Source organism: Gossypium raimondii, chromosome 1 (genome assembly GCF_025698545.1).
Source record: "Gossypium raimondii isolate GPD5lz chromosome 1, ASM2569854v1, whole genome shotgun sequence".
Classification (NCBI taxonomy): Eukaryota; Viridiplantae; Streptophyta; class Magnoliopsida; order Malvales; family Malvaceae; genus Gossypium; species Gossypium raimondii.
The window spans coordinates 31131780-31203868 of record NC_068565.1 but is presented as its reverse complement, the minus strand read 5'-3'; the positions used below and the strand labels follow the sequence as shown (position 1 = coordinate 31203868).

At 33.3% G+C, this 72089-nt stretch overlaps 5 protein-coding genes across 5 annotated transcripts; 2 read left to right on the top strand and 3 right to left on the bottom strand.

Annotated features, from left to right (window-relative positions):
- The first annotated feature begins 15240 nt into the window (after window positions 1–15240).
- LOC105785578 (uncharacterized) lies at window positions 15241–19853 on the top strand. Its single transcript, XM_052633210.1, has 7 exons — window positions 15241–15393; window positions 15474–15680; window positions 15920–16055; window positions 16214–16828; window positions 17688–18180; window positions 18742–18823; window positions 19346–19853. The coding sequence occupies exons 2-7, from the start codon at window positions 15651–15653 to the stop codon at window positions 19544–19546; spliced, it is 1557 nt and encodes a 518-aa protein (XP_052489170.1). The 5' UTR covers window positions 15241–15393; window positions 15474–15650; the 3' UTR covers window positions 19547–19853.
- LOC105785579 (uncharacterized) lies at window positions 19844–22832 on the bottom strand. Its single transcript, XM_012611690.2, has 5 exons — window positions 22327–22832; window positions 21387–21521; window positions 20600–20656; window positions 20317–20451; window positions 19844–20184 (listed from the first exon to the last, which is right to left on the bottom strand). Exons 1-5 carry the CDS (start codon window positions 22624–22626, stop codon window positions 20119–20121), a joined length of 693 nt encoding a protein of 230 aa, XP_012467144.1. The 5' UTR covers window positions 22627–22832; the 3' UTR covers window positions 19844–20118.
- A 12962-nt stretch (window positions 22833–35794) lies between these two features.
- LOC105785576 (uncharacterized) lies at window positions 35795–43300 on the top strand. The gene is made up of 12 exons (XM_012611688.2): window positions 35795–36408; window positions 37270–37386; window positions 37495–37687; window positions 37923–38089; window positions 38202–38376; window positions 38882–38943; window positions 39437–39518; window positions 40504–40561; window positions 40749–40873; window positions 41509–41592; window positions 41692–41762; window positions 42914–43300. The coding sequence occupies exons 1-12, from the start codon at window positions 35954–35956 to the stop codon at window positions 43047–43049; spliced, it is 1725 nt and encodes a 574-aa protein (XP_012467142.1). The 5' UTR covers window positions 35795–35953; the 3' UTR covers window positions 43050–43300.
- A 7237-nt stretch (window positions 43301–50537) lies between these two features.
- Window positions 50538–52678, bottom strand: LOC105785575 (BTB/POZ domain-containing protein At3g19850). The gene is made up of 3 exons (XM_012611687.2): window positions 52544–52678; window positions 51311–52441; window positions 50538–51231 (listed from the first exon to the last, which is right to left on the bottom strand). Exons 1-3 carry the CDS (start codon window positions 52604–52606, stop codon window positions 50818–50820), a joined length of 1608 nt encoding a protein of 535 aa, XP_012467141.1. The 5' UTR covers window positions 52607–52678; the 3' UTR covers window positions 50538–50817.
- Window positions 52679–53868: 1190 nt separating this feature from the next.
- LOC105785573 (transcription initiation factor TFIID subunit 15) lies at window positions 53869–58827 on the bottom strand. Its single transcript, XM_012611684.2, has 8 exons — window positions 58638–58827; window positions 58164–58319; window positions 57727–58073; window positions 57416–57610; window positions 56957–57040; window positions 55143–55221; window positions 54935–55061; window positions 53869–54313 (listed from the first exon to the last, which is right to left on the bottom strand). Exons 2-8 carry the CDS (start codon window positions 58281–58283, stop codon window positions 54099–54101), a joined length of 1167 nt encoding a protein of 388 aa, XP_012467138.1. The 5' UTR covers window positions 58284–58319; window positions 58638–58827; the 3' UTR covers window positions 53869–54098.
- Between the last annotated feature and the right edge of the window lie 13262 nt (window positions 58828–72089).

Genomic DNA, 72089 nt, shown 5'->3' with positions numbered 1-72089 from the left:
TAAGCTATTAAATGCTTTCCTAATCTAAAAAACCTAAAGAAAAGAGAGAAAAACTCTCTCTGCGCCGCATCAAAAATCCAAAGCCCCCCATCCATTCAACTCCGATCAGAATGGAGGAGGGATTCGGCGACACCAAACCCAGGTAAGGGTTCTTCCTTTTCTTTTCTGTTTTTCGTATCAAAGAAAGAAAGAAAAAAATAAAAAATGCAATAGAAAGACGCAAAAAAATGGTAAATCACCTTTTTTGATTTCTTTGTATTCATTATGCCCGTGAGGGTCCTTACAAACACTAAAAAAATGGGCTTATATAGCCGAATCGAAAAGAAAAAATAAATAAATCAAAATACATCTATTTTTTCTTTGCCATCTTTTCCTATTTTCTTTTTGTCGCTCCTTTTTTTTTCTTCGTTTTGCTGCTTGGTTTCATTTGTTTTGGTTGTTGCAGGTACAAGGCCAGCCTGAAGATGTACACGCGCAGACTTGGCATGGAGGCCCAGCACGCGCAGGGATCTGGTTCGGCTGCGGCGCAAGGGCAGAAACCTGCTAAAGGCTAGGGTTTCACTTGGAATCGGGCCATGTAAACTGGGTTAGAGTATTTTGGGCTCGGGTTTGATGTAATTTGGGTTATTGTGCTAGAGTGTATTGAAATTGGGCCTATTATATTGGATTGTAGCTGGACTATTATTGGACATTAATTTATTTGATATTTTTCCTATCTGGGTTTTAATAGTTGGGCTCGGGCGGGCAAAATTTGGGTATTATAGCTGCCCCTCTTTGCTCGTTGTTGTATAACAGGAACGGAGCAAAGACTCTAAAAAATAGCCAATTTTGCTCAGTCGTATTGGACCTTGGTGCTCTTCTTCTTCGAGTTGTCTCATTCCATCCACTGCATCTTCAGATGTATAGGAATTGGTGTCTCGATCCACTCTACCGCAACGTCGGGGAGATAGGATTTGTAACTCGTAACTTTAATCTGTTTAACTGTGATGTCGAGGAAGCAAGATTCGCTGTTGTAGCTTCAATCTGTTCCACTACAACGCCTGGGAAGTAAGATTTGTTGTTGTAGCTTTAATCTTTTTAACTGCAATGTCGGGGAAGCGAGATTCACTGTTGTGGCGTTAATCTGTTCCACTACACCGTCAGGGAAATAAGATTCGCTGTTGTAGCTTTAATCTTTTTAACTGCAATGTCGGGGATGCAAGATTCACCGATGTGGCTTTAATCTGTTCCACTGCACCGCCAGGGAAGTAAGATTCGCTGTTGTACCTTTAATCATTTTAACTGCAATGTCGGGGAAGCAAGATTCACCGATGTGGCTTTAATTTGTTCCACTGCACTGCCAGGGAAATAAGATCCGCTGTTGTAGCTTTCATCTTTTTAACTGCAATGTCGGGGAAGCAAGATTCACCGATGTGGCTTTAATCTGTTCCACTGCACCGCCAGGGAAATAAGATTTGCTGTTGTGGCTTTAATCTTTTTAACTGGAATGTCAGGGAAGCAAGATTCACCGATGTGGCTTTAATCTGTTCCACTACATCGCCAGGGAAATAAGATTTGCTGTCTTCACCGATCTGTTCTCTGGGGAACATGACCTGTATAATGAACCTAATTATGCCTAATGATTAAAATGGCATGATCTGAATGAATCCAATGCTCCTAACTAGACATGTGAATAATGTTTGCGTGAACGTAGAATTTTATTTTTTTTCCGAGAATGATCCTGCTTAGGTTGTCATTGCTCGAAGTTTATTAAGGCTTTATCACTGACGTGCTACAACGCCTTCTTGCTTGACCAGTTTTTCTGAAGAAACATTTAGCCAGGTTGCCCCCTATTGTAAACCTCAAAGTTTAATCCATTAGGGCACAAAATTTGTACCATCATTCTCCCACTGCAGTCCAAGGGTAGAAATATGTGGCTTTTCCTCAATCCTCTCTTATCACAATTCAAGGATACAGGATCTGAATCGTTCTGGTTTCCTTACACCATTCTCAGGGTGTCGTACCAAAGACTCATGGGCAAATGAAGGCTCTCTTCTCCGAGGTAACCTCTTCCTATTGCCTGATGATCATTTCTTGCTCGTTTATTTAAGCTTTGTCATTAACACGACATCTTGTCATTTTGTTCAATCAATGCATTTGACAACAAAATCCAAAGAGAAAGTCCAAATTTAGACTCTTCCTTCTCAAATTTCCAACCTTTAAATAAGGTACGCTTTAAACAATAGTCCTGTTTCAGGCTCCTGTATTATTTAGAAACTTTTCAGAGTAATATGCAAAACTTCCTTTGTGAAAGCTTTATTAGTCCATTAATCATTATTCCAATGCAACATGCTTGCCAAAATGGTCATAACAATGGATAAGAATAAAGTTGGTTCTGGACATAGCTCAAAATGAATAAATTATCACAAATAGTAAAGAAGGATAATAAAGAAATTGATTGGGAATGTATATCTTGGAAAAGAAAAAGAATTCCAATAACAACAAATTCAATATAAATAATATGAGAACTGGGTGCCCCAGATATCGCAGCTTAAACTTCTCTGTACAAACTTTCTGAAGACCATTTTGAGTTTAACATGTGTTTAGGAGATCTACAGTGCTTTATTGATGCCCCAAGATGTCGCCTACCCTTTCCTGTTGATTCAGGTATAACAAGATTACCACATGCCCGAAGATTCGAGTTGCTCTGATCACTTCATGCCCCACTCTGACCAATATTTGAGCCGCCCTTTTCGGGTTTTCAACTCAAATCCCCTTTGGCCTAAGGTGCCCTTTGCGGGTTTTCCCCTTAGCCTCTCCATTTTTACTTTTTCATTTTTTCATTTTTCATTTTCATTTTTTCATTTTTCATTTTTCATATTTTTTCTAACTCAGAGTGCCCTTTGCGGGTTTTCACCTTGGTCCTTTCTTCTTCTTTAAACAAAGTGTTTCTTGACTGGATCCGAGTTTATAGGATTAGCCATCTCACTCAGGATCAGTGCTCCTCTGAAAAAGGTCTTCTTTACAACACAGGGACATCCCCGGCTTAGCATTCATTTCCTTCTAGAATCCTTTTGTTGAGGAAGGATCTTTTTCAACATCCAGCCCTCTCGTGGAATTCTCTGAGACGACCCTGTTTATTATGGGCTCGTATCATCTGGTACATCTGACCCTAATGAATAGCTTTTAACCCTTTTCCTAGGTCCAACTGATCACATCGCGATTGGATCCATTCTGCTTCATCCAACTCTAGCTCAACTAGTACCCGGAGAGAGGGGATTTCAATAGGTAAAACTACTCAATCCTGTAAACCAAAGAGAGAGGTGTTGCCCCAGTACAGATGTTCGACAAGCAAGGAGGGCAAATGGTAATTTTTCATGCCAGTCATTGCAAGTCTCAGTCATTTTTTCGTAATTCAATACAGTGATGAACTATGGTATCTGATTTTGAATTGACTATGGTATCTGATTTTGAATTGATCACAGACCTCAGCTATCATACTAACATTCATGATATCGTCTTCTCTGTAATTCTATACCGGCATATGATGACATTGACGCATGAAGCAGCCTTTACCCGTTTGACAAAGTAACTAATGATCTCAAACATGAAGCAATGCTCTATTAGAAACCTTCGATAATGATGACAGTCATGCCCCATTTTGCTCAAAACTTGAGTCGCCCTTTTCGGGTTTTCAACTCAAAATCACCTTTGGTCACAAAGCGCCCTTTACGGATTTTCACTTTGGCCTCTCCTTTACTTTTTTTGTCAATTTTTATTTTGATTTTTTTTCATCTAGATTTTTCTTTTTTCTTCTTTTCTTCTTTCTTTTTCTCTCATTTTTTTATTATGATTTTTTTTTTGTTTTTGTTTTGAAAGGATCTAAACCCATAGGATTAGGTAAGTCCTTGTTATCCTTTTTGACCAGAACCAATACTTTTCTTGATAAAGTCTCCCACATAAGATCTTCCACATTCATCTTGTGTGCGAAAAACCTTATTTGGTATCAGATTTCTTTCATAGAGCCTTTTAGGGCGCAACTATGACAGAAAGCTTTGGATCTTCCTCTTTAATCAAAGTAAAATCCAACAACATCTTGAAGGGATGGAAACTCGACTTCAAATGGGCATAGCTATGCTGAGTTAACGGGAGAGGCATTGCCCCGACAAAGAATTGCATCGTTCATATTGCAAATTTCTGACATCGCACTATTGTGCAGGTTTCATTATCGGTGGTTAACCCGGGTATATCCTGGTATGACCATACAAGGACATCTTTGAACTCTAGAGGTGACTCGACGAGGCCCTACTTTGTTTCTCCGGCTATGCACGTTTCTTTGAGGTCACAATCTCTATTATCTCCTTGTAGGGTAAAATTTCCTCTCTACCATCCTCAACAAGTCAGAAGATAGGTTACAATCCATGTCATTTTCAAAGTCATAAGATCCCTCTAAACACATGCCCCGCTCAAAAGGAAAATCTGGGTCTGTAGCAGAGTCATTCACGTAATTGATATTTGTGGACCCATATTAAGTACCGAAGAATATACAAAAGAATGTATAAATTCATGAATAATTATTTGTACCATATGATTATGAATGAATGAATAATAATTTGAAAGAAAATCCAAAAGAATGAAAGAATCTAGAATTATTTGTAAAGAATGAAATTATTGGCTCAGTAATAATTGCAAAGATGTATTTCATTAAAATAATAACGTTCAGACATGAGCCTATTTCACAAAGGAATTTCTATCATTTTTAGGCTAAAAACAACAAAATGTTCTGAACATTACTCTAAATAAGCTCTAAAAACTACAGGGATTTCTTCCGCAGTCTAATTGCTTAGAACACTCCCAGGGTTATAAGGGCGGATATCTAACAAGGTCCCTTCTTCAGTTGCTTTTCGTCGATGTGAACATTTCCCACTCTTCTTCATGCATTGCTTTCACCCCATTATCAATTATGATTGGGTAACAGATTTTCTGCACTGGAGTCATCAAACTTGACAACACCCATGTTAATGAGCCTTTCAACAAGCTTTTTAAAGACGGTGTAATTTTCTATCGAATGTCCCCCAATTCCCGCATGATAATCACATTGTGCATTCGCATCATACCATCTGGGGTACGGAGGTTGCAGGGGTTTTGAGTATAAAGGGGCAAGAACGTGCGCATTGAATAAGCGTTGATACAGCTCCTTATACGACATCGGAATGGGTGTGAACTGGAGCTTCTCAGTACCTAGTTTCACTCCAGATTCTTGTCTCAATGAACCTTGTTGACTAGCGACCCATTTACCTAGATGACTTACTAACCTTGAGTAACTTATGTTATTCATCTCATCTTCTTTTCTCCTTGAGATTGATTATTTGTTACTTTCTCCACCATCTATTCTTCCATTTTTGATAGCATTTTCAATCATTTCGCCATTCATGATTATATCTAAAAAACTCTTCGAAGCACTTCCCAACATGTGAGTGATGAACGGGGCCTTCAATGTGTTGATAAAGAGCATCGTAGTTTCTCTTTCTAGGAGCGGCGGCTGGACTTGGATAGCGACTTCCCTCCGTCTTTGTACGTACTGCCTGAAACTCTCACTCGGTTTCTTCTCCATGTTTTGTAATGTAATTCTATCGAGGGTCATATTTGTTACATGGTTGTATTGTTTCATGAATGCCTGTGCTAGGTCTCTCCATAAACCAATCTTGGTACGGCTCAATTGATTATACCATTTAGACGCTGCCCCTACCAAACTGTCTTGGAAGCAGTGTATTAGCAGCTGATCATTGTTAACGTAGCCAGTCATCATTTTACAGAACATGGTGATGTGGGCCTCGGGGCAGCTAGTTCCATTGTATTTTTCAAATTCAGGCATTTTGAATTTGGGAGGAAGTACTAAGTCTGGGACTAAGCTTAGATCTTTAGCGTCGATTCCCTGATTACTATCAGCGCTTTCCAAGGCTTTGAATTTTTCCTCCAACCATTTATACCTATCTTCCCACTGTTTTGGCAATTCCACGTTCGCCTATCCTTCTTCAGCTGTTTCATCAAAATCGAGAATAATAGGATTAATTGGGTTTTCTCCCGGGCTTGAACTTGATCGTCCCTAGAAAATTGTGGGGATCATGACACCAGTTTGTAATTGTTGCGGCCTAATTGTGACAACGGTCCTTTTGGGTATATTTCAGTTTGTACATTTGGTGGAGTAAAACCCGGAGGATATAACGGATCCTTATTACTTTCCCAGGATTGGCCATAGGGCCATTTCCCTTATCTACTCCTCCCGTCAGTAGATGGGTCAATTCAGCCATCGCATCTTTTTGAGCTTTGATCAATTTTTTCGTCATGTCCTCTTAGATTTTATCTAGTCGTTCTTGCATTTGCACTTGTAACCGTTCTTGCATATCTTTTTGCATTTGCTCCAGTTTCTCTAATCTTTGATCTATTTCCTTAGTTTTTCTACGAGTACCGTAAGGGTGTTTGGTTGGTTGGCTTTCCAGATTAGCTGAAATAAATTTACTCAATTAGACTCTTTCAATGGATTTTAATGCATATGATGCAGATGTATGAAATGCATGCCTAAAGAGACGTTGATTTTGATTCAATTACATTTAGAAAACTTTTCTAGAAGACAAATTTCTTTACATAAAGCGGATATATATACGGCCTTGCCCTTATATTCCAAGAGACAACATCGATCCCTTCCTTCACCCATACGTTAAATCTAGCTAGCTTCAAAAGGGGTGTCTCATCTATCTCTTTTTGCTTGATCTTGATCGCAATCCATTGTCTGCCTATCCTCGTAATGCTGATTAGCTTCTTCAAGGGAGTTGAAATGTCAAAGGCTCTAGGACAATCGTCTCGAACCCTCAGGCCACGAAGCAAGGTCACGAATTCTTCCATCGCTCTCCTTGTGTTTCTCAGAATATATTCAGGCAGCCGCATTGTTTTCCACTTTATTAAGGAATCCGTATTACATGACAAGCTTTCTAATTTAGTGATTGTATTTGAATCAATATCACTTTCCTAAGATGCAAATGCCATGCAATCATAATGAAAACAAAACAAGATGGGTCAGTACAAAACAGAAGCAAACAAGGAAAACAAAAGTACCTAGTCGGGTGACTACTAGGGGTTTGGAGTGGCTCTACCTAGGATGGGTTCCTAAGGTCTTCTACATGTGGTTTGGCTCTAAAGTCAAGGTACCCGAACCAACAGATTCCTCGATCTTCACCCATTATAGGTTGATATAGACCGAGTTCGGTTCAGGGGAATACATTTCCCTATGGCTGCACGGAGATGAAAATATCATGAAGACATAGGTACAGATGTATTCCGAAAGTGATCCACTATCCTGCACGGAGGTGAAAACCTCACGAAGGAGTAGCTTCTCACTTCCACTTAAAAGGGTAAGACTAAATAGTCTTTATGCAATATGATGCCAAAATATAGAGCTCAATTTACAGTAATCATACAAACAAACGCAAAGAGAAGATCGTAATTCTTCAAATAAAATTTTTAATTTTCGACAATAAGACAAAAACAATAAATTTTACGGCCTGACTCTCTTATGTCCCCAGTGGAGTTGCCAAGCTGTCGAAACCATTTTTTTGAAAAAAACAAAATTTAGTTTAGTTGTCGACTTGAAAATGAAAATTGGAGTCGCCACCGATCTTTTATTGAGGTGTGACCAGTTCACCTTAAAAGCAATCTTGGTCTGCGAAATTTAAAAAAACAAGTTCGGGAGTCCGTTACGTACGAGGAAGAGTTAGCACCCTCGTAACGCCCAAAATTGGTACCGGACTAATTGTTTAATGTCTTAGTGTCGAAATTTTGAAAAGATTTAAAATACGATCCTTTGAAAAAAATTTGAATAAAATGGATTGGAAGATGAGACTCACTTATTTTATAGAAATAAATTGTCACATTCAGTGAGTTAGAGTGTAACGTTTTAAATCTCCAAAATTAAGTTTATCTCTTGACTTTTAAAACCTATACATTTTGAGAAGGGTATCTGATTATTTGGGTCAAATGAAAAAATCAAAACTCAGTAAGTTAGGGTTCGATTTTACAAAATTCCTAAATATCGAATATTGCCTTTATTTGTTTTTGTTAAAAGAATCCTCGTCTCGAGGAAAGGATATATCATATCAAATAAGTTAGGACACAACATAGCGACTTCCCGAGAATGAGTTTATTATTTATGTTTTAATTAAAAAGGGTATTCGGTTTCTTAAATCCCAAAGAAGATTGGAATCCAGTAAGTTAGGACACAATCTTTTTGAGGATCCCAAATTCCGAGTGTCGCGTTATTTTGAAAGACTTTCGTATTAAATTATTTTTTATATTTAAACGATATTTGATGTAACCTTTTAAATGAATAAAGTGTTATGGATTGATAATGGATGACGCAAAATAATAATTCATAAGCCACAATGTATACTAATAAACGACAAATAATCAAATAATATGAACAAGCATAGTGACAATAATTTCAATCATACATTATGTATATATCAACATTAGCTAATAAGAGGAAGCTAATTAAAATCAAGCAAATTTATACAACACTAATGTTTGAAATATACAAATTTAAACATAATTTAAGAAATAAAATAATATATGTAAATTAAAAGTTAAAATAAATTTGAATGAATTAACAATGTTGAAATAAGTTGAAATAAATTAAAGATGTTAAAATATTTGAAAGAAATAAAATATCTATATAATAATATGAAATTAACAATAGATTATATATATGTATGTATAATGAAAATGATTTAATATGGAATATGTATACCTATATAATATTATAATAGTATTACGTAAAAAAATATATTTATACAAATCTAAAAATATGTAATGAGTGAATATAGATAAAACATATCGTAGAATGAATTCAAATAATATTAATAATAGTATATTATAAAAGGTAAATACATATAAGATTTTATAAGAAACCTAAAACAATAATACATATAAAATAAAGTAATGCATATATAAAAATAAACCAATGTATATATATGAAAAATGTAATAATATAATAGTATAATAAGAATAAGAATGAATATGACAATACTGATGATAATAATAATAACAATAAGTTTCTTAATTAAAAAAAAACTAAATAACAAGAAGGATTAAATTGCAATCAAAATCTAATTAACAGGGAATAAATAAAATTAAACTAAAGAGAAGGCCCATTCTGCAACACGCGAATTACATGGGGGGCCAATTGGGAAATATCCCGCTCCCCCAAAACGCACCGTCTCAACAGGACCAGATTAAAAACCAAATGAAATTTAAGGTATTAATCAAATAAGATAAAAATGAATTAAAATAATTAAAAAAGTAGAGGGTCCAAATGCGTAAATAAACCATTGGGATGAAACGCGCGGATCCTTCCCTCGGGTCGGGTCACCGCGCGGATCTGTGCCTTCAAACAACGCCGTTTTGAAAGCATGGCACTAGTATCAAACGACGATGTTTCCTTCGTGGTTAAAAACAAAACCCTAAGCTATCAGACGCTTTCCTAATCTAAAAAAACCTAAAGAAAAGAGAGAAAAACTCTCTCTGCGCAGCATCAAAAATCCAAAGCCCCCCATCCATTCAACTCCGATCAGAATGGAGGAGGGATTCGGCGACACCAAACCCAGGTAAAGGTTCTTCCTTTTCTTTTCTATTTTTCGTATCAAAGAAAGAAAGAAAAAAATAAAAAAAGTGCAGCAGAAAGACACAAAAAAAATGGTAAATCACCTTTTTTGATTTCTCTGTATTCAGTATGCCTGTGAGGCTCCTTACAAACACTAAAAAAATGGCCTTATATAGCCGAATCGAAAAGAAAAAATAAATAAATCAAAATACATCTATTTTTTCTCTGCCATCTTTTCCTATTTTCTTTTTGTCGCTCCTTTTTTGTTTTTTTCTTCGTTTTGTTGCTTGGTTTCGTTTGTTTTGGTTGTTGCAGGTACAAGGCCAGCCTGGAGATGTACACACGCGGACTTGGCATGGAGGCGCAGCACGCGTGGGGATCTAGTTCGGCTGCGGCGCAAAGGCAGAAAGCTGCTGAAGGCTAGGGTTTCACTTGGAATCAGGCCATGTAAACTGGGTTAAAGTATTTTGGGCTCGGGTTTGATGTAATTCGGGTTATTGGGCTAGAGTGTATTGAAATTGGGCCTATTATATTGGATAGTAGCTGGACTATTATTGGACCTTTATTTATTTGATATTTTTCATATCTGGGTTTTAATAGTTGGGCTCGGGCCGGGCAAAATTTAAGTATTACATCTTTGTCTAAAGTAAACATACATCAATTAAAAGTTAGAATCTAAACTATATGATTAGTTAAATATACAATAATATATAGGAAAAATTAATTTTAATTTTCGTCACGTTTTACTGTCGGATTCATCCAACAGTTCTACCAACACGTTCCCCCTGCATCTCTTTCAACATTTGTCCACCTATCGTCATGTCCCTTCATCCTTTTCCACTTGTATCTTTCTTTATACCTGCTCTGTAACCCTGCATTAATCACATTAAGCGTATTCCTGGATTCAGAATAATTAGATTTAAAGGTAGATCTAAAATGACACTGTTCCCTTGATTTCCTTCAGTTTTCCTCACTTCGGTGAATTCCACATCTGAACGTTTTAGTTTCACCATTAATTTTCATCATTAATTCATTTTTCTCATGGTCAATTATGGATCTAGATGTGGCTAGAAAAGGTCTTCCCAACAAGATGGGTATCTCCTGATCCTCTTCAAAATCTAAAATTATAAAATAGGTCGGGATAATAAAACTGCACACCTTAACTAATACATCCTCTAGCACTCTATTAGGTTGGAATGTAGATCTATCAGCTAGCTGCAGTGTAATTTGAGTGTTTTAAGGTCCCGTATCTCGAGTTTTTCATAAATAGATAAGGGCATTAAGTTTGTACTAGTTCCTAAATCGTATAGAGCTTTCTTAAAATGAATGCTCCCTATCTCTATTGGAATTGTAAAGCTTCCCAGATCTTTCAGTTTCTGCGGTACCTGTCTGGAAATAATAGCACTACAGGATGCATTTATGTTGAGTTGCTCTCCTACCTTAACTTTCCTATGCCTAGACATGATATCTTTTAAGAATTTGGCGTATTTTGGTACTTTATTGATTAATTCAATTAATGGTAGGTTGACATTCAATGTTTTGAACAAGTTTAGAAAACTTACAAACTTTTAATGGGAACGGTACCTGTGTGTTAGTGACCTTGTCTTTTACCCTCTCTTTTGGTTCGACTATTGGTTCGATAAGCTCCTCTGGTTCTGGTTCCTAATCAGCTTCTTGGATTTTTCTGAAGGTCCTTCTGTATTTTCTTTTGCATCCTCTTGTGCCAAGGTTGTCGGACTACTCAAGATTTTGCTTGAATAGAGCACAACCATTTTTACTTGCTCTTTCCCTTCTTTCCAAGGATTATTCTCAGCATTTTTGGGTATGCTTGTGCCAAATTGCCTTTTAATATCTCCCATCATACCCATCAATTGGCTTATTTGGTCCTCCAGTTTAGTTAATGTTCTCGATGAATTAGTGCACTCAGATTGCACCTATTTTACTTATGTTCTCATTGACTACATCTCCCCTTCGATTTGATCCAGGCGTTGACCACATACAATATGGTCATTTGGGTTGGCCCTATCTTGAGGTTTCTACAAATAAAAAGGTTGGTAATTAGTGTTTTTAACTTGATTTGAATTATTATTACCTCCTCATTGATTTCCTCCCTATCTCAAGTTTGGGTGATCTCTCCAACCAAGATTATAGGTATTTAAATAAGGGTTTCCACCCCTATTACCGATGTAACTCACATCCTCAATAAGATTGTTGATATAATGGAAAAGTGGTTTGTCTTCTCCATACACATACGGTGCAATATTTACGGATTCAATACGGTTAAGTCTGTCCATTAACTGCTAATATTTATTGTCTTCCTAGATAGCCTTTACCGTAGTTGGTTTCTAGCCATATGTGAAACATACAATAGGTCACTGGCAAGAGTTCAATGCCATGTTTTCTATTAATTCGTATGCATCATCGTACAATCTGTTCATAAGAGCTCCTCCTATTGCTCCATCTAATCTAGACCTTGCATTTGCATCCAACCCGTTGTAAAACACCTAAAATGAGTTATAGTCTCCACAAGGATTGTATAAGCTTAACCGATTAATTGAAAATTTTTAAATAACAATTTGATGTAAAAATTCAATAATTTTGGATAGTGATGGTTAAATTAAATAAATGCAAAGAGTGATCCCTAATGCAATTTTAATCTAGATGCAATTTACCTAAATGTATGAATCAATGGTTTTAGAAACAAAAACAATCAACATTAACTGGGCTAGGATAATTATATTCATCAATTCAATTTACCTTATCATGGTTAACAATGTTAAGAAATACTTCCATGGCAACTCGATCTTTCATGAGTTTGGAAACCAAATTAAGTCCTTTCGGGGTCTTTTACTTAGTTAAATGTGCATTTTACTGATCATATTAACTAAGGGTTTCTTAGTATTTATGCGAGGTCATTGGGACATTTATGTTTGCAACAGTTTAATCACATAAACCTAAAAATTATGTAAGATAATAGAGCTAACTAAAGATATTATAAACCTCAACTTAGTCGGGTTTAAGGAGCTAAATTGAGCATTGCACTTTTCAATTATGTGCCTACTATGGAAGATAATAGAGCTAACTAAAGATATTATGGGCTTGGGCAAAAAAATAAGGCCTATTTAGAAAATGGGTCGGGCCTCGGGTAAGGCTTTTTAGCCCGAGCCTAGCCTGCTGTTTTTTTACTTTTTTATTTTCTTGCTATTTTCTTGTTGTTTTTTAGTATTTTGCTACCATTTCACAATTATGTTGCTACTATTTTGTTGTTATCATTTGGATATTGTATAACTCTTGTTTTATTGTTAATTTTGTTATTATTTTTCACATTTTTTTGTTAAGTTATATTTATCTTGGTGTTATTTAAGTATACATATTTTTTTAATTTTTTTTCCAATTTGTTGAGAAATATTTATTTTAATGTTTTTAACATTTTTGATGTATTATATTTTTTTTTTTAAATATATAAAAATAATATAAAAAATTAATACGGGCGGGCCAGGTCAGCTCGGTTTTAGTATTTTTATTCGGATCAGGTTTGGGTAAAATTTTAGGCCCATTTTTCAAGCTGGGCCGAGCCCAAGCATAACAAATGGACCTAGTTTTTTTTTTAGCCCGACCCGGCCCATAAACATCTCTATGACTTGACTTAACTGATGCTCTAACTTGACTAACTGTAACGCATTTGACTTTGACATTCTTTTTGTTTTTTCCATTTCATTCCCTTGAATTTAATAAAAGATATGAAAATCGATTTGATGAAAATCGATTTCCTCCTCTTAAATAGAAATTTGTTCTATTCGACATTTATGCAACGTGTATCATTTGAGTTAATTTTTTTTGTTTTAATTTGATAAAAGAAAAACCAATTTTTTCCTCTTCAAACAACCATTTAGCCTCAAATTTGAATATTTTCTTCCTCTTCTTAGAGATGATTAGAGGATACCGTGACTCATGGCAAATGTATGATTTTTTGTAGTGTAGTATTGCTATTAATTTTTAAGCTATAATCTAGTGTATTATAAGTGAGTTTGAGATTTATAAATGTTAGCAACCATCAGCCACTGACACTTTATGGGGGGGGGGGAGAAAATGTTTGTACATGAATGGGGACTGTTTCCAATTTGACTGTTGTTAATTCAACATCACAGATCCGTCTCTTAAGCAACTTTCTTGCATCAAATACAAATTGGCTTTGACTGAACAGATTCCATTCAAAAAGTGATAGAAAGAGACAACCTTCTGTATCTACCTTCATTTATATATATATATATATATATATATACACCTTTCACTTTTTAATTTGGGATAATGTAAATTTTGGACAATGAATTTGGTAAATAAATTTATTTGTTCCTTGAATTTTTTTTGTCCACTGTGACCCCTGAATTTGAAAATCGCTAATGACCATTAAAAAAATTATGTGACTTTTGGCCTCTGACCTTAACAACTAGGTCCACTCGAGTACTTGTACTTTTTTTTGTCTATTTTGAACTTGAAGATGAGGTCTATTTTGATCCCTAAACTTGAAAAAATTAATAATTTGGTGATGCGATACTTCAAAATTATGTCACGTCATCACTTAAAGAAATAAATGATGATTTGCTATAATCTTAGAATGACATATTTAGTGTTTTAATAACCGAACTAATGTTTGAACAGATTAGACCATCAGTTCTCGATTCAACCAATTCAACCGTCGGACCAACAATAATGAAATAAATAATTAAAAATTCATAATAATCTAAAAAATCAAGTAAAACCAATTTTATCTTTCTTTTTTACTTTTTTTAGATTTTTAAGAATTTTTAATTATTTATTTATTGTTGGTTCGACGGTCAAATCAATCGAACTAGTTAAATTGAGAACTGGCGGTTTAACATGTTCAACTATGAGTTCGGTTATTAAAACATTGAATATGGCATTCTAAAATTGTTCTACATCATCATCATATAAAAATCTTTTATTTTTCAAACCCAAAATGCCACATCATCAAAGTTTTAGATTTTTCAAGTTCATGGATCAAAATTGATCTAGTTGTCAAGTTCAAAATAGACAAAAAAAAAAGTATAGGTACCAAAGTGAACCTAATTGTCAAGTTCAGAGACCAATGTGGATCTACTTGTTAAGTTTAAGGACCAAAACTACATTATCCCCTTTTTTTCACGATAATTAACAAAATAAACTTAAATAAATAATATTTTTTAATAATAATAAAAATTCCATGGACCAATAAAAACCTACTTACCAAATTCAAAAAGAGAAAGTTATATTATCCCTTTGACTCCCTCGTGAATTTAGGATTCAAAGATACACTCCTTTAAATTACTGATTTAAATTTTAATTATTTTTAAAATTCTAAATATTATTATTTTATTTCCTAACTCTCTTATTTCATTCTTATTCATTATATATAATTATTTAACAAATTTATTATATTTTAAAAGATTATGGTATAATATTAATTATAATATTCATTCGGTGAATGTAGTATTTGATTGGAATATATTTGACTATTATAACCATAATTATTACCAATGGCATATAATTATATTTTCAAATTTAGTGTTTTTTTTGGGACAACCGTTAAAATTAGGTTTTTGATAAACAATTTCTTCGACCAAATATAATTTTATACAGCTGTTTTCTTTAGAAAAATATTGGTCAGAGACGGGTATCCAAGGCTCATTATCCGGTAAAAATATTTGAAAGAAGTAATCATTTTTGTAACTTTTCTTCCTCTGAATCTGTCCATGGCATCCAAGGTTCACGAATTTAAACTCAAAGCATACAATTATTAAATAATAGGAGATTATTTATTTCTACTAATTTTGTCAGTTTATAGGGCGAAAGAGAGACATATCACTTCAATTCCCTCACTGGACAGTTCTTCAGCTCTCAAGCAACAAGCATGGTGTAGTAATAATAATAGTAGCGATGCTGCCAGTTCAGTGATTCTAGCTTCCGTTTCTATGTTTTATCTGCGGAGTGTAATATTGAAAGTAAATCAGTTTTCATTTTCATGGATTACGAAAGAATCCAAAAGCCTCAGGTACTTATGCTTCTCGCAATCTCTCTTTTCTTTTTTTATTTTTTTTCTTAATGCCTTTCTCTTCGCCCTATGCTCCGTTCCTTGTTATTTTTGGGAAAGTAAGAAAGCAAGCAAGAAATAGAGGAAGATGAGATTTCATTTTCAAATTTTCTTTTACTGATCCGTTGCTCAAATCCATTTATTACTGAATAAAAGAAAAAAAAACAAATATGTTTTTTTTTTTTTGTGAAAATCCGTAGGGTGGAGGTGGATTTTCCCCTGCTAAGCTAAGGACTATGCTCCTAGGAGTAGAAAAGAAAAGAAAACAAGAAGAAGAACAAGTTGAATCTTCAGTAGATTTAAGATCTGAACTTTCTCACCTTGATGACGATTCAGGTATCTTTATTTTATTTGTTTATTTACTTATTTTTTGCTTTTATTGATGTATATTTGAGAATAGATTCAGAAAGAAAGAAAAAAAAAAAGGAAAAGTTGAAGAGAATGGAAAGAGTGTGGAAACTGTTGATTTTTATGTTTAATTTCTTTTTCTGCAGGGAAAAGTGGCTCTGATAGTTGCAAAGATGTAGATGTGGTGAGTGTTCTTCCAGAATGTTCCACTTCTACAACAGCTAGTTCTACAGCTGCTATGCAAAATGGGAACGAGCGAAGATCAAAGGATCATTCTTTAGGCACTGCTCAAAACCGGTTCATTGAGGATCATCCTGGTTTAGATTATGATAGTGGGCATGACAATATGAGTGTGTCCTCATCGATCTTTGAGTTTCAGAAGACTGAACGAGCACCGCAAAGGGTTCCCCTTGGGCCGTTTTCTAAGCCTGCTCCATCGAAATGGGATGACGCTCAGAAATGGATAGCCAGCCCTACTGCAAATCGGCCGAAGACAGGGCAGGGTGGGCAAGGGGTGGGATCAAGAAAAGGAGGTAATTTTGGTTACGGGAGGCAATCGTCTACTAAGGTGGTCATTGAAGTTCCAGATCAAAGGATGGTTGCTTTCGAAGAACCGGATACAAAACGGATTGATACTAATCATGCTAAGAAGGATGATGGGCTGCAGAAGTTTGTTAATTGGGAGAGTGATCCATACCCAGTTGTGGATTCATATGGGAAGCCTGTACTAATGATCGGGAACTCTGTTGCTGAGTCAGCTAGTAAGGATTAAATTTATTTTATGTTCGAAGTAGTCTAGTTACATTTGCACGTTTCTGTTGAAAAATTAGCCTTCATATTCATAATTATCATGTCCACTCATGCTTTTAATCAAAGAATTAGCCCCTATTGAGCACTTATCATGTTAAAACTTGGAAATTTTGTGTTATCATCAATTAAGCATAAATGCTATTGGTCTTGCACTAGAAGTTTACTGCAATTAGTAATGTATGATTAACTTTTGGCTGATTGAAACCGATACTATTTGAGGGTAGCCTTCTATATAAATCTTTCGTGCATAAGAAGGAAGTTCCTTCATGTTACTGATAGTATCAGAGGTATTATTTCCCCTTTAGTCGACTCTGTGTGGTTAGTTTTTATACTTTCAAGTAAATGTGCAGTTGGTTTTTCTGCCGCAAGAACATAATCTCAGCTTTGACCCTTTTGATGCTGATACTTAGCTTATAGGGATTGGCAAGCCATTTTGACTTTTTGGGTTTCGCTTAGAAAGGTGGATCAAAAATGTATTTTGCAACCTTTCTACCAGCTGAAGATATGTTTCTTTTCAAAGCAGTTCAGGGATAAATACCTTAGTTTTTTAGATAATTAATCCCCACATTTTAAGACTGCAAGCAGCTCTAAACAAAGAGTGAACTTGGAAATTTTCACACAAAGAGCAGATATGGTGAACTTGCAGCTTTGCTGTTTGAATGAAGTGCTAAAACTTAACTGCCAGTACGCATGCGTTAATTTATTTAAGAAAACTAACTCAACTTCTATGCATCAAAAGCGTCTAACATGAAGCTGCCTTAGTAATTTGCAATGGACTGAGTAAGAAATTAATTGTTGATTTATTTGCAGTTAGTCTTAGCCAGCATGATTCATCAATATCGATACATAGTGCTACGACGTTTATTCCTCCTCCTTCAACAGCTAGATCAGTATCCATGAGAGATATGGGCACTGAAATGACTCCTATTGCTAGCCAAGAACCTTCAAGGAATGGAACTCCTGTGCGGTCTACAACACCAATTCGGAGCCCAAATTCATCGAGGCCATCAACTCCCACCAGAGCTGTACCTTCTACATCTCCAGAAAATTCACGTAAAGACCACTTAGATCTAAACAGAGATTTGTCAGAGAAGGAACTCCAAATGAAAACAAGGAGAGAAATTATGGTTCTTGGGGCCCAGTTGGGTAAAACAAACATCGCAGCATGGGCTAGCAAAGAGGAAGAGGATAAGGATGCATCCACTTCACTGAAAATTGTAGCACCAGAACAACCATCTAAGAGTGTCATTGAAACCCGTGCAGCAGCATGGGAGGAAGCAGAGAAAGCCAAGTACATGGCCAGGTATTTTCATTCTAAATAATTGTCAATGCCTTTTCGATCCCTTTTTCTTCTTTGTTTTGAAGCTTTTGGTTTTGTTATGAAGCTGAAATATTAATCCTAAGCATACAACTTAGTATTGAATGAGAAGACTGGCATGAGTTGATTTGACAAGCTTTAGAACGATACTATTTGTCACCAACCACAATACCTTTTTTGGCAATATATGTGTCAAAAAAAATGTTACTGAACTGTAATTATTTATGTTATGTCCTGTCACTCGGTGCCTGGACATGTACAGAACATTATCTGAAGGAATTATTAATGTTATGAGGCACTATTTCTAGTAATTTCTCTGTAGGAACTATTGATGTCATGTCTTGTCACTCGGTGCATGGACATGTACAGAAGATATAAGTTCCCATGGATGCACTTATTGTAGGATTTTTATGGAATAATTCTTATGTTTTTGGAATATTGACAAGAATATTCATATACAAAAATCTGCCTACCACTTACTGGTAGGTTTTTAGTTAACACTCATCCGCAACTTGAATTGTAAAGTTATGAGGCACTTTTATCCAGGTTCAAACGTGAAGAAATGAAAATTCAAGCATGGGAGAACCATCAAAAAGCAAAAACTGAGGCTGAGATGAGGAAGATTGAGGTATTATGTAGCATTTTATTTATTTATTTGTGTCATGGTCGTTTCTGCATTGCCTAATCCTTAAGTTAATAAAATCAACTGTCCATCCAAGGGTTTTTGTGATTAGAACCGCGGCAGAGTTGTATGAACATTCAGGGGTGGTTATATGGATTCAAAACTATGAATATCAATTAAGATTGAAAAACAGGCAATCTGTTTGGACCAATCAGTTAAGTACCCAAGTTCTTCTGGGTCACCCTCTGTTAGCTTAATCTGGAGCTAAGCTTAGCTTATGCATTAAATAACCCGATTGACCTCAGTCACTATTTTCCAAGCTCCTAAGCTTAGGCAATTGATTATCCTCAATGCCCTCTTAACCCGTATATTCCATATATAGATCCATGACTAGCATTATAAAAAATTAGTGGTCTATGGGTAATTTGCAGTTGCTACATCACACATTCTGAAGATACTGGCACGACATTCTATTGCTAATATGTTGATTTGAATTCATATACTGACTGTGTATGGTATGGCTTTAAGGTTGAGGTTGAAAGGATGAGGGGGCGTGCTCATGATAAGCTCATGAATAAACTAGCCGCTGCAAGGCACAAGGCAGAAGAGAAGCGTGCAGAAGCAGAAGCCAAGCGAAACCGACAAGCTGCAGAAACTGAGCAACAAGCCGACTATATTCGAAGAACTGGCCGAGTACCCTATTTTTGCTGCTGGAGTTGGTGCTCCTAAAAGAAATCAGATTTTTTCCATTCAGATTGATCTGCTCTACCTACATAGCTGTTTTTTGCTTATCCCAACTTCTATCAAAATGCCGCTTCCAGGTATTCATCACTTTTGTTCACTTGCACATTGAAAATATCATACTCAGGATTCCAATCTGTAAATCTAAGCTTTTGTAGCAACCCTGACAAACTGATCAAAGTTAAAAATGCTGAGGGTAGAAGGTTATGGTGATTGAAATTTAAAAATCTTTTAGGGATTTGTTGTATGAATTGTTTATTAATTGGATCAATTACAAGTTCCAAATATTCCCAAATGTCTTGGATGCTTTAAGCTATATCAAAATTTAGGGTTTTGAGTAATATTTTAAGTACACTACCTGTTTATATATAACATGAGTTGCAAGGGATTGGATTCCATTGATGATCCTTGTAGATGAGAAGTAAATAAAGAAAAAGTATGGGATAATGCGTGTATGGGTTGAGACTGAGTGCGGCAAATAGATGTTATTATCCTCCATCCATATCAGTTGATGATGATAATGATGCTGTTGTATTGTAATGGCGGCAGAACAATCTTGCCTACTTGTAAATCCATTCATTTGCACGACCTCCAGTCTCGTCCATGTCTATAAATATGCTCACTGCCTGCACGCATTCATTAATATTAAACAAATACCAACCTAACCATCAGTATATGAATGAATGAATGCCAATGGTGATGTAAATCCAACTGCACCACACATCAAAATATCCATTGGACTCCAACCAAGACCTTACCTTCCCTATTCGAGGCCGCTCTTTCAGCTTGGCCAAGCTGTTTCGAATGTGGGAGACTGCTCCCCAACATTTCAATGTGTTGGCCACATCATCAAGCCTTAGGAGATATTCTTCTTCAGTCAGGGGAAATGATCTCTTCAAACAAAAGGGAAAGATGAACTTAGAACATGAACATAATGTAATAATAAAAAGACAGATGCCGGCAAGGCTACTCGCTTCTCCATACACTTGTACTCTGCTATTAGTGTATTTCCAAGCACAAATCTGTAGCTCAAAAAAATACCTGCTCCATATACTTCCACATAACATTCAGTGCAAGGAGATTTCTTCCCATGAACTCCTAAATTAAGGTAAGCAAAAAGGTTAACTCTTTTAAGTGATGGAATAAAAATCTCAAGCAAACACAAAATAGCATCTGCATAAAATGTTAACCCAATCGCAATAGCATTATACTGAATGAAACTTTAGAATTAGCCCTCAAAGATACAAAACTGGTGTTATCCTCAAATATTCACCTATTTAGGACAAGTTAGGTGGCCAGTAACCATATTGGGTCCTGATTGGATCAAACCGAGTCAGATCCCTAAACAGGGAGTAAAACTCTACTAGATTTATTTTCTTTATCCACAACGCTTGAACCCCAAACCTTATGTTAGAGGAAAAAACATTTATTTTCTTTATCCACGGCACTTGAACCCCACACCTTACGTAAGGATACCACTCGATCCAACTAGCATTGGTAAGTCTAGATCATATCAAGTTAAGCAATATACAAAAAGAGGAAAAAAACATATGTTCAATAACATTATCAATGTTTAATCTGCTATTGCTTTCAAAAATACATTGCCGGATCCCTATAATTAAGAGAGTTTTTCACATAGCTGACATTGGAACTTCATAGTATCCATTGAAGCTTGACTCTTGAAATAAATCATTATAAAGGAAATTCTTTTATCCCATTAGAGAAGCAAATTAATTTTCAGCAGATAGTTTCAAATGCAATGCAGAAAAGGGATTAGAAAAAGTAAAAGTAATCTAATAAAGCCATCCTCTCATTTAGGAACGTGTACCTTCTTTATCAGTTGAACATCATAAGACCTGCCATATTTGTTCCTAATAAGAGTTGCAAGGTCTAAGCCACTAAAGGTGGAATCATCTGTGCCAACTATTCGTTCAAGGTTTTCCCGAAGTATATCGCTGTTTGTCTGAGACAATTACAAAAGAGAAATATATAAACGAAGATAACCACAAAATGCATTAGGATCTTGAATGTAAGAAGAAAAGCTTGGAAAGACACAAAATGCATTAGGATCTTGAATGTAAGAAGAAAAGCTTGGAAAGAAACTTTGTCCACAAAGAACAATCCAAAAAGGAATATAACAAGAATCCACAAAATTACCAATCAAGAAGGTAAGAAGCCAATAAATTCATATCAAAATAAACATATAGATGCTACCTGACCCAACCAGCAGAAACAAATAAGTTCAACAACCCAAATCAAGAACCCAACAGCCTGAAATCAGACCTTGACACAAAGGAAGTAACCGTACAAGTTACAACCCGTAAGCTGACCTGGTTCACCAAATTGCCACCTCTATTAATACTTTTTTTTACCGTTTATAAACCAATATTAAAAAGATAACACTACCCATCGCAAACTCTATTAATACATGCTCCACAAAGTGTGCGCCAACTCTTTAGCATCGCACGGTTTCGCCTGTTCACACACTCCTGCAGTGCTCACATTCTGTGAAGCAGTCACAACTCTCAGAAAAGTTGTGAGCAACAACAGGCAGAGTCGGGAGACAAAATCCCAACAAGAGACAATAGCTGATGTACTGAGAGTACAGTACACCCCTCAACAAACATAGTTTAATTGAACACAGACATGTTTCATTGAATTTGTATGTTGGGTCTCATTTAACTGTGTTCATCTCAAAGGCGTCATCCCAATAAACAAAAAGGATTGTTTTTCATTTAATATAATTAAAAAGAGAAGATGAAGCATACTCCTTGGTTTTCGCTTTGTGAAGATTCTTTCTGGCCATTCCCATCCTCAGCATCACCCGAGTCAGCGCCACCATCATCGACGGCGCTGGAAAAGATCGGACCACATCTCCCACGACTTTGAGAGGAAGTAGCAGCAAAGTATTGACCCTGACCCTGGGAAAAACTAAACCCACCGAGATGAAAATATGGACCACAACATCTGAGTCTTGGAGGCTTATGAAATCTTCCCCTGCTGCTGCAAACGTGTTCCAACACTCCAACCGACCAATTATAACAGTTAGTCGATATAAAGCTTGTCATTATTTACCCTGTAAAATTTACCCAAATTCCCGAAAGCTTTAAAGGGAAGGCAAGTGAAGATGAGAGAAGGAACCTGGTAACTGTGAAGGAGAAACCTCAGTCAAAAAAAGAAATGGGATTAGAGAGAGAGAGAGAGAGTGGCATTGGCAAATGGCAATGTTTTGTTGAGGAAAGGAAATAAATGTGGTAATGGATGAGGATAGCGTGTAATCTAATATCTCTGCTTCCCCCACTCAATTAATCAACACCGTTTTGCCTTTCCCTCCCAAACAAAAAATGAGTTCTTTGGAATTTTCTTTACCAATTATTTTTGTTTGAAAAAAAATTTAAAAGAAGTTTGAAGACCATATTTATAAATAAATGTGAGAAAAAAGAAACAAAATGATAATTAAATAATAATTGAGTATCACTTGTGCTATCCACTTAACTTCGGTTGAGCCAAAATAATTTTTTAATAGTTAAAAAAGATTTCAATCAACGATCTATGAAATACAAGTTAGAAAATTACAATTACTCCAATCCAACCAAATGTCTTTTATTTAAATTATATGTAATTTTAATTTTATGATATAAAAATAAATTTTTAACTTAGAATGATAAAATTAACTTAGAAGTTCTATATAACTTTTTAAAATATCTTATGAAAGTTATTGATTAATTCTTATTTGAAAAATATTTTTTTAAATTATTATAAAAAGACTTTGAAATTTTACTAAATAATATTCAAAAGGCATAAAATGAAGTTAATTTTATAAAAATAAATCCAAACATAAAAAATAATCTGAAAAAACCGAGAATCAAATCGGAATGAACTAAATAATTATAAACAATTCAAAAAAATTCGACCAAACCAAACTCAATTTGGGTACTTATTTGTGAGTTTCTATTATCCATGGAAGGGTCTCTCGCGAGAGTTATGCTTCCATTGTGGATAGAGTGATGAAGAAACTCTGAGATTGGAAAGGTAAGGTGCTCTCCCCGGTGGGACGAGACGACGACACTTATTCAATCCACCACATCCCTCTTTGCTTGATGTAGTCATCACTTCTTCCAGTTTCCACATATAAGCAACTTGATATACTTAATATAACCATGATCATTTAGTTAATTGGGAACAAGTTTGTTACCAAAGAATACAAGGGGACTGAGATTGCAAAAAGCTAGGCAATGCTTGCTAAGTGAAGCTGCATTTATTCTGGAAGCAAGATTTGTTATGGTGTCGTTGCAAATACTTTAATGAATATGAAACCGAGAGCAAATGCTTTTTTGACACGGCGCTGATTGTTGAAAGCTAGAGAGGTAGTGTACAATGGATGGAAATGGAGAATCAAGTTCGGTTTTGGCATGATTGGTAGGTTGGCAAGACGTCTTTCAAGAAATAAATACAACTGCTAGAGATTGACAATGGTTTGGAGACAGTGTCGACCTATATAGATGAGAACTAGAACTGGAATTTAGAGATCTTTTAACTAATCAGATTTTGTTAGACATCGTCCCATTGTCACTTCTTGTAGGGAGCGAGGCTTAAGATTCATGTTGTCGGGGCCTAGAGAGTTGGATAAATTTTCATTGATATAGGTGTATTACAAAAAAAAATAATGCGCAACTAAGTTGGATACGGAGGTTAAAATGTCCAGAGAGACTACGTCTCATTATTTGGTTGGTTTACCTTAAGAAACTCAACACGAATCTAATGTGACTAAAGAACAGCATGACTGATGCATTTGTGGTACAACTATTGAATCCAATGATCACATCTTTATTGGAACATTTTCAAAATATATATAGTATTTCAATAGTTATAATTGAAAGATTATAAGCGATCCCAAAATTATGTCACTTGATTAACCAATAATTATTGCTATTCAAAAGTGATGAGTTACGGCTTTTGTTACTAAAAGTTATGTTACTTCATTATTAACAAAATATTATGATTATTCAAATTACAATATGCAATGAATAATTGTGTTTATTCTTAATAGATGTGATTATCCAAATAGACATCTATTGTATAATTATATCATGAGAACTCTTATAAATAAGAAAGGATTTTCATTTACATGGATATTAAGACATACCAAAAGTTAAGAAAATACTCTTGCTATGTTCCACTCATTGTTTAGTGGATTGTTTTCATTAGTGCAAAATATAGACAATCATTGGGCTTCATTGTATCCTTGAAGTTCATTTGCTTGTAACTCTTCTGGACACCAAAATATAGGTTAGGGCGAACAGAACCTTTAGTGTAGTTATTTCGTTATTAAGGCTCCGTTTGTTTGCTAGTAAAATATTTTTTGAAAAATGATTTCTGGAAAATGATTTACTTTTCTGGTGTTTGGATGAATCTGTGTAAAATATTTTCTGTTGTTTGGCAGATTTCCTGAAAATATTTTCCGAAAAAGTTGTTTTTACATATATTAATAAATTTATATATATTAATAAATTTATATTTTTAATTGTTTTCACATATATAGCAATGATTTATTTATAAATAAATAAATCAAATTAAATTAAATATATAATAATACTCAATTATTAAGCTAGAATATTAATCGTCATAAATTGAAAACAACCAAAGTCAAATAAATTATTTGTAATTGTGTTATAAAAAATAAAAAACAAGGATTGAATAATTATAAATTAGCTTCCAAACCACAATTAATACTAGAAATTAATAATATTATCCAAATGCATAATTAGTAGTAACCACATAATAACAACAACATTGTCCAAGTGCATAACTAATATTACACCACATTAAAAGTATCAATATCTTCAACCTTAAAAAAATTTTGAAGCCAAATTTTTTTATGCTTCTTACTTTTAACTAAAATAGATTTGGCCTCGGATTCATGACTCACTAGATAATCAAACACAGAACACAGGAGGTCATCATCAAATCCTTCTTCCTCCATCGACATCACTTCTTCGAAAAGATGTGGTGTCTTATCCGCAGTGAATTGTTCCAAAGCATTAGCAATTTTGCCAAGTTGTTCACCCACAAATTTAATTTGTTCATCAACGACACTTTCTTGAACATTTTTTCTTTTACGTTTGGATGTGCCAGATGAAGAAACTTTTGTTCTTACCTTTTCAGTCTCTTCATTGTCACAGTCTATAGGCACTGAATCTTGGTTACCATCATCCAAATCTATGTCAGCAAATATTCTAGCAAAACTCTCTGTTGCCATATCTTTGCCAACAACCAAAGTTTTTTTATCATAATGATCCATGCTTTTATTCAAAAATGGTTCATACTTATTGTGTGCCTGTTGGATATTATACACAATTAGAATAACAAGTAAAAAACAATGAAATATACTTAACATATATATACATATAATACCATCACTGCTGCATCATATGTCGCTCTATCACATGTGATCATTTTCATGTTATCATCCCATCCAAAACCACTTTCACCCCGAATTGTGCATATAATCTGCCACTGGTTTTTTACAGTCCTCAAATGATTTTCCACATTCTTCGCATCGCATTGGACTTGAAATCTTTCAGAAATAGCTTCGGCAACTCAATTAATAGAAACTGTTTTGAAAGTATTAGAAGGCTTATTTCCTCTCTGGGCCTCCTCTGCTAGAATTTCAAAAATAAGATGTTCCATCGGTTTTGTCCACCTGAATTGCTCAGAGGTCCCTTCTTTGTTGCCCTTACCCATTCTACATTAATAATTGTCATTGTCAATCATTTCAATACCCAACAAGCTTAAAACATAATAAATTCAATTTTAATACTAAAGCATACATAACATAGAAACAATAACCCTAAGCCCTAAACCTACCTAATATTTCTAACCATATAATTAGTCCACATAGTTTGTGCAATTTCGTCTCTCTTAGCAGACCATTCTCTTGCTTCTTCTCTTTCTTCTCGCTCCGTAAGAGTTAGTATTATCAAATCAGACACAGGCTCCTTGTATAATCATTGATTAAGTAAATCACTAGGATCAACCCCCATTATATGATTATAAATGATACAACAAGCCAAAACTATATCTACTTGAGTTTGAAAATTCCAAAATGGTTCAGCATCTAATACACGAAATTGTTTCTTCAAAATCCCAAAAACACGTTCAATAGTTATTCGTAATGATGAATGACGAAGATTAAAGAGTCCCTTTGCATTTTCAGGCCCCTGAGCACTAAACCCTTTTAAATGATATCAGACACCACGATATGAGGTAATATATCCATTTCGGATGTCATATCCAGCACCAGCAAGATAATATTTACCTACAATTTTACAAAACATAATTATTACTAATAAATTATGAGCTTACTAGAACTATTTGGTATTTAATGATAATTATTACCTTCCAGAACTCTTAATCCTCTTGGGCGTGAAAGTGCATAACTTAAAATACGAGAATCATGTGCACTATCTTCCCAACCAGCTAGAACATAGCAAAATTTCAAATCAAATGTAATGGTAGCCAATACATTTTGTGTCATCCCCCCTTTACGGCTACGAAATCTCCCTTGAATGCTAAGTGGAACGGATGCATGAACATGTGTTCCATCTAATGCTCTAATACAATCTTTAAAATAAGGATAAAACCTTGGATTGTTTCTGATTTTACTAGGAGTTGACTCATCAGGTAATCTAATAACTAGTTTATACAATTTCAAAATAGCTCTCAATACAACCCTAAAGTAACGGTGAATTGTCTCAGTTGATCTATAATATCTAGATCCAATCACTCGAAACCTTACATTATGACCAATTATATGTAAAAATATAACTACTTGCTCCCTAATATTCACAGATTTAGTTGATTGTAACAATTTATTCCTACTAAGAATATCACACAAATTAAAAAAGGCAATCGATCTCATCCTTATCACATCAATACAATGCTGGTCATCATTATATAAAATACTATTAATATAATTTTCTCTTTCATAATCTCAATTCACACGAGGGTGAGAAGCAATTTCCTTCCTAGTTTTTAATTTTTTAATCCAAAGAGCCCCAAAAGCTAAAACTGAAGCCACAACTTCGACAATTGCATTTTGATCTTGATTATGATCCATCTACACAAAATAATGCCACACAAATATTTGATCACTACAAAAAAGATGCAAGATTTTCATAAGATCACATATATGACAAAAGTTACCATGACTAAAGTGCATACATACATATTAAGCTAATTACAATTGCATTAATAATTTTTTGAGAAATTAAAAAGTATCAACTACTTTCTTTGTACCAATTTAGTGACACAACTAAAATTAGATATGATTCAATTTGAGAATAAACCAATGATTGGTCACAATATAATGTACATATGTAATGTTGAAAATAGACACCGGACCTATACTTATTCATCATTTCATACCGTTATTCTATTCTTTAATAAATATTGCAACCACTTCCTCTTCTTTTTTAAGTTATTTGTAGATGACATGATGTACAGTGTGATGAGTAAAAATGTTATTTTATTTAATATTTTTATTACACTTTTCTTTTGAACGTATATATGATTTAATTAGATTTTTTTACTTCAAAAGTTTTGAACTTAATTATTTTAAACTTTATGTCAAAATAATTTTAAAATTAAATATTTAAATTGTAAAAAAATATTTTATTGTATTCAATTTTAATTTATTTTAATGGTGGTATTATTTCATTACATTTTTTATTAATGTGAAATTCTTCTAATTAATGTTTTTAATTGTATCTTTCGGCTAAACATTGAAGATAGGCATAATATCAAATTTAGCCTTTAATGTTTACATTTTGTATCAATTTGGCTTTTCCAATTAAAATCTCAGTTGTAGATACAATTGGATACACAAGTCAACCTTTTGTATTATCATATGAATTCACAAGAAGAAACATAATATCAAAATTCACATAAAGCAGAGGATAAGGTTAAGAGTTAACAAAAGGATGATTGTGGATAAAAACACTGCGTTAATGATGTATGATAATATATTATTGACAGATAAAATTTCTTAATCCATAACGAAAGCTGAAATTGAAATAAAAAAAAGTAGGCTAGCATATACTTAAAACTCAGAACAATACAACTTCTTTCAGAACAATATAAAAAATGCATTGACAATGGCCAGCTTTTAACTACTAAACTGATGCACATGGACATGAGAAATACATTAATTTAGTATATATTATATCCACAATTTTTAACTTCACCAGGATATGAATTTCTTTGAACTTCATGGTGAGTGGAGCAATTATTCTCTTGATTTTTATAATTTCTGGTAGTGTGATCATGCATCATTGATTCATTCGGCATTTCTGCTGACTGAATTAGCCAATCCCTAGAAGTAGCTAGTTTTGAAAATGATTCCCTACTCGACTTATTGAAGGATTGATTTTAGCACAACGTGGAAACCGTAGTGTTCTATTGTTTGTTAACACTTATTGAAGGTAATGTAACTTTACAAAGAGGAACAGAGAAACAGAAAATCAGAAAGAAAACCATTTGTTTGACTATATAGAGCTAATAACTTATGCATGAACTCGAATGTTGGATCACATGAGAAATGAGTTCAGGTCAAAGTTCAATTTTATCAAATGAGAAAAGGGGAAATTTTGCAGCATCTTCTGTTCTGTTTTAAGAATCTTTGCAAACATATCAATGCATTACCAACTATAACAATGAGAAAGTAAGTTACCAAATATCTATTACTTTAGAAAATCAAAGGAAAAAAAACAAATCTAGAGTAACAGAAGAGCAAGCATAAACTGAATGATGTAAAACCCCAAAACAAACAGATTTTAAATAAAGCATAAAAAAGGAAGAAGAAGAAGAAGATTCTTCAACATACAGATGCAAAATCCAAACAGATTCTTGAACAAAAAAAAAAGGGAAGAAGAATATTTGAGTGAGAGAGGCGACAAATTGAATGAAATACAGAGTAAAGCATAAAAAAGTTACCTTGAGCTTTGTTTCAAGAAGGGAACTGGTCCAACTGGATGAAGAAGGAGAAGGACGGAAGGAGGAGGAAAGATGGAAAATGTCTTACAGAAATAAAACCGATAATACATTTTTCCTAAAATCCCTTCTCATTTTCTCGTGTTTCTGAAAACGTTTTACCAATGTAAGTTATTTTCAAGCAAACAAACACTGGAAAACCAGGAAAACATTTAATGCTCGTAACTTTTTGAACAGATTAATTTAATAAAATCTCATAATTTATATATATATATATATATTTGTATTTGTCCTCAGATTTTTGCATGAAAAACAAAATATATAAACAAATATTGAATCATTAATTACTTAACGTTTAACTAATATTAAGTTGTATCATGTGGTTGGATTATGATGTGAGAAGACAACTTATGTTAGTAGGTAATCTAATGTTGGAAAATTCCGGTTAAGAAAAAAATTATGTTGGTTACAATGAAAGTTTAAAAAATTTTCTTAAACCAAGTTTGTTGTGTTATAATAAACCTAAATCGAGATGTACATGTGCTTTGTGCGAGATGGACTCAAGTTTAAACTGACTTTCCACCGAATGATTTTCTCCACTATCTTCAAACCACAAATTGCCTCAAGTATGGGCTTGAGCAACACGAACCAAGTCACATAATGAAAATGATTTATTTACTTTCAGTAGGAAAGTAAATTCTCTCTATAAACCGATAACTTTTTGATATTCCCAATAAATAGAATTTATTCTTTGTAAATAAATTACCAATACTTTTTGGCAAAACAACGACGAATGAAAAAATATTGTATTTAGGTTAATCGATAGTCTCTATTTCTAGAGAAAAGTACAAGAGTTCTACTTAAATAAAACATGATTAAATAATATTATTTTACTACTAAGGTTGTCACCCTTGTATTACATACAAGGCTCAATTTTGGGCCTCTCTTGTATTGGTCCAATTATATGTGTTTCTTGTATTTTTATCCAACACTTATAATTTATCCAACTCACTATTTATTTTTATTACCCAAAATAAATATTATTTTTAATCAATTAATTTAATTAATTAACTAAATTAATTTCTCAATTAAATAATTTTCTCAATCTAATTCTAATTTTGTTACCGTAATAGAATTTATGAAGAAAATATATTTAATTTCCTTATTCAATAAATTCATAATGACTTAATTAATTTAATTCCATAGTTGAATTCCAATATTTAATTATAATTAATTAAATAAAAATTTGAATAATCATAAATTTATTTCTTAGTAATTTCTTGTATATAATGAGAAAACTCATTCACTGTGGATAGTGACACGTGCAATCTATTTCTCTCACTTTATCGTTTTTCATTTATTTCTATTCATTGGTTCTACATGCAATTCGTTTTTGGTTATCTCGAACTAGAGGAAGGATCGATTAGACATATATAATTAGGGCTCAAATAATTTATAATTAAGCTTTGGCTTTTCGCCTATAACATTATTTAGTTAGGAAGTCATTCCACTAAAGTATCGTGACTAAGCTCCCTCTTATTATATATCATTATGAAAACTACTTAATAAGTGCTCGTCCAATGGCCTTGTAATAAATGTGTTACCCTCATAGCATATTCTTAATATCTTTGAGATAAATTTGTTCTCCCAATATGATCTTATTTTATCTCATGATAATCATTGCACATTCCTTCATGAGAATTCATTTACTCTTAAGTAGTAATTAAATCATTTATCACCAAGACAAATGAAACATGACCATGTTTTCTTTGCATCTATCATGTAATGTTGATGAAAGACTATCATTTACCCTTTAGTTGTGCTATGAATTCTATAGTTGTGAAATAATGTTACATACTACAAAAGTCGTAGACCAACATACCAACTGTCATATCCCAAAAATCAGTCTAGTAGTGTCAAGTTAGGAAACCAAGAATCCGATTCAGATCTTGAAATTAAGTTCGTAATGATTAATAAATAAAATATTAGAATAATAATCGAGTCTAAAATTTAGAGTCGAAAAATTAAAATTAAGCATTCGAGAAATAATTTTCTTAAAATGGATTTCAAAAACAAAATTGAATTTGAAAATAATTAAGAAAATATGTCTTAATTTAAATTAAAGGACTAATTTAAAAAATGGTAAAATGGAAAGTAGCTTAAAAGAAAAATCCCCAAAATTTAAAAAATTGTTTCTCCCTTATGTATTTAAACACCACCTACATCTCTTCCCTCTATTAGATCTCCATTTGAAAAATCCCTAAAATCAAATTAGAACTTTTCTCTCACATTAACTAATCCTTATTGGCTTTCTTGCTTTCCAAACATCAAAATTCCTTTCAATTTTAAAGAAAATTCCTCTTTACCTCATCAATTTCTTCACCTATTCTCAAATGTTTTTTTTTCTTATCAAATTAGAGTATCAACTCGTCACTCTTATTCAATTGAGATAACATTCTTATTTCTATTGATAAATCTAAGCTTGTTGTTTCTACAATTCAAAATTTAATCAATTATATTGAGAATTGCATAGATCTAAAGTTTTAAACCAAAATTTGGCTTAAAAATGATGAAACTCGAAATGTTAAGTTGAATGATTGCTTTAAATTGATTTTCAACTTATTTTGAACTGATTAGAAGGTCATTTATCTCAATTTGATAGATCGCTAAAGAATTTTAAGAAATTGAGAGTCTCTTTAATTGTTCATCTAAGCTCAATTTCTCGGAAAAGTTATATTTGAAGAATTAATTGTTTTAGATGACTTAGATCTGTAATAATATGATATTTAGGGTGTTTAAATTAGAAACGAAAATTGAGTAATAAAATCACTTATTTCAGTTAACTAGTTAAGTTTTCGGTATTAAAAAGGGAAAAGCATAGGTCTGCAATATTTTTTTTTTTGAATGTGATTAAGGTTGCTAATGATGAGTCTATATTGTGTTTAATATGTATGCAAATTGTTGAATCCATCAAAAGCCTAACTTCCGAATGTAAGTTTTCTTACTCGATCTATGTTATATTACATGTGATGCTTGTATGTTGAGATATGTGATACATGTGAGATTTTTAGCATGTGCTTTGTGTATATGGTAGTGAATGATAAGTGGCTTGTTATACACCCTGAAGTGATTTAAAGTGACTATGGCTCTTTGAGCAGTTGTGATTGATGGAAAATTGGGTTTGGAAAATATAGCGGAAAATAAATTTAGGGAAAAACAGAGTTTTAATTTTTTTTCCAAAACAAGAATTTGGTTGTGATATCTAAAATAATAAACACTTAATCAAAATTGTACATTTTCGATTTGTCTAGGATGAACGCTTCGACTGAGTAGTCTTCTTCGTTATCCTCAAGTTCACATCTGCTGAGTGTGAGCTCGTTTCGAATCAGAAATTTTTCACAAAAATTATCAATGGAGTAATTTTGTAATTTCTCTAAACTTTTGGGCCAAGTTATAAATAAGAAAAATATCTCTAGAAATTTTCTGAAATAATTTATTTAGCAAGTGTGTGTAAATAATGAACCATGCTCTCTTTATATAGGGGGTTTAGAAAGTTCAATTATAATTAAACTTAATATAATATAGAATTAAACTTAATATTAAGATAATCACTTTAATATTAAATTAATAAAATATTATTAAGATAAATATTAAAATAAATTTAATATTAAATCTATTAAAATAAATTTAATATTAAATCTATTAAAATAATATTATTTTTGAAATAGTTAATCTGAAATCAAATTCTTTGGTAGAGTCTTAGTAACTGCCATCAAAATGCTGTCGTCGCAGTTGTCGACACCTTGAACTTGTTTGGTTTCTGCCGGTTCGATTTGAGCCAGTGATGGCCCAATCGATCCGATCCAGCCATCGATTGGACTGTCAGCCAGGTTTTACATACCAGGTCCGATTCGACCAGTTTTTGGGTCTTAGTCTCGGTTTTGAACTCTCTGGCCCAATTTACAATATCAGGTCTAATTTTCAAGTTAAATTACCCATTGTGTCTGACTTAAAAATTAATTTACAAAAATATCATATTAATTTTAATTATTTTGTTTAATTTAATTTTACTTGATCAAAATTAATTTTCCCAAAAATCACTTAGATTTTCCAAATTAATTTTTCAAGAAAATTCTTTAATCAATTTCTCTAGTTGAACAATTCTTACGACCGCCCAATTTAATTCCACATCGAATAAATTGACTCAATTAAATTATTCCTAAAGTTAGTAAAATTTTCTTCTAATTCAAATGCAGTCCGATTGAGCTTTTATTGAGCAGCGGAGGGACCAATCAGACATATACTATTAGACTCTAGTAATTGCAATTATGTCTAGAAGCATCATTCATATAATTCACAATTACTTAATCATGGAGTCAGTCTACAAGAAGTACCATGATTGAAAACTCCTTATTGTATACTCTTTACGAAAGCGTTTCATCCAACTACTTTGTCCAATAATCTCGTCATGTGTGTATTACCCTCATATGATATCCTTAATTCATTTGAGTTGAATCCGTTCACTCAATACAATCCTATTTTATCTCATTGTCACCATTGCATCTTCTCAATGATTAATATGATCACTGTCAACAGATGACTGTGATAAATTGCTCATTTGAGAACAAGTAACCTATGGTCACGTTCCATATTTATAAATCCACACAATGCTAATGAGAGGATATTGTTAACTCTTTAATTGAGCTATGAATTCCACTGTTGCTAGTAAATCCATACTATACACAAGTCATGTACCCAACATACCGACTATTGTCTCGATCATCTTTAGAACATAAGCCTCCACTTATATCAAAGCGCATGAGTTACATACACATGGTCAGTAACTAACTCAGGGTTTAGGTAAATCACACCATGAGTGTCATAAGTGAATTAATTCACAAATGAATTCAAAATTAATTCATATTGGGGTCTAGTCCAATATATCATTTTGCCAATGAATACATTTATGTCTCTACCCGCGGAGTTAACTGCTCTGATAGCCAAAACTAATCATCTTCTCAATTGGAATTGTAGACGACATAATAATCCTTCTAAGTATTTGAATCAAATGCTCACTTTAATTCTTTTACGAAATCACGGACTCGTTTAGATTATCTATTGAAGTAAGTTATCTTTATCGCAATGTAAACGTTCTGACAATGCCACTTATCATCAGTTTTAACTTAGATAATCAATGAGTTAATATTTGCTAGTCACAATTCCGTTATACATGCAAAATATGAAATACAAAAATACAAAAGACATAACAATGAAATGCGAAATTTATTTATCCATAATTCAAATACATAGAAAACAATTACATGTTTACTACAATATGATCACATTTCCTAACAATCTCCCACTACATAGAAAACAATTACATGTTTACTACAATATGATCACATTTCCTAACAATCTCCCACTTGCCCTAGTGAAGTAAATGTGTCATGTTTCGCATTCCTATATCCTCAACGTATTTGTTAAAACTCCTAGTTACAAGAGGCTTAGTAAACGGATGCACAAGGTTATCTTCAAAAGATACTTTCACCACATCGATAATTCCTTTGGCTACTACTTCTCGTATCATGTGATACTTCTGATGTAACACCCTTCACCCGTCTCCGTTTTCGTATTAGGGTTACGGGATGCTACAACAATTAAGAAGTTAAAACGTGCACTTTCAATTTAAAATTTAATTAAGATAATTGTTAATAGACAAGTGTTCATTTAAAATTCGGTTTGGGCTCGGGCTAAAAAAACCTTACCTAAGGCCCGACCCATTTTCTAAATGGGTCTTATTTTTTTTACTCAAGCCCATTTTTCGAGCTTATATTTTTATCCAAACCTTCTCACTTTTTGGACGGACCTGACCTAGCCCATTGATAGACACCTGATCTAGCCCATGACCAGATCTAAATACAATAAAAATAATTATGAATATTTAAATATTAATACATGCATCCATCACAACTACTAATTTAAATATTATTCAAATTCATCCAATCTAAATTCCGATTATAAATTACCATCCTTAATCTCGAATCCATAGGGTGAATCTGTTGGTAAAAATAAAAAGTAAAAATCACTAGCAACTATTTTCTACTTTATTTTAATTTTGATGTAAAAATAAAAATAAAAAATACTAGCAACTATTTTCAATTTTATTTTTATTTTTTTATGTAAAAAAAAAGACAACAAATTTAATGAAATTAAATAGCGAGCCTTCAACTTCAACAAATTTGCCCAAAATGTAGAAACTTAGTATTTGTATTTAGTCATCATCTTTTATACGATACTCCACATCCAGTAGCAGTTCAATTAAAAGCACCAAATTCCTCAAAATGATTCGCCCAAAACCCTAATTTGAAATCTTCTCCCTTTTATTTTACCTATCAGAAATGATTCATGGTAGCGATGATGATGCAGCAGCCGCAGCAGGCGACACCGCCGAATCCTCCTCCTCCTTCCGACTCTTCACTTAGATCCCCTACCCCAACTCCCACTCAATCCCCTCTCCCTCTCCGCCCACGCCAGCCCCTTGAGCATGTCGCGGTTCCAATCTCCGCCGCTCATCCGTCCGGTGAGCCTCTCGTAACCATGGGGACCGCCGCACTTCCACTCGCCAGAGTTAGGCTATCCGATATTTCCCCCTATGATGGTGCCCCTTCTGCTTCCTATGTGAGGGCCGTGGAGGCTTTTTCGGGTTCTTTGATGCGACACAATGCGGCGGTTATTGAGTTTGGGAACGAGGATGCCGCATTGATGCGTTGCGCCTTGGAAGCCGCGCGGTTGTACTTTAGGAGTAGGGTAAATACTGTTGGAAAAGGAAGTCGTGGGTTTTATATGTATAGGGCTGGAAGGTATGTATTTTTTCTGTCCGTTCTCTTGAAAAATCTAATGCTTAAAATTTTTTTGTTCAAATGATTGCTTTCAGTTAGTATGCTAGCTAAGGCTTGTATTTGCTTCGTTGACCATAATTACTTTAACTCGAGCAATCGAGCTTATTGCTGAAGCTCGAAAAAGATCGAAACAGCATTTAACAAATCGCATTATAGTTTATGAAATGATGAAATCTTTCCTCCAGTGTTTAAATTGGTACAAAAGGAGACATTTTTATTTGGATTTGTTTCAAGAAGTTAGCGAATCAGTTTCCGGAGGGTTTTACACTTAAGTGGTGATACATCTTTGAAGTCATTTGGTCACCTTGTATCCGAAGTAATGTGATTTAAGTTAATGCCAAGTCTTCTTTCACAATAGAATTTTTTATTGCAAAATTAACCTTAAATTCTTTGGCCATGTTGCTGCTCTACTGCATTGCCGGAGCCTATTTCTTAGTAACTTTTCTAGTCTCATGTCAATTGCTTGGATGAACAGTTGAACACTTCTTCATAATAGGAGTTCTCCTTATTCCCGCACATAACTTCGCTAGGATATGCTTATCAATGATCATTTAGCTAATTTTCTAGCTGTAAACCTATTGAATGCATTTTCTTTTAATGGTGCTTGCTGCAGGTTTTATACACACTTAGTAGTTACGCCATTTGGTCTATGCATAACATTTACAACTGCCATGGCTTTTTGCTGCATATTTATTTTAAATGTATCTTACATTTACTTTTTTTTTTCTCTGAACTTGTTTATATTGCTTTTTTTTTTTTATGCATCTATTTGCTTATTACTTTTGGGCAATTGATGACAAATCGTTAGCTTTCTTCTGGTAGGTCTTTGGAAGATTGGGACTCATCTCCCCCATGCATGGCTGATATATTTAGGTGCATGGGGAAGGCAGCTCGTGTTGCTTTATGTGCAATAGCAAGGCACCTTCGTTTACAAAGCGAGTAAGGATGGTGATGGTGGATTATCTTACCTGTATTAATTTGCTCATATTTATTTTTCTGCCTTCTATCTTGGTAATGATATCAAAATACAAAATATGTATTGTACAGTGTGTTCAATCATTTGCTTGATGATACCCCATTACCTGCTAATGAGGTGTCCTCATCGGTGCTTGTTGCATCCTACTCTCACATGTCTTTGCAAAATGGAAAGGGGGCTATTGGAGGAGGGAAGCCAGGGACTGCTGGTGAAGTTGAGAAGGGGTTATTGACATTGATTTCTTCAGATGGTCCTGGTCTACAGGTCTCTTATTTTTCTTTCCTTGCAGAAGAAAAAAAATCTTTTATGTACGAATTTTTCATTAATCAAGCACTTTCTTCGGAATCTGTTGCTTTGCATATATCTTTTTCTGTAAAAACAAACTCATGTTGAAGTAAGGAATATATATATGCCAGCACATGTGTATGCATAATTTGTTTGGGATATTTTGATTATATGATCCTTTTGGGGAATATCTGTTAAATAGTTTCTGCCTTAGGTTTGTGATCCCAACGGTCGTTGGTACCAAGCAGATGCTGGATTAGCTCCTGGGGATATGTTGCTCATTACTGGCAAGGCGCTTAGCCATGCCACCGCTGGTCTTCGTCCTGCTGCCACCTATAGAGCTGCTCCCGAGTACCTATCAGGCATTAATAATGGTGGCAGGTAACATGTAGTCATGTTCCCTTCATGCTTTGCTGCTTCTAACGTGGCAGCAAAGTTATTCAACTTGTACTTCTTGACTAAAGTGAGTAACCTTTTCAGCACTTGGTGTCAGGACATCACTTGCATTCAGGCTCATGCCACAAGGCAATGCTATATTAGATTGCTCTCCAGTTGCAGCTGCTGGTCATGTAATTCCACAAAGCTATGTACCAATATCTGTTAGCCAGTTTATGGATGAACTTTCTGCTGAAGAAGATGTAGTGTGCAATCGTTCTGATAATACTTGTGTAAGTCCTGACTTGATGCATATCACGCAATGCTTCTCCAGTGAAAAGTAGAATACCAAGAAAAAAAGGGTGATGGTGAATATCCATCTCCCTCATTTAATATACTGTTATTGTTTTTAACTAATTTTAAGGTGTTGAAAATAGTCCTTTGCAGAATTTGAAAGCTGATTTAGTGTATAAATTTATTCTGTGCCATTTCGAGTTGCTTCTCTTCTTATTTAGGGAAACAATGTTTGACTTTGTTTATTTTATATTTTTTTAATAGGGAAAGATTTTCAAATACATGTGATGGGCCTGGTGGTTGATTGAAAGTGGATTTTGTTGTGTTGATTTACATTTTTATTTGCTCACGAGTTTACGGAAAGCAGTTTACTGGTTGCATAGCTTTTCCCCCCTTTTAAATGGACCTACTTTATTGTTGTTGCTTGCATATTGCATTTCGAACTTTATATTTTGGCTGCAATTTTTTTGTTAGAAAACCTTATTGTGAATTGTGGATTCCCAGGTAGCTCGAAACAATTTGAATAAGCAGCCTTCATTGAGAAGCGTTCTATCAGACCCCTTGTCGTAAGTTGTCTCACTTTCATTCATCTTTTTGTAATTTCCTTTGGTTAAGCTATTTTGTATCTCTTTTAAAGTTTTGTTCGAAAGTCGAAATACATCCTTGGTATGTCATAGCATCAATAAAATTGTTTATAATCATATTGCGTGTGAATCAGCATAACTAAGTCATTGTTGAAAGTCCCAACCCGTCATCTTTCCCTCCACCTTTAAAATGGGGCATATTCCATTAGCTCACATCTTTTTATAGGATTTCTCTAGGCTATTCTCCCTCATGTATGATAGACCTTAAAAAAATGCTTCTCATTTTGTGCTTAGTTGGCACCACATCCGCCTTTTTTAGGATGCATAATCCTTTTTAAGCTTTTCTGAAATACAAATGAACCTAGGTATTTGTATAAATCCAGTAAGGAAAAAGAAACATTCATGCCAATACATTTCACTTTTCACATTTACCATGTCTGCTGATCTATTTTGTTGGTTTTTCCTTGATGCTTAGTGGTGCATTCCTTGAAGATGCTGTGGTTGTTTCTTGTGGACATTCATTTGGTGGTCTCATGTTGAAGAGAGTCCTTGATATGGTAAGCTGGATATTGCAATTAAGGAGAACAAAATGTTGCTTTATTTTCACGCTGCATGGTTTCCTCAAGAAAATGACAGTTCTGCCCTTTCTTGGGGATTTAGAGGTGAATCATTGAATAACTGTAGGATGAGTTGCAATCTAGAAGTTGAATAGATTCTCTGAGAACAGAATAGCAGTCGCATCTTTCTTTTCCTAAAGCTTGTAATTCTCTGTGGCCTACATTAACAATTCTTCTTGTCCTTTGAAAAGAGGGAAAATGGGAGGTAGATAAAGGCTAATGGCTATTCATTTGAATTTAATGAGTCCGTTTACTCTCTAGATATGCTAGGAGCCAGTTGCTTTTCATTTTTGAGGAAAAACTAAACCTTTTAACGCCAAAAGATTTTCAGCTTGTTGGAACTTGCTGTATGTTCTATGGAAAGAATATTTAAGAGACAGGGTAGATAAATAAATATTGGTTTTCTCAACTAGAAGGTGTGAGCACACCTAATTCAGCATTCTAGAATGATGTATCTGTTGGTAATATCGAACTATTTTTATCTCCTTATACTTTTGATGGTTAAAGAATGGGGTCAAATTCTTTCTTTTCTTTTCTGTTTTTTTTTTTTTTGGGGGGGGGGGGGGTTGGATTGTAATCAGGCAGTTTGCAAACTCATAAATATTACAGGAGTTAATGTAAATCAGAAGTGCTAAGAGGTCTGCCAAGAAGATTTGAAGGAAAGGAGATCTTGTCATTTTGTGGCTTATAAAGGCTGTTTTTATGTTGGCGTGCATCTATTGTTGTTTATATGTCTGCTTGTACGCAAGTGCATAAAGTTGTTTGCTTTTATTTCTCTGATTAGATCACTGCTGCATTTTATGTTGAGGCTAATCATTGATGGTTATTGCTGTTTCCTTTTCATTACTGTTTTTTTGTGGATTTATTATTACCTTTGGATGGAAACAGATAAGAATCATAACTACAATTGTTGTTTGCATCACAGTCAAGATGTACACTCTGCAGTGCAGACATCGACTCTGGATCATTGATCCCTAATAAAGGTACATTCTGATAGCTTCATTAATTTTCTCCATCTTTTTGTTCCCAGTTTTGCTATGTTCATTTCTTTCTGTCTCACTTCTCTCCCTCACCATTTCCTTTTTCAAACAATTTGATTCCTTGTGTGTTCTCTCTTTTTTTCTTGAATCTTTTTTATCTGTTTATCATAATCTCACTTTTGTCCAACAGCTCTAAGAGCTGCTGCTTTAGCTGTGAAGCAAGAGGATAATCGGAGGCTATTCCATAATGCCGCTCTTCGTAAACGACGGAAAGAAATGGGTGACCAAATTGATTTATCAAAGAGATCAAGCAGGGTATGCTCTAAATTTCTTGACATCGTCCTTTCAAACTTTTGTTTGGCATGTATAAACTGTCATAAGCATAATGGGGATATTAAACTCGCAGTTCATTTGCAAATGCAAATGGGAGGAGATAGACCCATAATTTTCCATGTGGGCAAAACTGTTGCTAGAGTTTTCAAAGTTTAGGAGTGCTGCTTCTTGGAATCCGGTTGTTCTCTAGGAAATAGTCTTTATTATTATGAAAATGGGAAATGGACCTAAGTGAAATGCAGTTCTTTGACTCATTTTACTTCATTGTGCTAAAATAAAACAATCACATCATTTAATTTCTCAACATGGCCATTCGGTGTGAATTGGTTTTTTTATTGATGCATCTTTGTGAACTTACCTATCATGTAGGTTAATGTCTCAACATGGTCATTAGAAGTCAGGATAAGCTGAGATGTTCATGTTTTCTTTGGGAATTTTATTTCTTGAATTCTTATGAAATGAAATTGAATCATCATTTAAAATGTTTGAGAAAAAAAAGGGGACATTTATGGTGAATATTATTCAAACTGCTTTTAGCACTCATTGAACTTTCCAAATGTAATTTGTTAGAGTTGTTTTCATCTTCAAATCGACACTCTTCAAATGTTTTTCTGTAGGAGAATGGAGAGGATGGTGCTGAGGATGGGTTGCATAGGGGCGTGCAATATCCATTTTCAGTGAATGAGAAGGTGTTGATTAAGGTGTGTGTTTTGCCATCTGTTTATGGCAAAAATTTTGATTATGACTTCTCTGACTTAAAAATTAGATTGAAATTTGAAACGGTTACACTGATTGTTTAGGGAAACAGGAGGACACCAGAAAAGTTTGTTGGAAAGGAAGCCGTTATTACATCCCAATGCCTCAATGGCTGGTGAGTGGGCTTGATCCAAAGATCTTACAGATGCACAAAACTGTGTCTAGTAGTCTTCAATTTTGTAATAAATGCTCATTAAAATACATTGTTAGATTCCAGTTGTGAATGAAGTGACATGAACCTTAAACAATTAATGATGTTGATATGAACCGACTTGAAATGTCCCTAGTCTAAATCCAAAAAAGAATTGAACTATAGTCTAAGATGACTGAACTACAAACTAATGTGACAAATGATAGTTTAAGGAGCTGGGTTATGACAACGATAAAGGAAAAGATAAAGATAAACAGGGTAAAAAAAGGATTACCTAGGCTTTACAACTAGGGATTCTTGATTGCATCAAACAAAGAAAGTAGAAAGAAATTCTAAACATTCACACCCAGGTTTCTTTAGGACTTTACGCTTTAGGTTGATTGCATCACAAAACCATAATAGCAATAATACAGAAAATCTCTTCCTAATCAAAGTCAATATTTATATCTATATAGGCTACTAGCCAACTGTGAACCTTAATCCTAAAAGAACTAGAACCCCTACCCCAATTAGGACTTTAAAAGAAAAATACCAGAAACTCTTAATAACAAAAGCTAATACTTTAGAAAAGCTTAATAGGGTAAGGGGAACAAACTAAGATCCTAATCCTACTGGAGATGTAAAATACCAAATATAACTTTAGATTTATGAATATTACAGTTAAGTCTCATAAATACAACAAGATCAACAAAATAAAGGCTTGAGTAAGCCAATCCCTCAATTAACTTAGTAGGGTTCTGCATCATAATATGGCTGAGCTTGAGCGTAACTCCAGAATTTTACTTTTAACAAGAAAGTTTAAGTTTGAAAAGTGCATTATCAACGTTTTGGAAAACTCAAGCAGAAGATTAAAATAATAAATATTATCTCCTTCACTTCTGTGTGTTAATTCCTTTTACCCCCACAAAAATTAGACTATAGTGAGATGACCTTTTCTTGAAGATACGCATTGAACGTTTATCTCTTAATGCATTCATTTCATTAAGTTGAGGAAACTGTTATTTCTTTTTTTTTTCACTCACACAAAAAAAGTAGATATGTCATCGCAGCAGAGGTAGCAATGGGCTTAGATTTCATTGGTGACAGTTGCCATGCTTTTTATGAATTTCTTGCAGGTATTTGCTTAAGATAATTGGAAGTGGTGAGAATGTTCGTCTACAATATCGATCTCTTTGTAAGATCATGAACCCGCAATCCACCATTGAAGAAGATAGATGTCCTTCACAACCGATTCAGAACAGTAGCTCATAGTTATAGCTGTAATTACCTTTTACTCACGGCATAAAGAAAACCTCAAATACCTAGAGGAATAGTGAACTTGTCCGGCTATCATAGATATGTAATTTCCTTCTCTTTTGTTTCTTTGATTATACTATTGTTGTATTTGAATGTTGTTTTTATCCAGGAAAAGTAAGTTATTTGACTCCCAATATCATGTAAGAAACTCTGCTTAGAAAAAAGGAACTATGGAATATGTATAATACGACCAGCTTGCTTATTTCTATGTTTGTCTGTTGTTTTTTTTAATCTTTCTCGATCATGTAAATATGAAGATGACATAGGTTATTCCAACATGTTGAAATCGTAAACTGCTAACCACAAATACATTGTGTATTAAACTCCCCTTCCTGCCCTTTCTGCCCAGAACTTTAACTAGCTGCTCTAGGATGGTGCCATCAACCGGCAGCCACATTTTTCTTTTCTTTGCTGCTTTTCTTGTTCTTTAGGCTCGTATGGTGGTTCCTGTTGGTTTCCTCTTTGGCGACATGCATGTTGTGATGGCGGCTTTCCTAATCTCTTCTCCATCCTTTTTGTTGGGCCCTTGGTTTTCCAAAGATGGTGCAGGCTTCGGCTGCTTGAGGTTCCCATGGGTTATTTCAGATCAACCTTGTTCTTGGTTTACATTGGTTGCTCCTCCCTCTCCCTTAACTTGGTGCCCTGGGGCTGCTGGGAGCAGAGTTCTAAGTTTGGAGTCCACCATAGTCTTCGACCCCTGGCATGGTCATTTGTGGGGTGTTGTTTCGATTGTCCGCTTTTAGTGTCTTTGTTGCTCGCTCTCTTGCCAATACCAATGCACTGACCTGGGTTCTCCTTGGCCTAGTGACCAGGCTTCTACCGTTATGGTTGGTGCTGCTGCCTTAAGTTTGAATAGGAGAACGACGAAGATTGCTCTTTTTCTTGTTTTGGGGTTGTGGTGTTGTATTGACTGAGATTTTGGGCAGTTTATTCCTCTATTTGCTGTTGTTTTTGGATACTTATTTTGGTTGTGGGTTGATTCCGTAGCAGTTTTCCTGTTGTTCCATCATTTGTTTTTTCGTTTCTGTTTATGGAAAAATATGGCTATTAACTTCGTTGATTTAATTGTATTTTTTAATATTATTTGTGTTGGTTAAAAAAATATTATTTTTGTGTTCATTGTAGAGGTGTTCATGGGCCGGTTTGGGTTAGGTTTGGGTTGGGTTGGGCTTAAGCATAATATTAATATATTTTATGTTTATCCAAGCTCAGTCTATCCCGAAATATAGGCATAAAATTTTGTTCAAATCCGTCTTTATTTGCAAAAGAATAACCCAAGTCCATTTTAGGCTCACTCGTATTTTTAATTTTTTTAAATATTTATATTATATTATTTTAGTATTTAATAATTTTATAAATAAAATTAAAATTTTTTATAGTCATCTTAACATTATTTTAATGTTTATATTAGAGTAATAATATATATTTAGTATAGGTTTATTCTTTTAATGTGTTCTAAATTACATAATATATAAAAATAACATAATATAAAATATTAAAAACTTAAAAACGAATCAGATTAGGCTCGAGTCTTGAATGTTCAAGCCCATATTTTAATTGGGTCTAATTTTTTTACCCGGATTCATTTTTTGGGCCTAATATTTTTGTTAAAATCTTCTCAAACTTTGAGTGCACCTTCAGGTTTAAACAAGTAACTCAACCCATGAATAAATCTAATTTATTGCTTGACATGTAGAAAATTAAGTAGCCTATAATTTTATTAACATACATTCTCGTTTAAACTTTTAAAATATATATATATTAAAACATAAAAAATTGTCGGGCAATTTACCAAAAAAAGCTGTTTTTTTTTCAAAATTTACCGAAATGGGCCGATTTTTTGATTATTTACCGGAATGGTCCATTTTTCGGGAAATTGCGTCCACGTCAACGTGATGTCGAGTGCGTGTCGGGACATCGCGCCCACGTCGGCAGTCGCTACCGACGTGGACGCGATGTCTCGACACGAGCGCTCCGGGACGCGATTTTGACGTTTTTTCACGTTTGGTTTTTTGGCTTTTAGGGTTTAGGGTTCAGGCTTTTTAGGGTTTTTAGGTCCCGGAATAAATTATTTCGAGTTGACGTTTCTGAGCAAATAGTATAAAATCGCTTCTACCAAGATGCTATTTGAGAAGAAATTGTGAAATCACGTCCTCGTGGACGCGATTTTGCTACAGTAGGTCATGTAAGAAATAATTTTTTTTGACGTTTCTGAGCAAATAGTATAAAATCGCTTCTACCAGGATACTATTTGAGAAGAAATTGTGAAATCGTGCCCTCGTGGACGCGATTTTGCTACAGTTGGTCATGTAAGAAATAATTTTTTTGACGTTTCTGAGCAAATAGTATAAAATCGCTTCTACCAAGATGCTATTTGAGAAGAAATTGTGAAATCGCGCCCTCGTGGACGCGATTTTGCTACAGTAGCAAGTTTGGGCTGAGGCTATAAATTAGACAGAAAATGTTCTTAGAATGCATAAGTCATAGCAGAAACAATTTATAGAGGCTAAGAAACTTAAGAGTTTCAAAATGAGTGAACGTATTAGTGCTGTTATTTACTACGATGGTGAGGTTTGCCACACCGAGAATGGTGTTGTTTTTTTGTCGGAGAATACGGTGCGACTGTCATTTAACCAGAACATAGATTTGACAGAACTTCGTAAAAGAATTAGGCGTAAAATCTTCAGAACGACGCCAATGAAAGTTCTGTCAATCACGTATCGATTTTGTTCTTGTGTTGATCCGGTGACATATGACTCGTTCGACATAAAATGTGCTCGTAGCTTGGAGGCAATGGTGCAGACTCATCTTGCTAGTGGGTCATCTTATATTGAGTTATATGTACAATTTACGTCGCCAACTGATGTACTTCCGTCCGGTGTTCGAGATGTATACACGACCTTGCTCCACTAGAATACAGAACAATATGGATATCCGAGAAACAGCCAGTCAACAGAAGTTGTGCGGATGGTGTAGGAACCCAGGCCATACAAGTCGATCATGCCCTAATCGCAATAGTTGAATGTAATTTTAGAAAAAATTATATTTTATTCAATTATTAATTGATAATTGTATTAATTGTTAGTAAAATTATCAAATTAGTTTAATTTCTTAATTGTTAGTACCAGTCAAAACATTTTACCAAATCTAACATTATGTAAAATTATGTAAAATTATTAAGTCCAAAATTGTGTTAATGGTTAGTAAAATTATCAAATTATGTAAAATTATTAAGTCCAAAAATTGTATTAATGGTTAGTAAAATTATCAAATTATGTAAAATTATTAAGTCCAAAAATTGTGTTAATGGTTAGTAAAATTATCAAATTATGTAAAATTAGGTTAGGGTTAGGTTTTTAATTAAAATAGGTTAGGGTTAGGGTTTTAATTAAATTAGGTTAGGCGATGAGGTTTTAATTAAATTAGGTTAGGGTTTAAGGTTTTAATTAAATTAGGTTAGGTTAGGGTTTTAATTAAATTAGGTTAGGCAAGTGGATTTTTAATTAAATTAGGTTAGGGTTAGGGTTTTAATTAAATTAGGTTAGGTTAGGGTTTTTAATTAAATTAGGGTTTTTATTACATCAAATAGAACTTCTATTTTATTATATCAAATAATATCAAAATAACTCGAAAAAATTTCTACGCCTATTATATCAAATAAACTTCTATTTTATTACATCAAATAATATCAAAATAACTCGAAAAAATTTCTATGCGTATTACATCAAATAAACTTCTATTTTATTACATCAAATAATATCAAAATAACTCGAAAAAAATTCTATGCGTATTACATCAAATAAACTTCTATTTTATTACATCAAATAATAAATTTAAATACGGCAATCAATGTCTATGCCCGGGGGATTCGGTTCCACATGGCGGCCGTCGACGGTTACGCGCTGGATTCCTCCTTCCTCTAGATTTCGGCGGCGGTTGTTCTTCCTTCGGTGGTGATTGTGGTTCTTCCGGTTCGGCATCTGGTTGTCGAACTTGGGACGATGATCCACCTTCAAAGAATAGTGTATGTGGAGGTGTTTGCATCATGAACGGCGACGGTGTTTGAAAGCCATACGTTGGTGGCGATTGGTAAAAAGGAGAGCTCCCCGACGGCCCCCCTTGCAAACCCTCCTGCGCCGCTGGCCTAGATATCGGCGGTCCGCTCGGCATAACAGGAAATGAAGCTGAACTGGGCATTTGGCTCCAACCTGCCATAGGATTCGAAAAAGGATACATGTAAGGGTTAGGGTACATATAAGGGCTAGGAAACACACCTGGCATCATAGGGAAAGGCGGTTGCGTGGGTATCATCTGTTGAATTGCTATGTCAGGTGACTGCGTCGGTGCTCTCGTTGGGGACGGTGATTGCATGGCCGTTGATGATGAGCCGGGTGACTGTCTAGGCCTCGTTGAGGGGTTGCCTTCGTAGTCTTGTTGTCTTGGATTTAGAGGCCCGCGCCTTTCCCTTCCGACACGTATTTGCCGCTGCCTCTCCTCTGGCGTAAGTAAATACGGCTTGCCATGGATCCTAAACCATGGCATGTATTATGGAACGCACGCTAACTCTGGAACGATGATTTGTTCCCGAGTAGGTAGATATTCATGCCGATTTTCCCATATTTCCGTGTACTCGGACCAAAGATTCAGGCCAATCCGCACCTAATAGCCGAAGGTCGATTTTGTGGTGATCGTCAAACACCTCGTGGTCCGCAGAATCGGTTGTCTACATCCAAACCGTCAGTAGCACTCTCTGCGTCGGTGGGGCTCCACGGTTGCATAGTTGATCAACACCACTTTCGCGTGCCAAGCTTTGATTTTGTAAAACTCTTCCGGATTCTTGCTCAATTGCGGATCCTCGTATGGTGTCCATTGAAACTATATGAACATGATAGAAATATTAGTTATATACATAATACTAAATACTAAATACTAAATATCAATATACTAGCAAATGTATGGAAATATCTATTTGCAATAATACTTACTTCTGCTTCCGACCGTTGCTCCAATAGAAGCCATATATCTTCAAGTTCAGACGGTAATCCACGATAACTTGCTGAATGGTTCCACCTAATTAAATAAATTTTTAGCATACTTTTAATTTTAAAAAATCTACATAATAATTCCAAAATGTAATATAAAATTTACCTCGTTACGAGTGGGAATGTATATGGGTGGTTCACTCGAGGACGTAGAAATGGAAAGCGAAACCGTGCCCATGATTGCAGTAGTGACAGGCAACCTCCGATGTTTGCTCTCCTCGGTCGCGTCGCCCCGCACATCTCCTGATATAATGTTGCCAAGACGGCAGACCCCCAACTAAGTTCATAGGCTCCTCTAAAATCAACGAGTTTTAGCAGCCACCTTAGATGTACACGGCTCCGTGATGTGTCGGGCATCAGATAACCTCCAATATTTGAAGAATGTATGATCGAACATATCGGATTCTTTCAATTTCGGTTGAATTTTCATTCGGATCGGGGAAGGTGGCACGTAACTAGCCCATCTCGACCTTATCTCCATCCATTTTATCCGGAATAGCGCCTAAAAGCTCGTAGCACACCGCCTCTCAATTGCTAGATTGGGCAGACCCGGTGACTGGGTGCCCATCCACCGGCAATCCCAATTGCAGATGGACATCTTCTAGAGTGATAGTGCACTCTCCACATGGAAGATGGAATGTGTGCGTCTCGGGTCTCCACCTCTCGATCAACACACTGATCAGTTTCGGGTCCAACTTGCATCCCCGGCCTACCGTCGCCACGTGCCAAAAACCCGCTTCCCGCAGGTAGTTCTCTACCCGGTGATGGAGGAGCATGCATATTCCGGATATTGCATTCTAATAACCGATCTTCAGACTTTTATAACAAATAATAAATTAATAATTATCTAAAAATACATAAATAAAAAAAAATCTTAAATAATATTTAAAAATTAAATTTAATACTTACCATTTTCATTTGCTCCACCGATATGTGATTCCTATCAAGACGAATCAATCATCCGCCATTGATGAAAATATAAAAAATTTAAAATTATTTTAAAAAATATAAAAAATTTAAAATTATTTTAAAAATGAAATTGAGGGGAAATTGAAATTAAATATGGATTTGAGAGAATTTTGGAAGGAAATTGAGAGGAAATTGAAATTAAATATGGGTTTGAGAGAATTTTGGAAGGAAAGTTGGAAGGAAATTGAGAGGATTAGAGAGGAAATATTAGATAGGATTTGTTTGTGAAAAAAAAAGGGTGGGGGTATTTATAGTTTTTTTTACCGTTGGGGGGCAACGGTCAAATTTTTGACCGTTGGGGTACTGTTCACGCGCGGAGGACATCGCGTCCACGTCGGCAGCGACACCGACGTGGACGCGATGTCTGACATCGCATCTCGATATCGCTGACGACGTGGACGCGATTTCCCGGAAAATGGACCATTCCGGTAAATAATCAAAAAATCGGCCCATTTCGATAAATTTTGAAAAAAAACGGCTTTTATTGGTAATTTCTCCAAAATTGTCCCTATATTTAATTTTATATTAAATTAAAAACATTTTATTACTTAAATTAATAATTTTGATTATAAAAACAGCCAAGCCACTTTCCACAAGCAAACCAATGTTGGTTTAGTTTTGGAAAAAGGAGATGTAGTGAGCGTCCTACATACCCTAAAGCAAAAGCATGTTACAGACATAGTAAGATAACACCTAAATTCCCGTCCCCATGTTATATGTGTCATGCTTATTATTATAATTTTTAAGCATATTAAAAATTAATAATGGAACAAAGTATTTTAAAAAATTACTATCACTTTCATCCAAGAAAATCGATAAATATATAGTAAGATAGCCAAAAAAAAAAATCAGGATTAATCATAGACTCCCCCTAAATTACTACCTCTATATACAAAAAGTCAAAAAGAAAATTGGAAAAATTGTTGGGAAAAGAGAGCAAAAATCCAAAAAAAAAAGCAAATACATGTTTTGTCTTAATAGAACCACAACAGCCAACAATACATATGTGTTTGTTTAATAATCACGGGATCAGTCGTATAACCCCAATTGGCATTATTAAAATAATCACATGTTGACAGACAATGACACAATACACCAGCCGAAGCCTCCCCATAGTTTCCTCCTTCACTCTTGGCCTTTTCCTCCCACTATACCCCCCTTTTTTTTATTTCTTATATCATCTATTAGTACACTCCTTTTTTTTTTTTTTTTTATTTATATCAATTTGGCTTTTTTTCTTCTGTATTTTCTTTGGTTTATGTGTTGTTTGCTTTTGAATTTATATATATATATATATATATATATATTGTTGATTCCATTCTTTAAAAATATCATATTTTTATTTAATCAACTACTTAAATATTTTATAAATAAGTGGGAGATATTGTTAAATGGACAGGAAAAATATATACAGATGAACTCAGACAAAAACTTTTTAATTTACACTGAAACTTTCCCATTCATATTTTTATAAGAAAACATATAATTAAGATATTCACCATATTTGAATTTTATAATTAGATATTTATGTTAAATTTTTAAAGGATAAAATACAATTACAATGTAAAATTATTTACTTTTCAAGTAATCATACAATTTCTCAAACCAAAAAGAAAAAACTTATTTACTTTTTCAATGTAATCATGCATTTTCTCAAATCTTGGCTTCAATTTATCAAACACTAACCCCCTTCAGTAATTATACAAAGAACTTCAACAAAATCTCGGCAAAGTTGCATTGTAGCAAGGGGTGATGGCACTGTTATGCCTTACCAACTTTGACATCTGCCCCTTCATTTCCTTACACGCTTTCTCTAACTCTACCACTCTCCATTGCATCTTTTGCAAATTTAGTTTCATATATTCAGTCCCTTCTGAAAAATTCTCTGCTGATGATGAATCTATGCTATCATGGTACAACACCCGGCTGCCTTTGGGATTACTCCCATATAACATTAACTCATTCTGGGGTACTTTAGATTGCTGTGATATGAGTGCTTGAACTGAAATATTTGGTGGGATTCTTGGATTCTTGGCTAGCTCTTTGCTTGCTTCAAATGTGAGCTTTTCATAGCTGAGACATCTGCAAAGCCTTGATCTATCTTCAAAAGAAAGTGTAGGATGGGACTGCAATAGCCATTTATGAAACATCAACTCTCTGAGTTGAAAATAGAGGGGGCAAAAAAAAAGGGTATGAAATGGTCACCTGAAGATAGAAATCAATAGCTCTATAGACCCCATCAAAACAATCTCTAGCAGAATGTGGTAAACTCTCAGCAACTGCAAGGAACTTAGAGGTGTTGAGGTTCTGATCAGGAGATATTTCTCTCAAATACTTATCTATTAATCTTCCAAGCTTCTTCATCTTCTCTGAATTCACCCCTTCACTATTAACAAACACTGTAATCAATCTTATTACCAGATTGACATCATAAACACCCTTGTTATGTCCAGATACCAACAAGTCATCTACAGTTGCTTCATCAAGATTCTCACCAATCAATCTCTCCAACCCTGCCCTATAGTCTTTGCTGAGGCTAAAACCAGATACAAGTCTCAATACCCAGAAAAGTTTCCTGCAAGAAAATTTGGTTTTCCCCACTAGGATAACCCCATGAACAGCTGTGTCAGCCAGACCACCATATTCAGATTTTGAGGTTGGTGAACCTTGGGGTCTGCTTTTGAGGTAATGGAGAAGGAACCTTGTGAGTGTAAAACTGTTATTTTGGTTCCCATAAGCACCCAAGTTCCTAATGATTTTTTCTATAATCTTTGGACTTAGTATTGTCAAGTCATCAAACCACCAATCCTTGCCTGATTTAGTACATGGACTAGCTGACTCAGGAGAGGCTTTGGATGTTGAAGAGAATCTGAACCCAAAACTTGTCTCAGGTGAAGATGATGATGAAGAAGATGTTATGAAGTTCATATCTGAGTTCTGAGCAATCTTTGCTAACAATGCAAAAATAAACTTTTGGATTAGACCATATGAATCTGCATATGAAAAGAATGGCTCACAACTCCTTAGGCTCATGATTAAATCAGTCCAAGACCAATCAAACATCCCTTCAAGGAACTTATCTGTTTGTCTCAAGAGATTGTTGGCTGATGTTTTCTCAGTCATGCCAAGAAAAAATGCACAGCAATAAAAGAGAGGTACATTGGAAACTGTGATTTCAACTCCACCATAGCTATAACAGAACCTTGCAACTTGCTCAAACCCATCTGGTCCTCCAGGGAAATCATTGAGCTCTATAACGTAATTTTCAATCTGTGTTTTTCTCTTTTGTTTCCTAATGATCTTCTTCAACCTTCCTGAGAAAGCTGATATAATATTCTGAAAAAAAAAAGTTCCAACAAACATATTCACAATCAGTGGTTCTACTTGTCCATACAAATGAAATTAAGAAAGAAAAACCCCAGAAATGAAAGAACTTACCTCATGAAGGAAGAAAGCATGTTGATCATTAATGATAATCTGAAGATTGATGAACTGAGGCATTGCTATTGCTTGTTTTTTCCCAGGTTTTAGCTTGGCATAGAATGAAGCAATGAAACCAAAATAAAGGAGGCTTTTGTTAGTATGTGACAAAGAAGAAACAGGAAAGGGTGTTGAGTGGCAAAAGAGGCGCAACAAATATGATTATATATTAGAGAGAAGCCATAGCCTAAAAACTCCAGGTAGAAATTATTGAACCATTTAGGTAATGGATAAGTAAAACCAGCAAACTTATGCCATATTGCCATACATGCTCCGGGATGTGCGTTCCCAATATTATAATCAATGATGTTTGTCGACCTGTATACTTTATTTTGCCAAAAAGAATCCTGCCACACCGGTGGGTTAAAGACAAAACCTTCAAAAACTCTTCCATGCATGCATATAATACTTATATATAAATGCCATTTTTTAGATGTTTGGAAGCAAAAGGGATTAGATTCAATTCTTTGACTGAGGAGAGATGTATGTATAATCCAATTGGCTAACTTTTTTTTCTAAGCCGATAAAATTCATTTACTAATAAAGGATTACAAGGTTAAAGGATATCATTCCCATTCCAATGATAGAGCATATTTTAAGATGTCAAAGTTGTGAGATTATTTGTATAAAGTCATCACTTCATTTACTTTTTGGTTCTATACCTTTAATTTCAAATGTTTTAATTACTTTTATATATTAAAGTTTACTCTATCATAATAAAACTTTCATTTAATTAAAATGCAAGGATAATTATTCGTATCTTGTGAGATTTTGTTATATATCATTAAGTTGTATTTAAAAATTAAAAAATAATAAACAAATAAGACGTGACAAAATCTCAATCCCATTTGTGGAGTTAAAAATTTCATCGCTTATGTACCAAATAAATATCGTGATTAGATATTTAGTACACTGCTAGTAGAGTTTTTAAACTTTACAAAAAGGTTAGATATTACGCATTATGTATTTTAAAAACAAAATGAGATGTAACATACCCTAGACATCGGTGGTTAGATATATAAATGTATATTGTATCTGGTGTTCATTTATGAATTATGATGTAGCATCAATTTTATTACAAACAAGGAATTTGTATAAAGACTATGGATAGCCTATGTATGAAAAAAAGGTCATATTGGTGGTGTTAATTGATGTGTACCTACTTACTAATTTTTTCTTGTCGGTATTATGTAATATTCAATAGCCCAAAGTACTGTGTAGAACATTTTTGAAGAATGATGTCAACCAACTTTTGCTCGAACATTCATCCCGAGTTTCAAGAATGCTAAAAAGAAGGCTTTGAAATACCATAGCAAGGAGATAAAATCATTAACTGTTTTAATTTCAAAATCTAAACTCTCCTATAGTACCAAAACTGTGGCCACCCCATCACACTAAATCCACAATACATCCAACTCTAGATACTAGTCTTTGCTAAGATGCCAATTCAACTCAAAATGTTTCAATCAACTGCCATATTCTAACCACATTAACGTCACCCATTCTTTCTTTCTCAGTAAAAGTATCTGCCTCGGTCTCGATCCCGTCCATAATCTCTATCTCGCTCATAATCATAATCACGGCTCCGATCCTTTCCCCTATCCCTCTCTCTGCTTCGACTACGGCGTCTTTCCCTATCTTCATGCTCTCTATTCTTGCTACTTTCTCTATCATCCCGTTCCCTTCCTCTGTCTCTGCTTCTTTCTCTTCCATCCCTGTCAATCACACCTGCCAGATACAATGTTTTATAAAATTAAAAAAAAAAAAAACTGTTGATGTGCCTTGGCTCTGCTGAGACCCTGCAGGTTCACAGGCCAAGTGGCACATCAACAAGTCTGGTATTGTTCCCAGTGGGAATTTTGTCTCCCACCTTTGTCGAGGGCTTAAGTGCCTGACTAGGCGGCGGATTCACAGACCATAAGCATCTAGTAGGATGCCTGAGAAGGCAAAACCCTGCACAATTGAGCTCTTGGCAGAGTCTGAGACAAAACTTCCACCAGGGACAATACTGAATGTGTCGGGGGTCCAACCCTCAACAAGAATACTGTTTTTTTCCGGGGTATAAATGAAAAAAGTGTCGTTTTATTTAAGTTAAAAAAAAGTTTATATGAGCTCAGTATTTTATGCCGATATGAAAGTTTTCAATGAGTATCTATCTGGGCTAAAGCTGATATGAAATATGGTTACTTCATATGTAAAATATACTGTAAAACAAAATTAGCCGTCAAACTAATCTGGAACCAAGCAACCTAAACTAGGACCCTTATCTTTCATTTTCTGTATGGCAATCAGTATCTAAAAACAACGCATCCTCATATGAAGTAATTATCAACGTAATGAACCTAATACCTAGTTCCTCAACCTCCCAGCCAGCCCGGCCTGAACCTGTTAGCACTCGAGCAGATTCAGCTTGTTGTGTTTTTGCTCGAAACTTTTTCTTGAGATTGCCAAACTCATCATACATCTCACCATCATCCTGAGGATAACACATAATTACCATAAAATTAAGATATTCAATGAACTAAGCTTCAAATAATGATAACAGATATATTTTTACTTCTGCTTCACGTCGACGTCGCCTTGTTTCCTCTATCTCTTCTTCATCAAGTTCTTTGTAACCACCAGCACGTCCTCCTCTGTTAACCACAGGTTTAAAGCAAACGTAAGATGCTTTGCACATAGCAGTAAAAATCGAAGGGTAGGAGTGAAAGCTCAGTAATACTTTAGTAAAATGACAAAAACAAACTAGCATTTCACTCCATCTAGTAAAAGCATATTAAATGAGTCAAAAAAATGGGATGTGAATACAATTAAAGAAAATAACATAGAAGAGGAAATGAAGCAAATGTAAGATGCTTTGCACATAGCAGTAAAAATCGAAGGGTAGGAGTGAAAGCTCAGTAATACTGTAGTAAAATGACAAAAGCAAACTAGCATTTCACTCCATCTAGTAAAAGCATATTAAATGAGTAAAAAAAATGGGATGTGAATACAATTAAAGAAAAGAACATAGAAGAGGAAATGAAGCCAATGCTCTGATAATAAAATTAATTAACAAGTAGAAGAATACCGTGAAGGCACATAACAAGAATGCCTATGCAGTAATGGCAGTTACTCCAGAACATCACTACAGAATCAGGTAAAACTGTTTAAAAAGAATAATGCACTGTGTAGAAGAACGTATGCAATTCAGGTAATAAGAGGAAACTACATTTCTTTTCAGTTTCCCTCCAATGAAGTGAGTGTCTAACTAACTAAATTTAGGAATCTTTTTGCTCTCTAGATAGCCAGTAGCACAACAAATTCCAACAAGTTCAAATAACGGAAATGGGTAGCTAAGGAGAAAATGATGGAACAAACTTAAGAAAGTTGAATACCAGTTGTACTAACAAAACCCAATCAAGCCAATAAAATAGGGTCAAACCAGCATATCTAGTGCAAAGAAAACTAATTGACAAACATATTTAACAAAAAATGATGGAAACCAGATTTCCAGGACATTTGGCTCAAATAAATAGTAAGAAAGTACTGAAAGGAGTTCAAGAGCACAAAAAGGAACTGCCTGACTACATATCAAGGAGCAAAATTGATGCACAGCAAAAAAAACTCAAAGCATAAACCATTTTTGTTCCAAAAAGTTTTTCCAGTGAAATAACAACAACAACAACAACAACAACAACAACAAAGAATAGTTTGTGGTCCAGGCCGTTGTGTGTACCCTAATCATGAAAAAAAAATAGTTAAATAACGAAAGAGATGAAATACAGAAAATACAAGAATGAGCTGGTTTATTGGAATTTTCTTTTATTTTCCATCTCCTTCAAGTGAAGGGAGTGTGGTACAAGTTTCTTTTAGAAAAGGAGCAGTAAGCAAAAGTTAATGCATTTGAAAGAAAGCAAAGCCATGTTTTAGCAACATTATATGAATTGGAAAAGGTGAAGATCGAAAGGTGGTGTCTCATGCTTGATTGGAAATAGTAATGGAAACAATATCACTACTGTCAATGAAACATGGTTCTCAGCTTTCTCACTATAACTCAAAAAGATTAAAAGATACAAAAGAGAAACCATTGGCAAAAAGAGAAATAGGGAAAACAAATTAATGCCAATGCCCATCCAAAACCAAAAGGTAAATCAGAGGAAAAGAACACTTGTAAGGTTGACGACTTATTCATATAAGATTAAAGGTCCACATCACCCTGAAGGATACTCTTACAACATGAATTAAATGAAGCAAATGATTAAGCTACACAATGCCAACATGGAAAAGTAAATCAACAATACAAAGAAGATAGATCAAATTTTCAATGAAAATATCCACAAGATTTTAATTTGTAACTAAGATTAGAATATATCAAATACTTATGAATACCTCACACCACCCTCATTGTGACCAGGTTTATTAGTGTTGCAAATATTGCATTTCATACGCTTAGCCCAGTTGATGTTACCACACCTGTTACAGAGAAATTCAAAGAACTGACATGAATAACGTTGGGCAAAAGATGGCATTACATTCAAATATAAAAACCACACCCACATCTCTTAACATTTGTAGAGTTGAAGTGTAAAATGTTTAAAGCACCAATAAAACCACCCCTAGTGGCTCCTCACCAATTTGTATAATCCAGCAAAATATTAAAGACATCACTTTGGCTTAGTTCAAGTGGCAAGAGAGGGGGCATGTTACAGTAGAGATATTATGTTCGAGCAGTAGTGCTCTCCTTTGCACCAAATAAACAGAAAAACTAAAAGAAAATATTGACTTTCCTAAGATCACACAAGGACCAGAAAAGAAGGAAAGATTTCACTCGAGCATTAGAAGTCATACATTGGGCAAGGCCAATCATTTGGGCCAAAAAGTCCACCAGTAGCAGCTACTGCTCGGCCATGACCTCCAGAATCAGGAGCACCACGACCCCTCCCACGACCACCAGCCCCTCCACCACCACCAGATGCACCTGCAGGTCGAGCAGTTCCACATCGATTGCACACACCACGGAATGAAAAGTTGACATTGGAACAACTGCATCCAGAAACATAAATTATATGAAGTATGAAAATAACAATCAGAGGTAAAGACAATTGGAAGGAAATGTTACAGAAGAGCAAGAAGCTGCTCACCAATATCACATCACAGACCTTGTATTCGGACAGAGCCAATCTCCCTCCTGTTGCCACGTCTTTCCTGAAGCATCAACCCGACCTCTACCCCTTCCACCACCCCCATCCATGTCCTTAGCTGCATCATCCTCAAATCCACCATCATCAGCAGCTGCAGTTGGAACATCTACAACAGCATTACTACTCTTACTCTCTGCCATAAAAACACCAATTGTGCTCCCATGGAAATCCTTGTCATTAAACCATTCAACAGCAGCCAATGCAGCATGTGGATCCTCATAAGTAACAGTAGCATCACCTTTCGGCTCATTTGTCACCTTATCTCGGTATAACCATATCTTAGGTCGACCAGTTCGCTTATCTTTCTATAAAATCAGCAAAAACACAACAATAAGGTGACAGATAGCACAAACAGCTGCATACATTTTGTTTTTCCATCAAAACTTTATGAATACCTTTAGCAAGCCAATGGTTCCAAAATATTCAGCTAACATACTTTCATCGGTTCCCTCAGGTAAATTACAAACATAGATGGAACCGTTTGTAGGGTATCCTCTTCCTGAATTGCTAGCCATAGTTTCTTCACTTCATCAAAATCCTTCTAGAAAGCTCTAAACAAAATTAAAAGCTTAGCTAGGTTTAAAATTAGCAATAAATGTTAAAAAAAAAAGGGAAACGCTTAATTGATACTGCAAGGTGCCATTAACAGAAAATACTATAAAAAATTATTAATATCAGAACAAAATAAACACAGATAGATCTCACCTTAATGCTTTCCTTTTTTTTATAAAGAAAAAGAAGTTTAAGCTAAATCAAAATTTAAGAGCAAACAAAATAAATTAAAAAAGCTAAAATATAGGATAATCAGGAAACATACGACAAAGATCTGAAGCGAAGAAATAAAGGGAAAGGAGAGATGGAATTCTCACTGGTAGTGGTGGCGCAGGCGTCGGTGGTGGAAGATCAAATATGTGAAAGTGAAGATGGCGGTGGTTTCGTCGCCAGCGACACCGGTGGTATATTTTCTCTTCCTCCTTACGATACGAGTTGAGGATAGGGCTTCTTTTTTGTTATAACGGGTCCTGCCGAGAGTGGCGTCTCCCGCTCCGGTGTTGCTATTATTAACTAGTAAAAACTTTTTTTATATATTTTTTAATGCTTAGGCATAAAATTTTGAAAGAAAAATATAATATTTAAAATTTTCGATAAAATAAATTTTAAACATATATTTTGTTAAAATAATTATTTAATTAAAACATTTAAAATAAGTAAGGAAAAATATAATATAATATATAAAAGTATGAGTTTAAAAAACTTTGTTTTCTATCATATCACTAAATTAATTATAATTTAATTGAATTGTTAGTTAAAAATATGTACTAATTTAAAAATAGATTTATTATTTGAATAGAATTCTAAGTATGAAATATAGATAAAATTGTGATAATTATTTCTCATGTATCATCTATAAAACATTTGAAAATAATTATAATATTTAATATATAATTATTATTAATTTAAAAATTAATGTAAAATTGAATTTGTGATGATTATACCTTTAAAATAATTATAATTTAATAAAATTGAGATAATTATATATTTAAAATAATTATAATTTAATTTATAAATATTAGCTAAAAGGAATAACTTACATTGATCATAAAAACTAAGGTTTTAGGTACTAATAAAATTTTGTCATACCATCAAAATTTAAAGACATGAAATTATTATTATACACTCATTTATAGAGAAATTATTTTATGAACTCTTCCCACCACATTATTCATGGTCCCCTTTCAATTATTTAATAACATTTCAACAATTTTTTCCATGTCATTGACACATAATACTGGTAATTTTTTTGTGTCTTGAACGTAAAACTTAAAACTTCAAACCCTAAACATGAACCCCAAACCCAAACCCTTGAACCCTAAATTTGAATCATGAACCCTAAACTTTGAACCTTAAATCTTAAATCTCGAACCCAAACCCTAAACCTTGAGGTTTGGGGTTTGAGGTTCAAGCTCAAGGTTCGGAGTTTGGGGTTCGGGGTTCGAGGTACAGGGTAAAATAATTACTAAAATTATATGTTAATGACATGGAAAAATTGCACAAAAATTACTATTTTTTAAAAATTGGTTGCACAAAAAAAATTAACTTATGAAAAAAATGATTAAAATTTGTAAAACAAGAAAAAATGTTTGTTTATAATTTAAAAAATTAATTATTTTAAGTAATTTAATTAAAATTAAATTAAGTTGGAGAGGATATTAGATATAGATGAGTGTATAATAATATTTCATTATTTTTAAAATTTAACGACGTGACTAGGGGTGAGCGTTCGATCGAATCGAATGAAAAAAATCGAGTTAATTGAGTTGACGAATCCTATTTTATCATTCTAACTCGATTTGAAATTTTCTCGAATCGAGTTGAGTGAGATGAAATTCGAATTGAATCAAATATATTTGTTCAAGTTAAATTAAAAAAAAAAAAGATTTTGGGTCTTTATAATCACTATCACTCACCGTAATCAAATTTGTTATTAACTTTCATCCTCTTCTTGACTTGCTTAGTTGCTTCAATTATCTTCTGATTCTTGTCCCTATGTATTTTGAAATTAAAAAATATTAAATGTAAAAATGTGTTTTTTAACAAAAGTTATCTTAAAGATAAAATGTGAAATTGATACCAACATAAAATTTTAACACGAATATTTTATAGCATCATCAATAAATAAATTTTAATAAAATTTATAGATTCAATATGATTAAACAATTTAATAATATAAATAGTAAGAAATTTGAAATTTAATTTAATAATATAAATAGTAGATATAAATAATTTTTGAATATAATTTAAATAAAATTGTTACTATTTAGGTTTAGGGATTTTTTTGGATGATTTTAATTTTTGATTTGGGGGTAAAATGTGAAAAATAAAAGTTTAGGGGGAAAAAGTTTTGGGGATTGAGAGTAAAATTTTTGGGGGAAAGTAAATGGGGGAGTAAAATTTGCGGGGGGAATGGGTTCGGGGTAGAAGGGAGGTGGGATGAGAGAGGAGTAAAAGTTTTCGGGGGAATGTGGGAAAGAGTAAAAGTTTTGGGGGAAAGTAAAGAGGTTTGAGAGTTTGGGGTAAAGATGTAAAATATTATAGTTTGGTATTCGGTTTATTTGAATTCAAAAACTAAACTCGATCTGAACTCGAAATTCGAAAAAAGTTTTGAGTTGACTCAAATAATTCGATTAATTCGAATAGCTCGATTCGTTTAACTCGAAATTTAATTTTTTTTCGATTTTTTCGAGTTAAATCAAGTTTTGCTCACCCCTAGACGTGACACTATTTTATGGGTGCTTAAAAATTATACTTTTTTAAGATGATCCTAATATAATTTATTCACTACCTGTAAAAGTTTAGTTAAAAATGTTCTTACAATTACAATCATTTGTAACAAAGTTTTTCTAACATTTTTATTTTTATTTTTTACTTGATATTATTTTTTGTTACATATTAATTATATATTATTTACAAATTATTCTAGTGAATTTATTCATTATAAAGAAAATAAATTAAAATTAAATATTGTAAGAATTTATTTTATGACATATCAATTTTATTGTTTGTACAAATGATTTACTGAGAAGGAGTTTTTGGTACTACCATATTTGAATTATCAAAATAATTAATATATTTTACTACCGTTTATTAATTATTATTTTAAATTCTAATTACATGAATTTTAATTATGATTTAATTTTTTAATATTATTAAAATTCATTGATCTACAAAATATCAATATTTTAATATGATATTTTTAAAATATATTTTATTATATTTGAATTATTAAATAAGTTAACATGTTTTAGGTATATTTAAAATTTGAATAAGAAATTAAAAATTAATTACAATAATTAAAATACATTATATAAAAACTAATTAGAAAAATTAAGTGCATAAAATCACATGCAACGCATGTGACATTATAATATAGTAATTTTAGAAATTTGTGTTTATTTTATTTTGAAAAATGTGCCAATTTTATTTATGTAAAATAGAGTTGTTACTTGAATAGCATCGAGTAGTTAGGTGTATTTAATCAAGTAGCATAGAAAAGTTATGGTAAATTCAATGGAGATTGTTAGTATTAATAAGTTAAAATTATATAATAATAATGCAACATTAAAACAATGATTATTTGAAGAGGTAATATTTAATCATATTCAAACAACAATGGAAACAAAGAGTGATTGAAGATTATTTATTAAATTGATGATGAGGGAATATTGTTAGTACAAATCTCCGGTGAGGAAAATCTCGAACACACAAACGAAACTCGAACTGAAAAATAAGAAATAGGACAAGGCTCCAAGGCGTGTATCAAACCACTATCTTTAAAGTTATTTTCGCCCCCACCTATCTTCGGTGTGCAAATGAGTTCCAAGCAAATTAACCTCGAGGATACGATGAAGCCAATGACTATTTGCGTTTTGCACTGACGAGAATAGTTCACTACGTAGTGAGCAATGTATAACAAAAAAACTCAATTTCTACAAAGGATTTCTACAGCAATACTTTATAGAATAATCTAATAATATTAGAAAATGAAGGAAGGAAGGAAAGAATATTAGAATTTGTTGGTGTGATTTCCAAATGAAATCTCATTCCTATTTATAGGAACTTTCATGTCTCTTCATAAAAACATCTTTCAATAGGTGTCTTTTTGAATAATAATATCTTTAAAATAAACACATAATTATTCATTTAATATTATAACTATTCAAATAATATTATTTAAATAGTTATAATTATTTTTCAAAAAATCAAATAATATAACTTTTGATTAATTACATTCATTCATTTATAGTTATTGGAACACTATAAATATTTGAAAATGTTCCAACAACCTCCCCAATTTTCAAAATATTTTAGATTTTGATATTCTTGGAAATCAATTTGCATAAATGAAGGTATCTTACGATTGAACCTTCACTTAGTGAGAACATGTTAAAGTTAATCGAAATTGCATGGTAGACTAAGCTTTGAACCAACTATTCCAGTTGATTAACCGAACACATCTCACACAATAATTTTAACATCGGTCAATGCATAGTATCTAGGGACACTATTATGGCAATGTGTCTATATCCTCTTTTCATGAGTGCTGTCAGAGCCAAGCCCTTGAGCTCCTAGAAGCGGTCACACTTCCACTCACATAGGTAGATCCCATTAAGAGTGTTCCCATAATTATAACACTCTAACATATTTATGTTATGGGTCCATTAAGAGTACATTACTCATCCTTCCCTTATCATTACAAGTACCTAACACTTTAATCTTAGGATGAATTTATTTATAGTGCTAGCAGTCACATACTAATGATGTACTTTGTCTCATTGAACTCAAGACTTGACGTTAGACCAAGCGTTGAGTCGAGTTTCCATCATGGGTGACTCTAATTAATGGGCTTGAGTCCCATCCCTTTTGATGTCCTTTTTACTGCATCTCTAGCAAGGCTTTTTGTCAAAGGATCAACCAAATTTTTACTTGACCTCACATAATTAATAGTGATCACTCCATCAGAGATTAATTGTCGGACATAACTATGTCTTAATCCAATTTGTCTAGACTTTCCATTATATACTTGACTATATGCCTTTGCTAGAGTAGCCTCACTATCAAAACATATAGAAATAGGTGAAATTGGCTTAGGCCATAAAGGTACATTATAAAGCAACTTTCTTAACCATTCCGCTTCTTTAAATGCAGCAGCTAATGCAATAAATTTTACTGCCATAGTGGAATTAGTAATACATGTTTGTTTCTTAGAACCCCAATAAATGACTCCTCCACCAAGAATGAAGATCCATCCACTAGTAGATGCATGATCTTCCAAACTTGTAATCCAACTAGCATCTGAATACCCTTCTAAAACTGGAAGATATCCATTATAACATAATCCATAGTTAATAGTTTTCTTCAAATACCTAAGTACTCTATTAAAAGCTTGCCAATGCAAATTACTTGGATTACTTGTGTATCTATTCAATTTCCCAACAACGTATGCAATATCTGGTATTGTACTATTCATTATGTACATAAGACAACCAATTAGACTTTCATATTTCAATTAATCAATTTTCCTACCAGTATTAGATACTAATTTTATTTGAGGATCCATGTGTGTAGTTGCTGGTATATAGTTGAAAAGATCAAACTTTTAAGCATATTTTCAAAGTAATGTGATTGTGATAAAGCTGTAGTGCTTTCATCTTGGGTTATTTTAATCCCAAGAATAACATATGCTATACCTATATCCTTTATAGCAAAGTTGTTTGACAATAATTTCTTTGTGTTTTCTATTTGTTCCAAATCAGTGCCAAAAATGAGCATGTCATCTACATATAAGCAAATTATGACACCTTTTCCATTTTTAAATTTTCTATATATGCACTTATCGGATTCATTTATTTTATAGCCATTAGCTAAAACAACCTTATCAAAATTTTGGTGCCATTGTTTTGGTGCTTATTTAAGTTCATATAAAGATTTAACAAGCTTACATACCTTATGCTTTTGTCTTGGAACAACAAATCCTTCCGGTTGTTCCATGTACACTTCCTCTTCCAATTCACCATTTAAAAATGCAGTTTTAACATCCATTTGGTGAACAACCAAATTATATATATAGGTAAGTGATATTAAGAGTCTAATTGTAGCAATTCTTGCTACTGGAGCATAGGTATCAAAGTAATCAATACCTTATTTTTGTGTAAAACCCTTGGCTACCAACCTTGCTTTAAATTTATCAATGGTTCCATCGACCTTTATTTTCTTTTTGAAGATATATTTACAACCTATTGGTTTGGAATCTGGTGGAAGATCAACTAAGATCTAAGTTTGATTTCCCATTATTGAATCCATCTCATCATTTATTGCTTCTTTCCAAAAAGCAAAGTCTTGAGGTTTCATTGCCTCTTCAAATATAATAGGATCAGATTCTGTATTATAACAATAAGGTATCTTATTGCATATACTTTCACCTTTTCCTTCTACAAGAAATATAATGAAATCTGGTCCAAAATCTTTGACCTTTTTAATCCTCTTACTTCTTCTTAATTCTTGACAAGATTCATCATTATTATCAATTTGTTCCAATGGAATCTCATTCTCATTTGAAGAATGAATCAATTGTTGTGGCTGTAATTGTCTTGATATAGAATTAAATTTATTTTCATAAAAAATAACATCTCTTGATTCAATAACAATATTAATTGAAATTGAATCATTTGGTTCAATTACCATAAACCTCTATGCCTTGCTATTATGTGCATATCTTATAAATATGCATTCAATTCCTCTTTCACCTAACTTTTTACGTTTAGGTGTTGGAACTTTAACAATAGCTCTACAACCCCAAACCTTCAAATGATTAAGGTTTGGTTTCCTTTTCTTCCATTATTCATAGGGGGTTATTTTAGTTTCCTTATTAGAAACTCTATTCAATATAGGACAAGCTGTTAGAACAGCTTCTCCCCAAAAACCTTGTCCAAGACCTGAATATGATAACATTGAATTTACCATTTCAGTCAAGACTCTATTTTTCCTTTCACCTACACCGTTTTGTTGTGGTGTGTAAGGGGATAAAACTTGATGGACAATTCCAGTGGGTTCAAAATAACTTGGATTATAGTATTCTCCACCTCTATTCGATCTTAAGCACTTGATAAATGATTCACACTGAAGTTCAACTTCAGATTTATAAACTTTAAATTTATCAAGCATTTCATCTTTTGAATGCAATAAATATAAATAACAATATCTAGAACAATCATCAATAAAAGTAACAAAATATTTCTTTCCACCTAATGTAGGAGTATTATGCATGTCACATAAATCACTATGTATCAAATCAAGCAATTTTGTTTTCCTTTTAACCTTAGGGAAATGGTTTCTTGTAATTTTAGTCAACATACATGTATTGCATTTTTCAATATTATTATTAAAAATAGGAATTAAATTTAACTTATACATGCCATTCAATTTTCTATAATTCAAATGACCTAATCTATAACGCCACAAACAAAAAGATCCAATCATATAAGCGAAATAGTATTTTTATTCTTATTAATAACATTGAGTTTGAACATACTCTTATACATATACCCTTTCAACATAAAAATTCCTCCCTTAGATAAAATAAACTTATCTGCCTCAAAAACAAGTTTGAAACCAAACTTATTCAACAGACTTCTAGACACTAAATTCTTCCTAACTTCTGGTACATAATATACATCATTTAAGGTTAAAACCTTTCCAGAAGTGAATTGTAGTTCAACAGACCCTTTACATTTGATTGCTGCGGTGGAAGAATTTCCTATGTACAAGACATTGTCATTTTCACATTGTGTGAACTTTGTGATCATGCTTTTGTCTTTGCACACATGTTTGGTTGCTCCGGTATTAATCCACCATCTATTATCATCTTGTGCCATATTAATTTCAGATATCATTGCAACGAACTTTTCGTTATTATCAGCCTTAGAAGATGATTTCTTCTTTAAAAATTGACATTCATTCTTGAAATGTCTCGACTTACCATAATGATAGCATGAGCCCTTTTGTTTCTTTTTGAACTTAGGTGTTCTATTAGTTTGTTTGAACTTTCTCTTGAATGGTTTAGTAGTCTGTACTTCCTCCGTAACATACACTTTGACATTTTCAGAATTTAGGTTCTGATCTGCTTTCGATATTCTTCTTCAATACGAAAATGATTTGCCAAAGCCTTAAGAGATATTTCCTCTTTCTTGTGTTTTAAACTTCTTTTAAAGTCTTTCCAAGATGGAGGAAGTTTGTCTATTATGGAAGATACAACAATCATTTCATCCATTTTCATATCATATTACTTGAATTAATTCAACATCTTTTCAATATCACGGAATTGTTCCATAACAGAATGACCATCAACCATTTGATAATTATTAAAACAACTGACAAGAAATTCCTTACTTGTAACATCTTCGGTCATGTATCTTGTCTCTAATTTGTCCCATAATTCTTTAGCGGTGACCTCGTTTTGGTAGGTGTTGAACAAACCATCAGATAAACCATTCAATATGTGGCCCATGCACATGTGATAAGCATTGTCCCATTTTTGTCTTTTTCGGGTTACAACAACAAATTCGTTATCATTCTCTTCAGGTCTTAGAGTATCTAAAACATAAGCAATCTTCAAAGTTGATAATAAGAAGTGCATCTTTTTCTGCCATCGTCGAAAATTACCACCATCAAACCGATCAAGTTTGACAAAGTTGGAAGCCAACTCCCTTAGTGTTCCACTTTAATGTGTTGTGGTAGTCATCATGAAATATAACCTTAAAATTTTTAGTACAAATCTCCGGTGAGGAAAATCTCAAACACACGAACGAAACTCGAACAGAAAAAAAGAAATAGGACAAGGCTCCAAGGCGTGTATCAAGCCACTATCTTTAAGGTTATATTCACCCCCACCTATCTTCAGAGTGCAAATGAGTTCCAAGAAAATTAACCTCGAGGATACAATGAAGCCAATGACTATTTGCGTTTTGCACTGACGAGAATAGTCCACTATGCAGTGAGCAATGTATAACAAAAAACTCAATTTCTACAAAGGATTTCTGCAGTAATACTTTATAGAATAATATAATAATATTAGAAAATGGAGGAAGGAAGGAAATAATATTAGAATTTGTTGGTGTGATTCCAAATGAAATCTCATTCCTATTTATAGGAATTTTCATGTCTCTTCACAGAGACATCTTTCAATAAGTGTCTTTCGAATAATAATATATTTAAAATAAACACATAATTATTCATTTAATATTATAACTATTCAAATAATATTATTTTAAATAGTTATAATTATTTTTCAAAAATCAAATAATATAACTTTTGATTAATTACATTAATTCATTTATAGTTATTGGAACACTATAAATATTTGAAAATGTTCCAACAAATATAATGTTATGATATTATTTTTAAATTTTTATGTAAGTTGTTTATATTATGTGAAGCAAACACTCTTAAATTTTTTTATCTATCCATTATTTACTTGGTGTAAGTGGAATTTTTTTTGAATTTGTTTTAAAAGAAAGTCAAATTTCAATAATTATTTTTAATCATCATTATTAAATGTGTTAATCAATTAGTGTAGATATCTTCCTATTTATCATGAACTATTATTATAATTGTTACATGTAGAGAAATTATCATCATCAATAATTAAAAATACATTATTTAAAAATTAAATGAACAAAATCACATGCATTTTCCTCTAATAACTATATAACTAGTTTCTTATCCCGTGCGATGCACATATTTGCTTGTATGTATCAATTAAATTATAATGTGTTATAAAATTTGTACCATTTCATAAATACTAATGTAGAAAATATCATTTGAACTATTTTTGGATTTATAATTATGAAGGAAAAGAAAGAAAAGGAAAAGAAACGAAGCTTATAGAAAGGAAATGATCGGGGTGTGTCGAATATATTTTGGGGCGGAATTAAGTTGTATATTTTTACGATAGTAAAATACAATTTCATAATTTTAATAGCCTATATTTCTATAATTTGTAAAGGATTAAATCAAATTTTTATTATTTTAAAGGGGCCAAAGTGCGTTTCACCATTACTAATTTAAAATATTGTAAATTATAAAGGGCTAAAAGAGAAAATTTTTCACTTTAGGAGAGTTTTTAGAAATTATTAAATATTATTTTGTTGGAATGATTAAAATTAGTAAAGGAAAGAAAAAAATTAAAAAAAAATTGTTTGACAAAACTATGTAACACCTCCTAACCTTAAACCGTCACTGGAACAAGGTTACGGAGCATTACTGGATATATCGGATAACTTATAACTAATTCACAAATAAATAACAGACATAACATACTTTAATCATTAAGTCCATTTATTGGACTCTCAAGGCCCAAATTTCGTTTCTAAGGTGGATTGGGTTATTATCATTTCATACTTGTATTAAATATGTCATATTAGCTCCATTTCATATTTATAACCAATTTAAACATCATTCTACAACCATAATCACAAGACTCTTATACTTAACCTATACATCACCTAGATACATGTCACATTATCAAAAGAATGGTACATCACTAAAATTTCTCTAAGATCGGGATTGCTCTGGATGCTGGACTGGACATTGGCTTTTTACTAACCTGCGCACGGGAACAATCGTACGCAGAGTATGGGTATACTCAGTGGTATTACCATAATTCAAATTTATAACACTAATCGATAAATTATATACATTCAATTTATGTCTACAATTATTCATTAATTATCTCATTCTTTAAATCAACTTGATCATTAATATGAATAAGTAATATTTCACTATCTCAATTTTATTAGATTTTCCACATCTCATTCCAATAGTTCATTTCAATTCATATACAATTCTTCAATTTATCACTATATTCAATATCAATTCTATTGCAATTTGTACTCATTAATTTCATATAATAAAATTTACTCTTAATCAAATCATGAACTTTGGGTTCATGTCTTCAAATCTCATATCTCGATTTCCAATTCACAATTTCACTTTCTCATTTCTTTCCATAGCTCAATCAATCACACTTATTCAAATTTTCTCATTTCAATTATTTACCCCTATTAACAAGACTCGGACCTTGGCGGATACACGGATCCAACCAAACACACCAATACGGCACATTATGCCTAAAACGGTACATAATACCTGATCAATATATGACACATAAGTGCCTGGAACGATACACGAGGTGCCTGAAATACGACACATAAAGTGCCTGATATATGACACATAAAGTGCCAGATCGGCAGAGCCGATAAATCCCGTACTCTTCCAAATCCTATGGCATGCCAACTATATCCAACTTAGCTCGACTAGTTAATAGCGTTTCTGAATCACATTTCAATTCAATCACTTTCCCATACTTTCAATTCAAATCATTCCAATTTAATCACAATTCAATTCAATACATTTTCCACTTTCCAATCAATATACCATCAAATGCTCATACATATTCATACTTCATTTCAATTTCATTTAATTCACAATTTCTCATGTTCACAATTCAAATCAATTTTTCAATCCAATATGCATTTCAATACCACATTAATTCTTTTAATTCAAATCATATCACTAGTAATTTCTATTCAATTCACATACAATTCAATATCGATATTCACCTTATTTTTATTTACTAAACATATTATTCAAAATTCAACAATTGCTATTAATAAATTCAATACCAATACGTATTTATCATTCAATTCAATCGTGATACTTATGTCAATTTGCTTATCATGTATATTAATTTAAATTTTAACAATTAATAATTAAATTCGAATTATGGTAATACTAACCGAAATTTCTCTCGAGTCATTCATTATCCACCTTCTCCTTTCCTTTCTTGGTCAATGACTCTTGCACGACATTAGCTACGTAATTAAACAATTAAAAATCATTAATACATAATTTCATCTAAATATTTCCATTTATACCTAAACTTTACCTAAATTCTAATTTAATCCCTTATCAATACTAATTTTATTTTCCCAATCTAACTCCATATTCTTTCTCAATTCTTACTATAAACTCATTTTGACTCTTCAATTTCACCATAAATCCCTAATTTTGAGATTCTTTCAATTTAGTCCCTACTATTCAAAACTTACACTTTATTTTACAATTAAATCCTTTACTAACTTCTAACTTGAAATTAAATCAATTTAAACCCTAATTCATCATCTTTCCCAACATGAACCATGTCAAAAAAAAATCTAATATCTTAGAAAATTTCAACATAAATCCAACAATACTTTGTTCTAGGATTTCAAAAAAATCAAAACTAAGAGAAAAGAGACTAAATTGCCTTACCAATTTATGCTTGGAACCTCAAAACCTCAATTTTCTCTTTTATTTATTTCCTTCTTTCCTTCTCTGTTTCGGTTGCCTATTCTGTTTGTATTTCTCTTTTTCTATCTTTCATTTAATTAGTTTAATATTATAACAATAAAATAATAAAATAATATTATTTACTTAAATAATAAGTAAATATGTAATAATTACTAATATATGTATTTCATTTTCCACATGTCATCATATGCACCATACATTTGTCAACTTTTTTATTTATTTAAAATATAATAATATAATATATAAATATCTTTTACTTAATTAATAAGTATGTATATATATTAATTACAAATGTATACATATATTTATTACACATGTATTTATAATTACCACACGCTTGTCACTTTTTATGGTTTAATTATTAGTTTAGTCCTTCCACGCTTCTCTATTTTATAATTAACTTTCACATAGTACTTAATTCAATTTATTCCTAATACTCAATTAAGTTTAATTCAACTAAATTCACTTAACTAAAATTCAATTGATCGTATAACTAATTCTATAAATATTTTTAATAATTATTTTACGAGTCCGTTTTACCAAAACAGAGACCCGATTATTGACTTTCCAATGCTTGCACTTTTTAGGTTGTTACAAACTATGCATTGGAAAGGGAATGATTGAATATAATGATTTCTTACTATTATCATAACATACTTAAGCAGAAAATTAAGGGGTAAAAAAGATATATTAACATAATTGAGAGATGTATTTTCTTTTCTAAAATTTGAGAGGTGCGTAGTTAAACTCGAGTTAGGAAAACTTTATGCATTAACCGACCTAGCCTAATTGGCTAGATATGCATATAGACATTTCATCAGTTCCAAACCTTAATCTTTCCATTGTTTTGTCTTTGTTAATTTGTTTGTTTCATTTGAAGGTTTGATTATTATAGAGAGATTACAACAATGGAGTCAATGCTAGCTTTTACTTTAGGTGAGAGTGGTAGGGGAGTCTATGGGACTGTTTGTTTACTTAGCCAATATCATGAAGCTTGTTCCTATTCCCTATCCGATATTAATTTCTATTAATCTTTACCGAGTTCTTCGCTTGACAAGGAATGTAGATTCTTCATGGTTTTCATGGTTGCTCAAATATCGTCCAAATGCTACGATTCGTTTTCCAGCTCTGAACTTGAGGTCAATTATGATAACTTGTAATACCCCAAACTCGGCCTAGACATTATGGTTGGATTGTAGATGTTACATCGTATGTGAAAATACAAACACTTATTTTTTAAAAAAAAATTCACTTTCACCTGAAAGAAATCCAACTTCATGAAAACAAACCAATTTATTTTTTTGAAACCCGTGTGTACGTTGAAGAAAACCATATTTGTAAAATTTACCAAGACATATTTAACATACTTGCCTCATTTGTGAGATAAATCATCTTAGTAAATTTCAATTAGTTTT

Excerpts from the sequence above, each read along its gene's own strand:
- LOC105785578 (XM_052633210.1), top strand. The coding sequence starts at position 15,651 with ATGGATTACGAAAGAATCCAAAAGCCTCAG. Across the intron at positions 15,681-15,919 it reads AAAGAATCCAAAAGCCTCAG|GGTGGAGGTGGATTTTCCCC; the intron begins GTACTTATGCTT and ends GAAAATCCGTAG. Across the intron at positions 16,829-17,687 it reads CTCTGTTGCTGAGTCAGCTA|TTAGTCTTAGCCAGCATGAT; the intron begins GTAAGGATTAAA and ends ATTTATTTGCAG.
- LOC105785579 (XM_012611690.2), bottom strand. The coding sequence starts at position 22,626 with ATGACAAGCTTTATATCGACTAACTGTTATAATTGGTCGGTTGGAGTG. Across the intron at positions 21,522-22,326 it reads CACAAAGCGAAAACCAAGGA|ACAAACAGCGATATACTTCG; the intron begins GTATGCTTCATC and ends TAATTGTCTCAG. Across the intron at positions 20,452-20,599 it reads TGTGGAAGTATATGGAGCAG|AGATCATTTCCCCTGACTGA; the intron begins GTATTTTTTTGA and ends TTTTGTTTGAAG.
- LOC105785576 (XM_012611688.2), top strand. The coding sequence starts at position 35,954 with ATGGTAGCGATGATGATGCAGCAGCCGCAGCAGGCGACACCGCCGAAT. Across the intron at positions 38,090-38,201 it reads GGCATTAATAATGGTGGCAG|GACATCACTTGCATTCAGGC; the intron begins GTAACATGTAGT and ends ACTTGGTGTCAG. Across the intron at positions 38,944-39,436 it reads GTTCTATCAGACCCCTTGTC|TGGTGCATTCCTTGAAGATG; the intron begins GTAAGTTGTCTC and ends CTTGATGCTTAG.
- LOC105785575 (XM_012611687.2), bottom strand. The coding sequence starts at position 52,606 with ATGCCTCAGTTCATCAATCTTCAGATTATCATTAATGATCAACATGCT. Across the intron at positions 52,442-52,543 it reads ATGCTTTCTTCCTTCATGAG|AATATTATATCAGCTTTCTC; the intron begins GTAAGTTCTTTC and ends TTTTTTTTTCAG. Across the intron at positions 51,232-51,310 it reads CTATTGATTTCTATCTTCAG|TCCCATCCTACACTTTCTTT; the intron begins GTGACCATTTCA and ends TGGCTATTGCAG.
- LOC105785573 (XM_012611684.2), bottom strand. The coding sequence starts at position 58,283 with ATGGCTAGCAATTCAGGAAGAGGATACCCTACAAACGGTTCCATCTAT. Across the intron at positions 57,041-57,415 it reads AATGATTGGCCTTGCCCAAT|GTGTGGTAACATCAACTGGG; the intron begins GTATGACTTCTA and ends TCTCTGTAACAG. Across the intron at positions 55,222-56,956 it reads CACAATGAGGGTGGTGTGAG|AGGAGGACGTGCTGGTGGTT; the intron begins GTATTCATAAGT and ends TGTGGTTAACAG.